Consider the following 72089-nt stretch of genomic DNA (forward strand, 5'->3'; position numbering starts at 1 on the left):
GTCTTCCTTTTTTTTGTACAAATCTTTCTGCTTCCTCCGTTCGATGTCTACTTTTTATCTGAGGCACTAAAATTGTCAGAGGATATATTTTTGCTAATTTTCCTTCCTCTAGACACCGTCTATTCTTTTAACCAATTGCCCCATGTAAATGTCTATTCCCTCCAAATTGAATGAGTAGAATGTTTTCCCCTACAATCTTTTTCAAAGATCTAGTTTCATATTAATGACACATTGGAAATTACCCCTGCATTAAAACTCCATTATGTTGTTAAGCCAGCTTAACTTCAAAATGCATTTTAAAACTTTTCTTTCCCTTTTTCTTAGGTTTCAAGATATAACATTGAAAGGAACTGCAGAAGCCTTGTCTCCTAGTCTTACGATAGACTCCATGTCCCTCCCTTTCTCACTGTATATGCTCCCTTCACATTTATTGAACTGTATTCCAATATCTAACTATGCGCTTTCTTGGCAGTTCCAGGAGCTAATCTTGACACAGACAGACTAAGCCTGGAGACCCAGTTGCAAAATTCAAGAGATTATGTCAAGGCAGATAGTCAACAACATGGCAGTTGTTGAAATGAGGCCAGCCTGAGATTCAGGTGGACTGGGACCCAAGATAGCCACCAGAACAAGATACACAGACACTGTATTCAACACAATTCTTGCAGGCATTCCATATCAAATTTTCTCTTTTTAAACCCCTGTCTCCCCGACCCCTGGATGCAAATCAAAGTGGTTACTTTGCCTGGAAATCCAGTCATTTCCCCTTTAGTAGTTTTAGTTAACAGCATCACTTCCTAGCAGACCTTGCTCTTTTTAATTGGACTCTGCAAGCAGTGAGCAATTGTACCTGTGTTAGGTTATGACGTTTTCTATATCCTCAGTTTTCTCGTGAAAAGCTGTTTTAACCGTTGTGATACATGGGCCTGAGAATCAGTAATGTTGTTGGCCCAATATATCTAGTAAAAGGAAAGATTGAATTGTCAATCAGAATCAAATGTGTTTGGGATCTTTCAAAGGACCTAACGTTACTAATATCCAAAAAGATGCAATGGAAAAACAGTCGCAGGTTAAACATTCTTTCCTTATAGAATTCAGATTTCCAGATGCAACTGCACCAAAATGATTTTTATCTCCTGCATTTGGACCCACTTTTGTTTTGAAATCTAACAGAAGATGTTGCTTCTGAGCAGTATAAATGGAGACACTGCTACACAAAAGAAAGTCATTTTAATTTTAAAATATTTCCAGGCCGGGCGCGGTGGCTCAAGCCTGTAATCCCAGCACTTTGGGAGGCCGAGACGGGCGGATCACGAGGTCAGGAGATCGAGACCATCCTGGCTGACACGGTGAAACCCCGTCTCTACTAAAAAATACAAAAAACTAGCCGGGCGAGGTGGTGGGCGCCTGTAGTCCCAGCTACTTGGGAGGCTGAGGCAGGAGAATGGCGTGAACTCCGGAGGCGGAGCTTGCAGTGAGCTGAGATCCGGCCACTGCACTCCAGCCTGGGTGGCAGAGCGAGACTCCGTCTCAAAAAATAAAAAAAAATAAAAAAATAAAATAAAATAAAATAAAATAAAATAAAATAAAATATTTCCACTTTATAGTCATTGATTAGTGGTTTTTTGGACTACTCTTGATTCTCTAGACAGCCAGGGATCCTATAAATCTATAAAGGCCAAATTTACTTAGAATCAGCAATCTTGATAAATCAAGTGTGACCTGCTAAAATTATTTTATAAATTAGGGCTGTCCATTAACTTTTTGTTAGTAAATCATATTGAATGTGTGTTATAAATTCTGATATATAGAATTTCTCCCCACAAGCAAATTTGACTTCCATTTTTTCTTCTTCTGAGACATCTATGGTAGAGAAGTGAATGATAATAGTCCTCTTGCTAACCATTTTCTTCCCATATGTAAAGCCCATTTTTTAATTTATGATTTCTGATAACCAGATCAAGTAATTTATAATAAAAATATTAAATAATTTTTAAGTACATATACAACATATGTAAAACCATTATATATGACATTTTTGTTTTATTTTTACCATATTATTATCACTCATTAAAACATTATTACCTTATCAAAAAACAAATTTTTATTTTAATTATTTATCTTCCAAAAAATATTTAGGGATTTAACATTTACTGATATTGAAAAATATTTTAAGAAATAATTATTTCACTTCAGATTTATGTATTTAAATGTTTGCATTTGTATTATAAAATGATACATTATGTTCTAAGGTTTTATTCCAATTAACATCTTCATGTAGAAAATTAAAATGTAGATTTTCCTGATGTAGCCTAAAATATTTTATCTTTGTTAAATATTATTTTTAAAATCTAAAATATAATTTTCCTTTGAATATAAATGAAGTGGATTAGATGTCCACCCACTCCATAATTAAATTGTAAGACCATTGCATCCCTTAAGAGCAGATAAGATCAGTAAAAAAAGTAAGAATATAAAATATCTTAGCAACATAGTTAAAATAACCTAATTCAGGTATAGACTGCACCAAACAATAAGAAAATCCCTGTTGTTTTCAATGGCATTGGATACATTTGCCAAAACTCACCATATGCTGTGTCATTAATTATTAAAATCATTAAAATGTGTTCTTTTTCTATAGTTGAATTAACCTAGAAATAAATATCAAAAAATAAAATTTCAAAAAATATCAAAAAATAAAATATATATTTTCTCTCAAGCAGGGCATGTTCCTGTGTTAACTGTAATACCTATGCCCATCAAAATCAGGAAAAAAAACACTTAAGTATCCTATGGTTAATAAATATTAAATGAAAACTCCATGAAAGATAACTAGAAACACATGTAGCTAGTGGGATGCAGTTTAACTTTGTTCAGAAAACAAGCTATAGATTTAACTGCATACATATATTTGTAAAGTAATGAGATAGAAATTCAGTGGTTGAATCTTTCATCTCAAGAAACCAAGAAAGTAAAATAAAATCTGTATAAAAATACAGAATGGATAAAATCATAAAAATAAGAACACAAATTAATAAAATATATTTTAAAAATATAATGAAGTTGAAACAGAGCTATTAGTTTTTTTGAAAAGATCATTAAATTTAACAATTCTTCCATAAAAATGAAGGAAAAAATTAATGGAAAAAATGCAAAGTATCAATGTCAGCAATGCAAATAGGAACACACTCATGAATATAAGAAGAAACTAAGAGGTAACTTAAACAACTTTAAATCAATAAAGAAAAAGTTTTGAGTAATGGGGAATTCTTTTAAAAATAAATTTATAACTCACGCAGAGAGATGGACAATTTAAAAGTTTCTAAACGTTTTTAGAGAATCAATTAACTTAAGAGAACAGGACATCATTGATTGCACTAAATTTTAAATATACAGTTATTGGGAACAAGAAAAGTAGTAAACATTTCTTGTAAAAATTGATAGAGCCAGGTGTGAAACAAACTTTATTAGACATTTTGTGAGAATATTTTCTCAATCTGGTCAAAGTTCTGAATGAACTATCTTTTGAAATGGACCTGAGCAAGATTTTAAAGATATGATGACATTTTCTGGAAGGAAAAAAATACTATCCTTTCTGAGGTCTGACTGTAATATCTGTTCTTATATTAAAAAATCCAAAAGTTCATAGCTCACACATATTCATTTTTAATACATTTATATGAACATCTCCAAGCTGTTCTGCCTCCAATTACTTTTTGTATTGCTTTATGGGGAAAGTGCTATATTCTAAAAAGACGTACACCTAGTGTTAAACCGAGTTGTGTGTTTTACAAGGAAAATTTATTTCCAAGGTAATAATGCTAAATGGCTACTATGACTTAAATAAATGGCACCAGCATTGAGAAACATAGTTTTGTCATTGTGCAAGAAAGGTCATTTTTTTTCTTCTCACCAGGATCAGTTAAGACAGAAATAAAGAAGAAAATTAAATATCTTAATGTGAGAGAAGAGATTTATTTTTCTAAATATTTTCTTTTACTTCAGTCTCTTATTTTAAAAACTCTAAATTCAACTATACAGCGTTGAATAAGCCCAATACTTTTTATTCAAAATTATTCTAGCTATACTCACTTTTATGTATATATGGTACCTTTTATTATGTTTATATATGTTCACACAATCTTCAGCAATGAAATTAATCAAAATATATAATTTGTAGGATGTAGAAACTATTATTTCACATGTGTCTTATTATTATATATGTGAGAATCATATGGTAATGAGCTGGTTACATTAGATACTGCAGAAAAATTAAAATATATTACAAAACTCTCATTCTGAAGCTTGTATTAAAAAAAGAAAAATAATATGGTCTAGAGACAATTTTTTGCCAAAATAATGTAATTAAGTACAGTCCATCTCTTTCTGACAAGAGAGGTGTTTTAATATATTGCTGGTGTGTTTAAAACATTTAAACCACACTTACATCTCAAATAATCACAAACCTGTAGAAGAGTTGAAAGTATAGTGAAAAAAACTTTTCATTTTTGAAAACAAAATAAAACAAATTGCCAGTCTGATTCTCAGAAACTTTAGTATATATTTTCTCTCAAGCAGGACATGTTCCTGTGTAACCATAATACCTATATCCATCAAAATCAGGAAGAGACCATATAAATCCACAGACCATATAAAAATTTTGCCAATTTCTCTAATAATGCCCTTTCTAGCATTATCCTAAAAGAATTCAGTTCAGAATCACTCTTGAATTTGTCATTTTCCTTTAGTCTCTCCTTCGATCAGGAATGCTTGTTTGTCTTTGATTTCTATGTCTTTGGCACTTTAGAAGATTGTAGGCTAGTTATTTTTAAAGATATTTAAAATTTAGGTTGGTTTAACGACTCCTTGTGTTTAGACTCAGGTTATAAAAAGAGATGCTATGTTGTTATTGCATCCTATCAGGGGCTCACAATTCTCACATGCCTCCTTACTGACGACATTTATTTTTTAATGTATTTTTAAATATACATATAACATTATATGATTTGTAAGGTACAACATAATGTTTTGAAGTATATACACATATTCATTTAACTCTAGTTGAGATTTTTACTAAGTTATCTTCTTCAAGGTTTTGGAAGCTACTTGCTTCTTATACTTTATCAGAAAGTATTTTCTTCCTCGCCTGAGTTCGTATCAAACTTCCAATGATGAGAGGAAATACATGTGAATCTGCATGGAAAGGAGAGAGAGCACAGTCTGTGAAACTAGCCAGAACAGGCATTTATCCTTCTAGCCCAGATACTTTGTTTATTAGAGGAAATAATTTGTTAATGATTATATTTCTTTCTCTTTTATCAAGCATTGTTTGTGATGCATTTTAAACATTAACAAAATATTTGTTTATATTTGTTAATATTAAGCTTATTCTTTAAACCCAGAAAAAAATGGTTTTATTATTGTTGTGGATATGGGTGACATGTGGGAGGTAAAATTGAAATAGACCCCAGGGTCAAGTTGTGGAAAGTATTTTGTCAAGTTAATTAGCTTGGGTTGTTCCTCATAGTTGGTAATAGGTTATAAATAGAAAAATGATCGTAGGAATTAGCATTTTTGATGAATTTCTTGACTCACACTAGTAAGAGTAAAGAATGCATTAATTTGGCCGGGCGCGGTGGCTCAAGCCTGTAATCCCAGCACTTTGGGAGGCCGAGATGGGCGGATCACGAGGTCAGGAGATCGAGACCATCCTGGCTAACACGGTGAAACCCCGTCTCTACTAAAAAAAATACAAAAAACAAAACAAAACAAAACAAAACAAAACAAAAACTAGCCGGGCGAGGTAGCAGGCGCCTGTAGTCCCAGCTACTCCGGAGACTGAGGCAGGAGAATGGTGTAAACCCGGGAGGTGGAGCTTGCAGTGAGCTGAGATCCGGCCACTGCACTCCAGCCTGGGTGACAGAGCAAGACTCCGTCTCAAAAAAAAAAAAAAAAAAAAAAAAAAAGCATTACTTTAATTGATCAATTTCACAGCAGTTTTAAAAATTAGTAATATAATGCACAAATGCAAAAGTGAATCTATCGTTCTTGTTTCCCTTGTTATTGCTAACATACTGGTATCAGAGCTTTGTTGTCTTTAAAAAGAAGTATTTCTTCCCTCCATGAGTTTATTTTTAAAAATTTAATAAAGTAAAAACAACTACATAAAAGCAAGCTTAGATAATAGTAAATGGGGATCAATACATTTACGTCTTATGGATGATGCTGATAGTGTTTCTTGTGTGAACTGGAAAATTACTACTACTTTTTAATTAGGCATATGATGTGGCAAATTAACTACATGCCTATGAACATCGGGCACCATGCAACATATTATCAAAAACATTATCTATTTTAATTCCCATAAATGACTACCACCTCTTTTCCATATGAATATATAATAACTGAGAAATGAAAAAATCATTATTAAGAATTCTACTGATAATCTAAACCCTCTAAACTGGAGAAAACACTAGCTTCAATTACATTGTTGGCAGGTAAAAAATATCATTTGCTGATACAACAAGGAGATTTTGCTCTTGTAGAATTATTTTAGGAGGACCATTGGCAACATGCGCAGGAACTGGCATTTAACTGTGTGCTGCAATGACGTTTGTCTGCAAATTCTTGAGGAACTTATTCAGGAACAAATCCATAATTATATAATCAATTTTTAAACCAGACTACCTATTTTATTTTATTTATTTTTTATTTTTTTTATTTTTTTTATTTTTTTTGAGACGGAGTCTCGCTCTGTCGCCGGGGCTGGAGCGCAGTGGCCGGATCTCAGCTCACTGCAAGCTCCGCCTCCCGGGTTCACGCCATTCTCCTGCCTCAGCCTCCTGTGTAGCTGGGACTACAGGCGCCCGCCACCTCGCCCGGCTAGTTTTTTGTATTTTTTTAGTAGAGACGGGGTTTCACCGTGTTCGCCAGGATGGTCTCGATCTCCTGACCTCGTGATCCGCCCGTCTCGGCCTCCCAAAGTGCTGGGATTACAGGCTTGAGCCACCAGGCCCGGCCGACTACCTATTTTAAAAACAGTTAAATTACTGTAAAAATTGGGTTAGAGCCTCAATATCTGTTTTTCCAACAAATGCTAAGAAGAGTAAATCTTCATGTTATGAATGTTACTTTTCCTTTGCTTTCTTTAAAATGGAGAAATTATGGTTATAAAGACATTTATATTTTTTCTAACAATATTCAAGGCATTTTATTATTATATTAGCCTATTTTACAGATTTTGTCTGAATTCTAAATGAAAAGTAATGAGTTTTTTTTATCTTTTAAAAAATCCTCTAACTATATAGACCTATATATTCAAGATATTGTAATAATATATTACTTAAGGATTTATTTAATTAATTAAATAAATTTATTTAATTAATAATTTATTACTCTGTTAAGGATCAAAACTCTATATAACCCATAATTATTAAAGCTAGAGAATAAGAACAATTAAAATACAAAAATTTAATATTAGTAATTTAGTTTTTAAAATCTACTTGCCATAGCATGTAAATTCAAGAAACGTTAATTTCAAGGTAATAGAGCTATGATAAATTTGTTTAGTGTCAGTTTGGGATAAGCCAAGTATAAAATAAGATTGAAGATGGTATTTTCTCTGAACTTCAAAGAGAACATGGATTAATTTTTAACATAAAGTTAGTAGTTAAATCAGGTGTACACAGAGTAAAGCTCTGTGATATTAATTACAAAGTTGTGTTTTCATTAAGTCTGAGAATTGAAGCAGGTCTTTTACTTCCATAGTAAAAATAAAATAAATAACATATTAATAATAAAAATGTTACATGGTAATTTCTAGAGCTATATAATTATAACAAATTACTTGAAAATGCAATTTGATCCTTAAGATGCATATTTGAAAGAAATTACCATAAAGACTTGTGTGTGCTTACCTGTGTTATGATATGCATATAGAAAAAGTAGCATTCACTGAATAAATTATCATTAATATGAATACATGGAGATTTGCCTGTATTTTCATGCAACAAAATATTATATGAAACTTAAATTCATTACATAACTGCTCACCATTTACATGCATGAGTAGGTGTGAATAATGAAGGTCTGAGTCTGTTACATTAAAATCTTTATATATCTAAATATATAATATCTTATCATTTATTTATTTAATTTTTGAGTTAGATCCTAAAATTGATTGTATTTTAGTAAAACATATAAAAAGTGAAAGTAAAGAAATAAATCTCGCAATATTTAAGAACATGGTTTGGGATTTAAGAACATGGTTTGGGATTTAAGAGAGAAGAGAATTGTTATCTTTACCCATTTCTGTCAGGTAAAATAAACTGGGGGCAGGGGTGGGGAAGGACTAAAGAAAGATAGAAACGAAAGCCACACTTGCTATGAAACAAGAAAACACATAATTCAAACAAGAGATTATATAAAGAAGGAATACTAGGTGGTATAAAACAAAATCTCAGGAACAGGATGATCATGCAGAGAAGAAATGTGTGTGTGTGAGTATGTATGTGTATGTGTGAGTGTAAATGGTGTGTATATCTTGCACACACATGCACAAAAGTAATATATAAAAATCAGAATATGAAAAAATATACTATAAAACAGATTTTTTTTTTAAAAAAAGCATGATTTTATGGAAGATGATAGAGTAGGAGGCTTTAGAAACCAGTCCTCCCATGAGAATAATTATTGAGCTGGCAAGAACTATCAGAATAAATTATTTTCAAACACTGGACTGTGGTCAAATACTTGCAGTGTCCACTGGAATGCTTATTGAAAAGCATAGTTTGATATATTTTGAGTTTTTGTGTTTAATATATATGATGTATATATAATGGCTATGTATATATAGTGGTTATATATAACATTGTATATACATAGTGTTTATGTATATTTATATGGAGAGAGAAAGGTAGGTTTTAAAAACGGCTTACAGGATTGTTGAGGTTGGCACGTCTGAGATTTGTAGTACAGGTCAGCAGTGTAGAAATTTAGGTAAGAGTTGATGTTACAGTCCTTAGTCCATAATTCAGAGAGCATCAAGATAGAAGCTTAGGCAGTATCTCTTCTCTCTGTTGCCATTTTAAGGATGATTTCTTCCTCTCTGGGAAATGTCAATCTTCATTATCAATAAAAAAATGTAAATTGATTAAACTCATCAATTAAAAGGCAGAGATTGACAGAATGTAATTCTTTTTAAAAAGAACAAGTTTCCATTGTTATAAGAGACTCATTTTAGAATCAGAGACACAAATAGTTTGAAAACAAAAATGCAAAAAAAAGTATCCCATACAGATAATATTCAATAATAACCAAATAATAGCTAGAGTGGCTATACCATTATAAGACAAAGTAGATTTCAAGTGAAAGTTGTTGCAAGAATCAAAGGACAAGTATTTTGATAAGAAGTTCAAATCATCAAGAAGACATGACAATTATGAAATAAACACAAAACAACAGAGTCCTAAAATATGTAAAGCAAAAACTGACAGAATTGGAAAGAAATATATAGTTGTACAAAAATATTTGGGGATTTCAAAACTTACAACAAAACTATACAATTATAAAAATGTATGCAACTGACCTAAGGATAGGCCAAATGTAATCTAATTAAGAATAAACAAATAAACATTTATGGCCAATAGGTATTTTACAAGGGTGCTAAGACCATTCAATGGGAAAAGACCAGACTTCAGTAAATACTGCTAGCACTTGATAAACACAAGCAAAATAATAAAATTGGATCCCTACTTCATTTGATATTCAATAATCAACTTAAAATGAATCAAAAACCTAAATATAACAAGAAAAATTACATAACTCTTAAAAGAAAATTTAAATGTAAATCTTCATGACCTCAAATTTATCAGTGGAATCTTAGATATGACAACAAAACATGAGAGACAAAAGAAAACCAATAAGTTAGACTTTATTAAAATTGAAAACCATTGTGTATCCATGAAAACTATTGAGAAAGTGAAAAGACAATCCACAGAATAGGAGAAAATATTTGCAAATTATGTATTTGATAAAGGTTCAGTATGAAGAATATAGATGGTTTACAAAACTTTATCAACAAAAAGTGAACAACTCAATTTAAAAATGAGTAATGGACTTGAATAGACATTTCTCTAAATAAGACATACAAATGACTGACAAGCAAATTAAAAGATATTCAATACCATTGGTATTAAGGAAATACAAATCAAAACCACAATGTGACACAATTTCACATTCACAAGGATGATTATAAGAAAATGAAAGAAAAATAAGTGTTATGTTTGCCACCTTCACCGCCCCCCACCTCCAATCAGTGAGTTAGACCAATCATGATCAGTTCTCACTCTTTTCCATTCAGCTCCCACTCTACCAACATATTTTCAGCATTCAGTAGTCTGTAAATTCCATGGTGACATGATTGCCAAGTGAATCACCTAATCTGGGGCTTCATAACTCTTAGATCTGTGGACTTCATATCTGCTCAGGGTAACTTATAATCTGTGAATAATCTAGCCACCTAATCATGGGAACCTTTAGATCTCACTAACATGTCCTCTCATGAGCATTGGTTACTCATGAGCAATGCACCCACACCTCAGTTAGTTCTTCAGGATGAATTTTCCATCTTCACGGTGGTCCAGTCAACCCTTTCAGTCATGCAATAGCATAGCAAACCATTCCATATTAGGAGACACTCTGTGATGTTTCTGAATGTCATCAATAAGAATCATCTGGAAGAATCATGCTGTTGTTCATCAGCAGAAGAATCAGTGGGTACACAGACACCCTTCCGTCAACATTTGTAGAGAGATACACTTGGGTTGAGACACAATTCTGTGCAATGTTTTGTCTGGCATCCAGTAAACCATTCCTTTTGTGACTCTTTCATTTCAAAATGAGGGATAGCGGTTGGGACTTCTCTTGGGTGAAGGCACAGAATAGTCTGACTTTATGAGGTGCATATTTAGCAATTTCCTGGAAACATTCAAAAAATGAAAAAAACTTAATTTTAGTAGCATGGAAAGAGAGTTTAGGCAGGATTTACAAGTTATTAATCAATTGGAACTATAGTTCACAAACAATAATGTATTTCTCCATAATTTTTCTCTATAGTATATAAGTTTGGTTTATCATTATTGTATAAAAATAACTACATATTTTAAAAATCAAACTAAACTTTCTATCATTTTTTAAACTTCAGAATTATATCAGAGATTGAGTTGTCTTTACACTCTATCAATATCCGTGGTCTTTTGATAATTCAAAAAGGATATAGACTCTGGGAGGCTGCATTTAAAATAAAGGAGAATTAATTAAATCACTGCACCTTTTGAATACAGAATATAATTAATAGCAGTTCCATACTATCAATTTATTATCTACTTATTACAGAGGCCTGGTCATTCAAAAAGGCTCAACCCTTCACTTTACTTCAGTTCAATGAATGAGAAAACAGCCCTCTAATGCAATAATAGTAAATTCATTTACATTTTGAAACATTTAAATGAATAAATAAATATCTACTTTGGCTATTTCCGTTACTGTATAAAAGCAGTGCTTTAATAAGGTATTATAATTAATGCATGTTAATTATAAGAATTATACCACTGAACCATTTAATGAAGAGTCCAAGAGGCCAAGACCTATGTTTTTTGAAAATGTAGGACAATCTGAATAACTAACCTCCAGAGACAATGCTGAAAACAGACCTAAGTTTAAACGGTGACTGTGACAATTATTCTTCATTGGAATGCTTTTCTACGCCTCTAAATTTTGTCTTTCAGATTGGCAATACGGCTCTTATTTTATGTAGTAATAAAATTATTTTATTCAATAGTTGAACTATTAAATACTGGACGTTTTTCTCTAGAACTTTAATGTTCAGAGCTTAATAGAGATTCATAAATATACAGGTTAACCAACCGGTGTTGATAGGACCTTTGATTGTTTATGTTAAAAGTAATTCAGAGAACATCACGAGACACAAATGGCAAACATTTCTCTTGTAAAGGGGGGAAAAAAAAGAAAAAAATAAAGAGAAGTTACTAGAGACAAAATTGCTTAACATATATGTAAAAAGTGTGCCCACATTATGAATCAAATTGAGTCAACAACTTTTAGCCTTACTAGACAAAGTATGACCTGTCAGTATTTATATATCTAATTTTTATACCTCTGTGTTATTTACATTTTCATAGCATAGAGGTAACTTTTAAGTATTTTTTTTTCTTGAATATGTGGAGGATAGATAGAGATCCTCTTAGAGAAATAAAATTTTAAATAGTGGTTAAGTACTTCTGTACTCAATATCCACATCAGCTTTAAACAGATGCTACCATCTGTCTTTAAAGCCCTTAGGAAAATTTAAACTAGGTTTTAAATATAAACAGAGGACAACTTATTTCTCATTAAAAAGAGGGAGAAATTGATGATGTAGGTAAAAGCGTTTAGAAAAATTTGCCAACTTTTCTCCCATGAAATTACCATCAATCAACAATGATTATAGAGACTTCATATTTGGAAAGCATTTCGTTCATTTTATGCTCACTTAGTTGCAACATTTTTGTCTTTTATTAAAACAATAGGTATAATAAAATGTGAGTACAATAGAAAAAGTACAACTTTCAAAGAAATGTATGTGAGTAGATTACCTTTCTCATTAATAATAAAAACAACCTTAACATCCTAATAAATAAAAAAGTCACATTTGAGTTAATGTAGTAAGAGTACATATGATTACAAGATTATTTTGTAGGCTAACCAAAGACAAACAATGTTTAAAATTTTATTTATCTTCCTTGTGATGCTACCTCACACTCTCTATATATGCCCTGAAATTAAAAACCTGCCTTTTAAATTTGACTGTTCTGGAAATTACATCTCTTGGAGATAGTTGATCCATCGTCTCCTTTTTTATTATACTCCTGTCTATTTAATAAACACCATGTCCCATGGAAAAGTATGCAATCACAGTTTTCTCCATTGCATGCACATGAACTAACTCATATGCCAGAACTTTGTTCCCCCTCATTTTCAAGAGTCTTCAAAGCATTGTCAAAGCCTTCAAACTTTATCCTATGAACCACACAATACAATAGCCGTACTTTTTACATAGTAGGTTATTCAAAAATATTTAAATTATTTAATTTAGAAATCATATAAATAAAATTCTCAGAGTTAATTAAAACAGGGAAGGAATCCCCAAACTTATGCTCTGGACTACATGTTTTTGTTGAATATGTGACTATTTTAAGACTATTCATGTTTCATCAATAACTGCTCAATAATTGGTTTTTAAACATGTATTTTTTGCTGTAATAAACTTAATAGATTGCAGACTACAATTATGACAGCTTCCTATATTTAAAGCTTTTAAATTGGCCCTAACAATAAAGTAGCTACTAGATGGCAATTTTATATATATATATATATATATATATATATATATATATATATATATGTTTGTGTGTGTGTGTGTATATATCTGTCCATGTCTATATATAGGCATGATATATATACACACACACATATATGTGTGTGTATATATATATATAGATATGAACAGATATTTTTCAAAAGAAGATATACAAGTAGCCAATAAACAAATGAGAAAAATGCTCAATATCACTAATCACCAGAGAAATGCAAATTAAAGCCACAATCAGATAACATCTTACACCAGTCATAATGGCTATTAAAACATCTGAAACAGACATTGGCAAGGATGTAGAGAAAAGGGAATGCATATGCACCACTGATGGGAACGTGAATTAGTACAATCTTTATGGAAAACGGTATGGTGATTTCTCAAATAACTAAAAAGAGAACTACTATTCTATTCAGCAATCCCATTGCTGGGAATATACTCAAAGGGAAAGAAATTATTATATCAAAAAGATAACTATTCTTGTATGTTTATCACAACACTACTAACAATAGCAAACAAAGACATGGAATCAATGTAAGTGTTCATTAATGCGGGTTGGGTAGAGAAAATGTGAGATATATATATATCACAATTATATTTATATATATCCCACACATATAGAGAGAGGAAATTTACAACTCTGATACTAGAGCTTTAGAAAGTAAAGGTGCACTCTAACATGACTGCCTCCCTTCCATCTTATTTTTTAACCTCCCTTTAACAATATTATAAAATTGTTTCTAGTTTTACTTTTATTTTATACATTATGTATATATTAGACATATATACACACACACACATATACACATATATACACACCATAAAATACAACTCAGTCATAAAACAAATTAAATTGTGTCTTTTGCAGCAACATGGATAAAAGTGAAGGCCATAATGCTCAGTGAAATAATGCAGAAAAAGAAAGTCAAATACCATAAGTTCTCACTTATAAGTGAGAGCTAAATAATTTGCACACATATACATACAAAGTAGAATAATACACATTGGAGACTTTAAAAGGTGGGAAGGTGTGGGGGAGGTGAGAGCTGAAAAATTATCTATTGGGTATAAGTTCTCTATTCAGGTGATGAGTACACTAAAAGCCCAAACTTTACCACAACACAGTGTGTAGGAAGGTAGGAAATCTGCCCTTGTATCCTCCAAATATATATTTTAAAAACTGAAAAGGATAAATAACAGTGAGACTGATCAATGATCACATTTGAATCTAAAACAAAATAGTCTAAAAATTATGGAATACAATTATTTCTAACCTAAAATTTGATATCCAGCCAAACTCTCAATCAGGCATTAAATTAAATATGAAGAGTTTTAGATTTGAATATTCTAAAATGTTCACTTTCTGTGTTCCAACATGTTATGCAAAATAATTGATAAAAATAAGAAAAATATATAGTACCGAATACAGAGGAAATCTAATATGAAAAAGAAATAATAAGAATAACCAAGAAAATGTAAAAGCTACCTAGAGAAGTACATAGAGAGCAACCCATGCAGACAGCAATAGATTTAGAAATTCAGAAGAGAAGAGCAAAACACCAGAAGAGAATATCTGATAGAGACTATTTTTTAGATGTTTCAGAATTGCATCAGAGTTAGGGGTCAGTTAGTGAAACACATAGGAAAATGAATTGAATCACCATAAGGAAAATCATTCACCCGAAAACAATAGTAATACAATAAAACAAATGTGATATTACTTTCCTTGGCAGCAAACAATGTTTAAAATTACAATTAAACAATAAATACCAATATAACCAAAAGTTGTTACTAAATTATATTGAAAAGACAAAAAAGATAAATGCTCATGGTTTTATTAAAAGATGTAAAAGGGAGTAACATCTAAATTGACTATTGAAGAGATTCAGTAGATAATGTCTAAAATAAAAGTAAAACTAAGAAACAATTTTATAATATTGTTAAAGGGAGGTTAAAAAATAAGATGGAAGGGAGGCCCTCATGTTAGAGTGCACTTTTACTTTCTAAAGCTCTAGTATTAGAGTTGTAAATTTCCTCCAATCAGTTCTATATATCCAATTTTAGTGGCATGAAAGTACCGTAGAGGTTGCAGTTTGGAATAATAAATGAGCAATGTCCTTCACTGAAATATTCTATCACCCTTTCAATCTTTCCTACTTGACTTCATTTTGATGTTTGTCTCGCAATCTTAACGGTCAAGATTCTATAGGTTCTTCAGAATCTTGTCTGCATGTTACAGATAGACTGGTGAGTTACAGGTGAATGACAATTGAAACTTTCCAATAATTTGTCTTTTAATTAGCCCTTTCGTAATTAGAGGAGCAGTCTATTATCTCCAGAGGTGTTGCAAATTATTCTGTCTTTACAGCAGATGTCTGGAAAAGAGCAAAGGCAGAACTTTAGATTGGGGAATTAAGTGTAGACTTCTCTTTTCTACTCTATCTGGTAACTTTATCTGGCATCTGTTATGGAAAGTTAATGATCTCTTTTTATCAGATTTCAAACTCTAAATTGTTTTTCTAAATATTTCTAGTTTTGAGATATTATGATTATAGTTCATATTTTTACAGCTGCCTTATGGCATTTCTTTAAATATTTTTATGGTTAGCAACAAATTCTTCCACAGAGTTTACATAGAACTTTTTCTCCAACAAAAGGAAAGGCACTGTCTTAGTTAGGGCAACTTTAAAAGCTCTAGACAACAGTCACTTATTTGATGCACACTCTTTGACCATCACAAATTTGATCCTTTGTTCTCTTTAGGGTTAATTTTATGTTTATAAAATTTTAGTTAAGAATCATAGGCTATTTTCAGCTTAACCAATATCACATTTTATTAATAGGCTTTTACATTATTTGATACCAAATTTTGTGATCTGATAAAATGATTGTTTCCTAGACGGAGTTACAATTTTGTTTTACTCATCCACTCTGTGTGAAGGACTCTTGGTTGATCCCATTTGGAATGCAAACTTTCCTTTTCCTTTTCAGATTTCAGTGTACCCTCACAAAGCATAGCATATTTTTAAATTGCATACACATCAGCGAGAATGAAAAGGTAAAACAGGAATGGGAAGAATGACAAATATTTTACCCGCCTTATTTCAATGCAATAATTATCTTCTGACAGAAGAATAAGCCTCATATTTTTACTTAATAATTTATTAGAATATTGAATTTACTCACAATCTTATGCTGACTATGCCAGAATGTTTTATGGAAATTCTTGGCAAATAGCAGGAGAGAATTTTTTTCCATGCCAGATACTAAATTGAATGAGTCATTTTATATGGCAATGATTGAAAGATTCAAAACATAAGGCAGACAAAACCGATATGATTTGTATTAAAAATAAATTTTCCTTTCATTTCACTCAAGATAATGTTCCCTCAGACTTCTACTAATTATTTCTTTTTCCTTTGTTTCTCATATCTGATCTATGATGGTCACTTCTGTTAAGAGTGGCAGACACATGAAGACTTACTCACTGTGGTTTCTGTGGGTGAGTCATTTCAACTTTGATGGGTAAAAGCCAAGCAAACCACCACGCAGACTATTTTCTTAAGAAAAAATTAGGATTATTGATAGAAAAGTCAGAGTTTCAATAAGAACCATTGTATGTGTAGCAAATATTAAGCAGCATATTCTCCATATAGATATTTTCCCCCCCTCAATTCCTGGTGGACTTTTATTTGTTGGGTATGCTTCTGCTTTCCAACATATCTGTCTCTGAAAACAGGCTTAGTCCAAGGAAAACTTGTTAATCTGAACAAACCCTAACATAGCTTTTGTGTAACTCACTCTTGAAATAAATGTGAATGGTAGGATAGTTCAAATTTTTAAATGTAAAATGATTATTATCTTTCGAGGATGTATGCCAGTATTTTCCTGTCCCATTGCCTAGCAAGAAAGCCAAGTTATGAGCTGCCAAAGTATTTTTGCAACGCATAGAGATTTTTTTTTTTTTTTAAATCAGAGTAGGCCTGCACAGACTATTCCTTAAATGAACAGTTTGGGGCTTCATAACAGGCATCAAGTTCTAACCTAATATAGTATGTAGGGAGCAAGAGAACTATCTCAATGCCATAAGCATATATGTTGAGAGGAGTGAAAGAAATATAGCTCTGTTTTTGGTAAACATGTAGATTAAACCATGCTCTGTGTATTTGCCAAGGACTTGCATTTATCTGCTTGATATGTACATAGCTCAGTTTGATTGAATATTTGAGAATGTATCATAAAAAACTGTCAGTAGAAATAGTTCAACTCTTAAGATAACCCAATAAGGACTACTAGGTTTGAAAATATAGCTGACCACTTGCAGTTTTATTACTGCATATATATCTGCCCAAAGTATATGTGGGTTAATATTTTGGAGCTTCATGCTTTCTATTCATGGATATATTCTTTAGGAATATCTTCCCTCCATAAAATTGGAAGCTCAGGTACTCTTGAATTAACTCCATAAATATGTAACAGAGAATTGGGAGTTCTTATGAAAAAGGAGATTATTGGTCTTTCAAAAAATTTGTTTTGGAGAATTTCTAGATTTGAAAAATTTAGGCAGTGTTGTACACACAGAACATGCATAATTCAGTGAAAGTAACACAGCTGAGCCATGGGATTTTTCTTTTTATTTAAAAAGTAAAAGTGCCAGTAGAAAAGAATCACATAAACCTAAGAAATGTTGAAGTGGAGATTGCCAAATAGGAATTATAAACTATATTTATTATAAATGACAGAAACATTATTCTGAAAATTGAGAAATTCCTATAAAAGCAAATTGGAATCTGAGAATAGATTATGGTTTGCTTGATACATGAGTATTTCACATACCTAATTATTCAATATTACAGCATCAGTAAATAACTGATTAAATATTCTAAAACTCTTACATTGCTTCTATTTCTTTGAAGTCATATGCTTTAAATAATATTTCAATGTCATACTGAATGTAAGCATTTTGAAATATAATTAAACACTGTCTTCGTAATTGTCATGTGAGACAAGTCAATGCTCGGGTACTACTTACGTGAAGCAGAGCTTGTGAGGAATTGCATAGTCATATGTCATGACTTAGGAAACTGGCTTGCATGAGCAAAGGAAAAAAAACCAACAAAGCCAGTTCAACAATTATAATATGTACAGATTCCCAATTTTTCCATTACCTGCATAAAGAGAACCATCAGGGTTCAAGTCATTTGTCGGACAATAAATGTATTCATAATTTAGTAGGTGGACACTATCTTCCATATTGTTGTCTTGGTACATTCTAATAGTGCAAATGTGAGAGTTGCTTGTCCAGCACCAGTCATTCTAAATTTGGCTTCCAGCAATTCATAAGAGTTGTCTGGCATCACATGTTGTCCAAACCTGGAAGTCTTGGTCAGTGTGGAACATTGTAGGCCCTCTAGCAAGCTGCAGAAGCCACAGGACAAATGGGAAATGGAAGTTGTGTGCCTGTGAGAATAGGAAGGCATTTTCTACTTAACTAACATTATCCAGACAACTCAGACTGAGAGCACAGAGGCAATTTGGAATAACCCAGTTTTTGCATACAGTCACATCACTGTTATCGGTGATGTATCTAAAATATAACATGTTTTGTATACTTATTTGACCTTTCAGTTACTATTATATGTAACTAACCACAGTAAATCTGGTAGTATATATTAAAATTTTATTATTGCCATGAGTTTTTTTTAATCAGGAGTTTGGACAGATGGCATAATCTTTCTCTGCTCCGTGATGTGACTCAACAACATGGAACTCAAATAGTCTGGAGACATCTTCAATCTCATATCTGAAACTTGATGTATGCTGGCAGCTGGAACCTCAGCCAAATTGTCATCCCTAGCAACCACATCTAGCCATTTCATGTGGCCTTTCTGCATGGACTGTTTTAACTTTCCTCTCAGAATGGTTGCCGGATTCAAAGAAAAATCATCCTAAGAAAAATGAAGTGGAACTTAATGACTTTTTCATGACACAATCTCAGAATTCAAATGCATCATTTTTGCCATATTATATTGGCCAAAGCACTCAGAAAATCCACAAGGTCAAGGAAGGGTCAAAGGGATCCTCTTGATAGCGAAGTTACAAGGTTCTAGAAGAGCTGTGGAACAAATAATGGATATTGTTTCAACATCTTTGGAACACATAATATGTCCCAGATAATTAGAAGAATGTACATCATACGATTGTATTCAAATTATTGTAAAAAGGTAAATTCACCAGATTCATATTTTAATTTCTAATACAATTTAATTTATTTGTGCTTGGGAATCATTATTGCCCCATGAGTAAGGGAGACTCAAAACAGAGTTAAGAGCTCACTCTGGAAAAGCAAATGTGACTAAAAATGTTGAAAGTGCAAAGTATATTCATATATTAATCGATGAACACTGAAATAAATGTAGAATGTCTATTAACCCAGAACAAAGAGGATAATAAACTATTTCTCCTTCCCTTGTTTGTGTTTTCTTTGGTTTGAAGAGATCAAGGCAATTGGAAGTTCTATTGCAGGAGGTGACTACATAAAGTTTTTTCTAGATAATTATAAGGTAGTAAATAAATATGCATAATGACATGTGTTCTCTGTTTCCTTACAAATTGCCCAGCTCAAATCAATACTCTTGCAAGGTAGGCAGTGATTGATTGTATTTGTCCAGATCAGAGTAGTATATAATGGTAGAAAAACACAAGAAATTCTAATAATATTTAAGTGTTGTGTGTAAACATCTCTTAATATTGTAATTATTTACTGGTAGGCCACATTACGTTATGGTCACACTATAGAGGTTTTGGTTAGCATACAAAACATTGCTATTTATACTTTTAGTCAAAAGAAATTGTTGAACTTGTTGGCTTCTTTTGCATCAACAATACAATACCACTTGACAGATTCTTGGTCAAAATTAGACTTCTTGAGGTTGGGTTGCAAATGACCTAGTGGATCAAAATAGAAGAAGCAAAAATGATGATTTTATAAAGGAGCTATATTTATTGTGAAATAATTTATGCAGCTTATTCTTTGGTTCTTTCAATTCCCTTGAATAAAATATGACAGTATCTACCCTCTTTAATCCATGTATATTTTGGAATTGAAACGCTTACTAATGGAGACATGCAAACTCTCACCAGTATAAATTGTTTAGGGCTTACATCCATTACAATTTATCTGTAGTTTGATTAAGATTGATTTATGACTCTATTGCTCTAATCAAACATTTTGAATATCATAATATCTCATTATAGATTTTTATGACTGTTTTATATCTATTTATATCTATATCTATATATATAACTATAAAGCTATAGACACAGATGTATGTGTTTTAAATTAGAGACAGGGTCTCACACTGTTGCCTAGGCTGAACTGCAGTGGCATCATCATGGCTCACTGTAACCTTGAACTCCTGGGTGCAAGTGATCCTCCTGCCTCAGCATCCTGAGTAAGGTCTACAGGCATGTGTATTACTGGCAAGGTCTACAGGCATGCACCTCTGTGCCCAGTTGAATTTTTTTTTAATTGTAGATATGGTGTCTCACTCTGTTGCCCAGGCTGGTCTTGAACTCCTGACCTCAAGTTATCCTCCCCCCTCAGACTCTCAAAGTGCTGGGATGACAATCATGAGCTACCACAGCTGAGCAGATATATGTTATTTACATGTATAAAGTATCCACTACAGTGATCCAAATATAGCTCACTATTACTTCCACCATCTGTCAAAATACTTGAAGAAAGAGGTCAAGAATACACTCTAAATGTATCTGTTATTCCATATAAAAAATCTCCTCAATTTAGAAAAAAAAAAAATTCTCACTTTTTTTTCCCCACAGGAACTTTCAAAGTATATACATATATATTTCTCACAATATACAGACCTTTAGAAATGAAAAAGCTGTTTATCAGTACCATGATATTTTTAATCAAAATTAAAAAGAAATGCACAAAAGTATCTAGGAAGAAAATAAAATATTGAATATATTTTATAATTTTTGCTCAAATTTACCAAAGAAAAATAACTGCTTTCTGTAAAGTAATATTTATAATGTAGCACATAGATCATTTAGATTGTCAAAGATAAAGCCAAATGATTTGACTACAAATTTCAAATAATCATCAGAAAATATATCGTTTAGTCTAATGAGAACTTGTTGCCATCCAAATAGGCCACTGAAGCCATTCCACTGAAAGCAAGAATCCATTAAGTTTCTGATATCTACATGTGTCCCAAAGACTTTCTTAAATATATAATTCTTTGCTGAAATTAAAAAGTACACTTAAACTAACAAGCCACATTTTTCAGACATATGGATTTAAATGCCCTCGTTCACATTCTTACTTACCTGGTGGCATGTAAAAACCCATTGATAGTGGCAGCCCTGATCCATAAGAACATGTGTATTTGAACTGTATAAGCATTTACTTTTTTTCCTGTGTCTAACTCAAACCTTTTATGACAGTATATTTAGAATCCATTAATATATTGACATGTGTTTAAGTTATATGACATGTTTCACCTTAATTGCCATAAACTGTATCACTGATCTCTCATTTCTCTTCCATTTCCGGTGGTACCATCGGTGTTAAGCCATATTTTATGCCAACACCCTCCTGCCTGACTTTTCAGTATCCCCTTTTCTAACACCAACCAATCTTGATACCTCCAGTCATCATTTTTGAGGATGTAAAGTTCTTATTACATTATTTCCCCTCTCAGAAACATTTACTGGATTTTTAATACTCGGTTAAAATACTACTCTGCTAACCATTCTTATAGCAAAACTTATATGCACATAAAAGATACGGCCTTTGTATTTTCTGTGCCTCTATACTTCCATCAGACAAAAATCTGCTTCTCACATGTTATTGAGTGAATATTGAATAAAGGGATTCCTACGAGGCTAGTGTTTTTCTACTAGTAATTTGTAATTAGGTGACACTAATTTGAGTCAGCTTCATGAAGATTCAGCCTCAAAAGACATACAGAAAACAGGAGGAGGTATTTTCCATTGTTTGTTCATAGAAACATCAAATAATTAAACATTTATTAAATAGCCAGCATGTGCCATATACTATTTTAAATGACATTAATACAATGGTGATTTCCAAATAGTCTCTCCCTTTTTAATCTAGTGCAGACATCCAATCTTCAAGCAGTGAGAACAATGAAGCAATCAGAGAGGGATGGAAACATAACAGTGTTGTTAAGAAAGCAGAAAATTGTAGCTGGTTGTTTAGTTGCTGTTTCAACTCCTGGTTGGTCTGGCTTTAACTCGTTTTTTTTCATTTTTGGTGAAAAGTTGAAATCTCTTTTCACAGATGAGTCCATTGTCCACTTTAACCAATGTGAAAGATATGCAAAATGTTTCCAATTCCTTATACAGTTTTAATTCCCTGCTGATGTTCACTGACACTGTTAAAGACAGTGATAGAATATGAGTTGCATAGTTTTTTTTTTTTTTTTTTCCAACTTTGGGGCATTGGGATGTCCACATTATTAGTATGTTATATATTGAAGCCAACTTATAATGTCTCACAATGTAAACCCTAATCAGCCAGGCTCTTGCCACAAGTTCCAAAGCTTAGGAGCTATGTTCTCCTCTTAAAATATTGTGTGTTTTTTTGTTTATTTTTATTTTTATTTTGGCAATGTAACCTCTCTTTTCAGATACAAAAGACTTACATAATTAATTAGCCATATGAGTATATTAGAGAGTTACAGTGACAAGAAAAAGAGGCATTTCTAATTTGGGGGTGACACACAAGGGATGTTGGAGTTTATGTGACTAACTATAATTGCATGAAAAGTAAAAGCATTGAGCATCAGAGCTCTCCAACTGTGCAGATATCCTTATATTTAATTTTTTAAATGTATTTATTGTGCTAAATAACACATAACATGAAATATACACTCAACAACTTTTTAAGCATACAGTACAGTATTGTTAATTATATGTACATTGTTATACAGTAGATATGGTTTGGCTCTATGTCCCCACCTAAATCTCATCCTATAACTCCCATAATTTCCATGTGTTGTGAGAGGGTACTGGTGGGAGATAATTGAATCATGGGGTGGGTCTTTCCCATGCTGTTCTTGTGACAGTGAATACGTCTCATGAGATCTGATGGTTTTAAAAACGGGAGTTTCCCTGCACAAGCTGTCTCTTCTCTTGTCTGTCGCCATGTGAGACTGTCTTTCACCTTCCACCGTGATTGTGAGGCCTCCCCAAACATGTGGAACTGTGAGTCCAATAAACCTCATTCTTTGATAAATTGCCCAGTATGGGTAGGTCTTTATCAGCAGTGTGAAAATGAACTAATACAGTAAATTGGTACCAGTACAGTGGGGCACTGCTGAAAAGATACCTGAAATTGTGGAAGCAATTTTGGAACTGGGTAACAGGCAGGGGTTGCAACAGATTTGAGGGCTGGGAAGAAGACAGAATAATGTGGGAAAATGTGAAACTCCCAAGAGACTTGTTGAATGGCTTTGACCAAAATGTTGTTAGTGATAGGGACAATGAAACCCAGACTGAGGTGGTCTCAAATGGAGATGAGGAACTTGCTGGGAACTAGAGCTTGTTGGGAACTAGGTGACTCTTGTTATGTTTTAGCAATTAGACTGGTGGCATTTTGCCTCTGGCCTAAAGATTTGTAGAACTTTGAACTTCAGAGAGATTATTTAGGGTACCTGGCAGAAGAAATTTCTAAGCAGCAAAGCATTCAAGAGGTAACTTGGGTGCTGTTAAAGGCATTCAGTTTTAAAAGTAAGACAGAGCATAGCAGTTTGAACAATTTGCAGCCTGACAATGCAACAGAAAAGAAAATCCCATTTTCTGGGAGAAATTCAAGCCAGATGAGGAAATTTGCATAAGTAATGAGGACCCAAAAGTTAATCACCAAGACAATGGGGAAAATGTCTCCAGGGAATGCAAGAGACCTTTGCAGTAGCCCCTCCCATCACAGGCCAGAGACTTAGAAGGAAAAAGTGGTTTCCAATGTGACTCCTAGGGTTGTGGTACCCTGTGTCTCAGCTGCTCAGGGACCAATGTAGAACACAAGCTATGGCTTCAGAGGGTGCAAACCTCAAGCTTTGGCAGCTTCCATGTGGTGTGGAGTCTGCAAGTGCACAGGAGTCAGGAATGGAGGTTTGGTAACCTGCACCTAGATATCAGAAGATGTATGGAAACTCCTGGATGCCCAGGTAGAAGTTTGCTTCAGGGATGGGGTCCTCATGAAGAGCCTCTGCTAGGTCAGTGTGGAACGGAAATGTGGGGTAGGAGCCCCCACACAAATTCCCTACTGGAGCACCACCTAGCGGAGCTGTGAGAAGAGGGCCACAGTCCTCTAGATGCCAAAATGATAGATCCACTGACAGCTTGCACCATGAGCCTGAAAAAGTCACAGATTCTTAACACCAGCCAGTCAAAGCAGTCGGGAGGGAGGCTGTACCCTGCAAAGCCACAGGGGTGGAGCTTTCCAAGACATGGAAACCTATCTCTTGCATCAGCATGACCTGGATATGCAACATGGGGTCAAGGGAGATCATTTTGAAACTTCAAGATTTGACTCCCCTCCTGGATTTCAGACTTACATGGGGCCTATAATCCCTTTGATTTGGTCAATTTCTCCCATTCAGAATGGCTGTATTTACCTAATTCTTGTACTCCATTGTATCTAGGAAATAACTAACTTACTTTTTATTTTACAGGTGCAGAGGCAAAAGCTATTTGCCTTGTCTCAGATGAGACCTGGGACTGCGGACATTTGAGTTAGTGCTGAAATGAGTTAAGACTTTAGGGGACTGTTGGAAAGGCATGATTGTGGTTTGAAATGTGAAGGCATGAGATTTGGGAGGATCCAGGGGTGGAATGATATTATTTGACTCTGTGTCCCCACGCAAATCTCATCTTGTAACTCCCATAATATCCAAGTTTTATGGGAGGGACCTGGTGGGAGATAATTGAATCATTGGAGTGAGTCTTTCGTGTGCTGTTCTCCTGATAGTGAATAAGTCTCATGAGATCTAATAGTTTTAGAAATGGGAGTTTCCCTGCACAAGCTCTCTCTTCTTTTGTCTGCTGCCATGTGAGATGTGGCTTTCACCTATCTCCATGATTGTGAATCCTCCCAGCCACATGGAACTGTGAGTCCAATGAATCTCTTTTGTAAATTGCCTGGTTTGGGGTATGGTTTTCATCTTGCATGGTAAAACTGTATACCTGCTGAGTTGTAAATTCCCCCTCCACCTCCCCTAGTCTCTGGTAACCAGCATTATATGTTCTGTTTCCATGAGCTTGATGATATTTTAGATACCTCATATAAATAGAACATTCAATTTTTTGCCTTTTTTGACTGGATTATTTTCCTCAGAATAATGTCCTCAAGTTGCATCCATGTTTTAGCATATGACAAAATTTCCTTCTTTATTAAGGCTGAATGTTCCAGTGTATATACCTACCAAATTATAATTCATCTGCCAAGGCACATTTAGGTTGTTTCTAAATCTCCACTATTGTGAGTAGTGCTGCAACAAACATAAGAATGCATACATCTCTTCAATATAGTGATTTCAATTATTTTGTGTAAATACTCAAAAGTGGTTTGAACTACAGTATGATGCATTTGGACACATTTGGATCATACAGTAGTTCTGTTTAACTTTTTGAGGATCATTTCCACTGTCTTCCATAGTGGCTGCATCACCTTACATTTCCATCAATAGTGCCCAAAGTTTCCAATTTCCCCCTCACAACCCTTGCTGTTATTTTTATTTTTTTATAACGACCATTCTAAACAGGTGTTCAATAATTTCTCATCGTGTTTTTCATTTGCATTTCTCTGATGATTGAGCACTTTTTCATAGACCTATGGGTCATTTGTATATATCTTTGGAGAAACAACTATTCAAGTCCTTTGCCCATTTTTAATTGACCTATTTGTGGGTGGTGAGGTTTTTTATTTTTATTTTTGGTTTTGTTTGGTTTTCCTTTCTAGTTCTTTGAGTTCCTTACATATTTTGGATATTAACCTTTTATTGAGTGTATGATTTCCAAAGATTTTCTCCTATTCTATAGGTTGTCTCTTTATTTAGTTGATTCTTTCTTTTTATACATAGAAGGTTTTTAATTCGATATGTATAGTCCCGCTTGTTTATTTTTATTTTTGTTGTCTTTGCTTTTGTTGTCATATCTAATAAATCATTGAGAAGACCAATGTAAAGCTTTCCCTCATGTTTTCTTCTAGTAGATTTATAGTATAAGGTCGTGCATTTCAGTTTTTAATCTATTTTGAGTTAATTTTTGTGTATAATGTAAGATAAAGTCTCAATTTCATTCTTTTAAAATCTGTTTTCTTATAACTAAATATTCATTACTAAAATGATATTCTTTAATGTTACTTAATTACTGTTAGAATGATATAAGTACTTTATAACACAAGAATACCTCATTACTAACCTCTTCAGTATAATGTCCTCACAGAGACCCTCACTCAAACTGTCCCTCTTCACTGATACAAATTTGACCTACACAGAAATCAGTTCATTTATCTGGTTATTAATTTCCTCTAGAATACATGGCTTTTCAGTTTAACCAGTTTTTTAGTTGCCTAACTTCTACACATCCTTCATCTAAAATACTAGTTTCACATTCTGCAGTCTGACTTCTTTGTCTACACACTCTACCCCTATACATTTCCATAAATGTTGCTTACATTTCCCTGTAATGTACACCTATAGCTCCCCCTGCATACCCAGAGCATAGCATCAATAAAAAGTTTTCTAGATTTCTTAATGTTTTTGCCTGTTGGCATCACTAGGCTGTGATTGTGTGGGAAATGAATTCTATGAATTATTGCATTACCTGTATAAAATATGTTTTGCCAATATTAGGCATTAGTAATTATTTATTGAGTCAGTAAACATGCTACTACACTCTTTTTGGTCTAGGTGACATCACTGCATCCTTTTACACTAAGTCCAGTGTCATTACTTTTGGATTAACATTGCCATCAATTTGAATTTCAGCATAGCAACTGCCTGTGGAGAACTGAGTAAGCCCTTTTACATCAATTAATCTTAGTTTTATAATCTTTGAAAATAAATAGTCACTTTAGATGCTTTGGATTTAATGTGATCAAGTTATTGAAGATGGATGGAAGAGTGGAGAGAGAGAGGACAATGAATATGAAGTTGAGAGTATAAAACTAATGTAATGTAGTTACAACCCTAATGTCTAAGCGATGTGGCAAGCCTTTATTTACAAAGTGTGTAGTTATGTATAGTGATGTACGGAGTAAAAAAGATTGATGAATGAAAGGTGACAAAATAAGGAAACAAACAACAGAATAATGCTACCTTTACATTTTCTCCCCATTCTGGTTTATCCTTCCTGTTTTGCTTCCTTTCAAAATAAGGAAATAAACAATACAACAATGCTATCTTTACTTTTTTTCCCCCTTTCTCTCTTATAATCCCCCCTTTTTTTGGCTGCCTTTTAAAAAATTCCTCTTCTTGCTTATTGCATTTTTGCACTTTGCTAAATTTCTCCATGTGTGGTTAGTCACCACTAGGACTTTTTATAAACTAGGTATGCTTTCTTTTTCCTTTTTTCTATCTGCATATTTATCTTGATTTTTTATTTTCCTTTTTCATTTTCTTTCTATTTCTCATGTTGTTAACAATTAGCTTAAGAGATTTATCATGAGTACTAATAAAAGATGAAAAAAATGATGAGAACATCTATTTGTATACTGCAACTCCTAAGTCAAAGAATTTTCTATTTTCCCCATGTGTATTTGAAAGCTTAAGCACTGCATTTGATCAAACAAAAAATGATGTATAATTTATCAACCCTTCTTGATCTAGAATTCTTTCAAAATGCAATATTTAAAAATATTTAGCATCTTAAAATAGTATACCAGTGTGCAATTTGGATGCACAAATGCTGTTATTAAATTTTTCTTATTTCTAAGAGTAAGAAGACCAATAGTTTACAATAACATAATATAACTGGGTGTTCAAGAGTTAACATAACTTTTAAATAATAATTCAACATATGAAAGGATGTTCAGGTTTATTAATAATCAGGAAATAAATTAAATCACCTTGATGGCCGCAGTAGTGATGCTGCCTGAAAATCCATTATTGCTAACTATATGGTAGATTCTATTATTTCAACATGTATGCTGTCATGCAGAGTCCATATTGCTTCTAGTTCTTCACCTCCAAATAAACCATATCATTAATTTCTACTTTTCTGAGGCCTCTCAGATTAGCTTTGTACCTTTAGTTATAATTTATCATTTTAAATTTTTATGATTATGTCATATTGCTCTCTCTAGTTTATAAAATCTTTATATACTTAGTAGAATCTGACTTACTGTTTTCTTATTTTTTCTTTTTTCTTTTTTTTAAGGTCTCATTTTTCCACTCAGACAGGAGTGCAGTGGTGTGATCTCAGCTCACCGCAACCTCTGCCTACCAGGTTCAAGTGATTCTTGTGCCTCAGTCTCACGAGTTGTTGGGATTACAGGAGTGCACCATCCCCCCAACTGATTTTTGTATTTTCAGTAGGGATGGGGTTTCACCATGTTGGCCAGGCTGTTCTCGAACTCCTAACCTCAGGTGATCTGCCTGCCTCTGCCTCCCAAAGTGCTGGGATTACAGTCATAAGCCACTGCGCCCGGCCATGGCATTTACTTATTTATTTATTGATTGATAGAGTCTCACTTTGTTACCCAGACTGAAGTGCAGTGGTGCGATCTCAGCTCACTGCAACCTCCGCCTCCCAGGCTCAAGCTATTCTCTTGCCTCAGCCTGGCAAGTAGCTGGGATTACAGGCCTGTGCTACTACCGCCTGGCTAATTTTTGTATTTTTAGTAGAGGTGGGGTTTCACCATGTTGGTCAGGCTTGTCTCAAACTCCTGACCTCAAATGATCCAACCACCTCAGCCTCCCAAAGTGCTGGGATTAGAGGCGTGAGCCACCATGTCTGGCCGGCTTATTTCTTTAGAGTAAAAGTGTTGACCAAATGACTACTTTATCCATCTATTTTAATTAACAAAATAAAATATTTTGAGTTAATGATTTCTGTTATCATTTCGTTAAATCTCTTTTTTCCTATGCTGTCTCCAGCTCTCCGTCCACCACTTAATTTTCACCAAAGTTGCACAGATATACCTTCCTTAAGTCTCTTGGATTTGACTTATTGCTCCCCCAGCAACATGCACTTTCTTAAACACAATGTACCTGGACAGTAGGGGAGATATTTCAATGAATATTTATCTTTACCTCACGGTTTACCAGCTTACTTCTCATAATGAATTTGCTTAATCTTCACAGAAATAAAAGTCTTATTCTACAAAAAAAAGGACAATCTTACAATCTTATTCATTTAAAACTGTGCATTTCAAAACACATACTCATTTTGAGGCTTTCCTTTACTCCTATAATATGTATATATCTATTCAATATATTAATTCGCATGCATTCCTTTGAATCTAAGATCATTTAGCTAAATATTTATGTAAAGATAGTCTGAATGAATGTGTCTCTGTTTCTTTTAACTGAATAACAATTTTTCACACTCCTTGCAAATCTGCAAGTTTAACCAGGTTAAATTCCAATCCAAGTAACTAAGAGACATCATTTTGAATTAATTAAAAGATAACCCATGCTAATCCTGAAACCAAACTACCTAAGTCTATAATTTGATAAAAATATCTAGTTTTATAGTCAGAAATGGTGCTAATTATTTGAAGATTTAACAACACTAGATCGTGTCAAATTCCTCAATGGTTACAAAATCTTATAAATAACAAGGTAATAAAATTCTTTACCTTTCGTATAAGTATGTGTTCTAAAAAAAAATGGCAAGACCCAAATTGGAACTTAAAAACCAATGAGTTAGTGTAATGCCAAATGCACATAAAAATGGGTTCTGTAAATTTCCCATGAGAGATGATTCATTACTTTGAAGACGTCGATCAGGCAGATGTTATATTGAGTTATTTCCTCTGGTTCCTCTCATTTATCCTTCACTTGCCAGTATATGTGAGAAATACACTTTATGTGGGCTGATGTTCCTGCCTAATGCTCATCTTTTGCTCTCAGCTCCTGGGGCTTTGAACATGCATGTGTCTATTTTTGCAAGGAAATGATGGCATAATTAATTTTTGAATAGTAATGTTCTCTGAGTAATTATTCGGTAAACAACCATCTAGCATTATTCAAAACTGCATACATTTACAAATGAAACAGTTACACTTTGAATTCTTGTCTGAGGCACATCGACACATTAAGAGTGAATTGTATTATGTAGGTCTAAATGTGTTTACAATTTTGGTTTTTATTTAATTGTATTAAGGATATTTATTGTGTTCATTAGATTAACCAGGCCTATCCCAGAACCAAGATAGAAGGTACTGCCCATAGACATCTGTGTATTTTCTGAATATAGTTTTAACAAAGGGTTAGTAGTCTCGGATACAACTAAACATAAGTGTACGTCACAAATTCAACACTTGCTAAGCTACAAGCTCATTGAAATACTAATTCTGATATATTTTAGAAAGGAACAGCAGGATGGAAATCAGATCAATCCTAAACTAGTTAAAATCACAGAATAAAAATCACACTGTGTGTCATGGCATCTCTTCCCTAAGGGTAGCTGAAGTTAATTTCTGCAACTTCAGTGTTCCTTATAATCACTCAAGGATCTTGATATAACTTAACCTCCAAGAATCTTTCCCATGTCATAATTTGAGTTCTTTAGAAAATGGTTTGTTCATATAACTCACCTTGGTAAGTTTTAGTAGTTTTGTTTTTGTGTTTCTTTGCTTGTTTTATCGATGCCACAAGTCATGAGGAAAACTATATTGAATTGTTTGCTGAACAGCACATTAATCATATGAACAGATCTGTTAGAATGCAATGCATTTAGGAACTTGGTATTTTTCCTCAATTAGTCTAATACTGAAACACTGGATTTAGGGTTTAAAAAAGTGTATTTAAACCATATTTCTTCTGTGTATCTTTCACTAAGTCACACTGAACAAGTTACATTTCTGAGACTTAATGTTTCATCTCCAAAATAATGAAATAAATGTAAAGGCATTGGGAAAACTAGCAGTGATATACATGGATAGATATTATAATACCTATCTATCACAATATAATTTGTAATGTTATAATTAATTACCAAAATTAGTCATTTAGGGTGAATGTATAGGGGAGCCTTGAAGGTTCAACTCTTATAAAAAACTAAACTATTTGGTTTGGATAAGGAAACTTTCTCTTAATAACTTTAATAAGTAATAGTTATTGACCATCTTATGCCAGACAGTTTTACCTATGTTACCTTATTCAATAATCACAATCATCTTATGAATAGCTCTTGAGATAAAATCAACAAAAGCTGCAAATCACCATATACAGCTCATCTCCTTGGAGCACCTACTTCCCACTAGGATCTGTATATTTACTATACCGTGTCTTCAGGGAGCTACATTTTATATTATGTTCACAATTTATAGTTATAATCTATAAGAAGGTCTGTCTGATAAGGCTTTACTGAGAGCCTCACAAAGGGCAGGAAGTTTCACTGATCTATTCTTAAAATGTTAATGTGATAATTCTTAAAAGCCACTGAAGACTTCACATTGTTCTTAGGATAAAGCTCAAAGTATTATTTTTGTCCTCTTCTTAATATCTCTAATACAGTAGAGGTCTCTGAACTTCTTAACATGATTCATTCATGATGGTTTTCTCTCTTCCTTTAATCTCCTTCTTTTTCTCACTCTTCTAGGGCTTTCAGTTATGTAGTTCAATTGACAGGAGTGTCTTCTCTTTTGTTCTCCACCTAACTGCTCTGCTGAAAAGTGCTTTTCCCATAGGAGTCAACACTGTTTTACCATTCAAGATTAGAATACACTCATAAATTTTCTTATAGCACTTCATAGTTTTTCCTTATATATTTATTAATACTTAAGTCATCCGTTATATTTCCAGGTTTAGGTATCTGTTTAACTATAGCAAGAAACATATCTCTTGTTTACAGTGGTTCTCAAACAGAATAAGCTCAGTAAATATTTGTGGAATGAATAAATGAATCCTAAATGAGGCCACCTTATTTTACCTCATGTGTGTATTTGTTTGTTCCTTTGGTTTGTGTATTTGTCTCTTCTCACACTGCTATAAAGAGCTACCTGAGACTGAGTAATTTATGAAGAAAAGAGGTTTAACTGACTCACAGTACTGCAGACTGTCCAGAAGGCATGTTTATGAGGGCTCACAAAAACTTACAATCATGGGAGAAGGGTGAAGCGGAAGCAGGCACAATCTTCACATGGCAGAAAAGAGAGTGAAGGCGGAAGTGTTACACATTTTGAAACAACTATATCTCATGAGAACTCACTCACTACCACAAGAACAGCAAAGAGGAACTCCACCTCTGTGATCCAATCATCTCCACCAGATTCCTCCCCCAATACAGGAAATTACAATTCATTATGAGAGTTGGGTAGAGAAACAGAGACAAACCATATTACTCTGTCCTGAGCAAGTGAGTTTAGGCTTTTAGAAGATACCAGGCAATATCTTGAATGCTTTGCTGCTTAGAAATTTCTTCGACCATATACCCTAAATCATCTCTCTCAAGTTCGCAGTTCAACAGATCTCTAAAGCAGGGGCACAATGCCACAAGCCTCTTTGCTAAAGAGTGGCAAGAGTGACCTCTACTCCAGTTCCCAGTAAATTCCTCATATCCATCTGAGACCACCTCAGCCAGGACTTCACTGTGCATATCAGTATCCGCACTTTGGTCACAAACATTCAAGAAGTCTCTAAGAATTTCCAAACATTCCTTCATCTTCGTGTTTTCTTCTGAACCCTTCAAACTGTTCCAGCCTCTGCCCATTACCCAGTTCCAACGTTGCTTCCAAATTTTGAGGTATTTTTAGAACAATGCCCCACTTCTCTGGTATAAATTTTCTGTATTTGTCTGTTCTCACTCTGCTATAAAGAACTACTAGACACTGAATAATTTATTAGGAAAAAAGGCTTAATTGACTCACAGTTCCTCAGGCTATACAGGAAGCATGGTTGGGGAGGCCTCAGGAAACTTGGCAATCATAGTAGAAGGGTGAAGGGGAAGCAAGCAAGTTCTTCACATGGTGGAGCAGGAGGAAGAGAGAAAAGCTGGGAAGTTCCACACACTTTTAAACAAGCAGATCTTGTGAGAACTCACTCACTATCATGAGAACAGCAGGGGAAAATTTGTCCCCATGATCTAATCACGTCCTACCACGTCCCTCCCCAGACACTGGGAATTACCATTTGACATGAGATTTGGGTGGTGACACAGAGCCAAAGTATACCAGTTTGGTTTGGCTTTCTATTTAAAATTTGTTTTTACCACATTAAATCAAGTATTTAATTTTAAAGAAAATTACTTATCAAAGCCCTTATTTTAGCCTCCTTTTATCCAAGAAACAAATAAAATAAAGATGCTTTGGTATATTCTATATTTTTACATTTAATTTTAGTGTTCTAGTTTTGTGGCTACTTCAGGGCAAATAAAATAATTATTATTAGTCATAATTTATAAAATAATATTCATTAGATTAACATTGTCAGGATATCTTCAGGGAATAAACATTTTTATTTCAATATTATATTTTAAAGGTCATCAAATTTTCAAGAATTTTATAGGAAAAAAATGACTGCAAATTAATTAACTCCACTTGAGACTAGACAAGATTAACCAAGAGAAAATGAAAATATGCTATGTACATAGCACATTGTATTGTGATAAACTTATGAAATGACCTAAAGAAATTTTTTGTTTTTAGATTTTATTATTAATTGATGTGTATATGTATGCTCTAAAAAAGTGCATAGGCAGAACTTAGTAATACTTCCTCTGGGTATTAACACATAATATATATACAATATGTAAATTGAATTCCCTGTTATGTTTTTGATAAAGCCATTCTCCCAAATCTTTCCATTATGTGGAATTAGTTTTGTGTAAGGTTTCTCTGTTCTCATAACACTGTTCTTCCATTTTTTGTTAAAATCATTCATGTCATTTTAATAATTTCATATCTTGACTCCTTCCCTCATAGACTAGGATCTACTTGAGAACAAGAAACACATGATTTTCATGTCATTATCTTAAAATTGGACAGATTCATTGTTACAATAACTAAAGTCAGAGTTTTGTAGACAAATGACATAAGGTAGACAGCAAAGTGATAGATTTTTAGGGGTTAGAATTTTTTCCAGATATCTAAGAAAGCATTAGATTAGAGGCTTTGATCAATGTGTACTGGAAGAAAACAAAAATATCTGAAAAAAGTTTGGCAGGTACCCAGGGAAAGGCTGAGGACAACACAAATTGCTTTAATGCTGTGAGGTGATATGGAATCTAATAATAGATGGATCTGTTTCTCAACACTCCATCCTACATTCATTAACTTCTTTAATGATACTCTGAGAAACTCTAACCCACCAATTCAAAACATTAGTCATGAATCAGGCCCTACTTTGAAAATAGGTGGTCACTACAGACTACAAAATAAAGGCAATTAATCTTGTGTTTCAAGTCAAATGATACAGTCCATTATTATAATAGAAATTATTTAAAAAGACATGAGAGTCAACAAGATAAGTTTTCCCAATTGTTTTAGATTGATCTTTAGAGTAAAAAAATTTCTAAGACAAAGGTAAGGCTAGAAATTAAAAGAGATAAGAGGAGATTTAGTGAAAGATAACAACAGCAAGCAGAAATATATTTTCTCCAAACATTTTGAGTACTCACATAAAACAAAACAAAACAAAAGCTCTTGGGAAAAAACCTAGCCTAGGTGAAAAATTATCTTCACTCTCCCAAAATACAAACAGATGGTGACTGACTGTTAACACACACAAGATGTGAATAATATCCACATCTGTGTAGTAAAAGGAATGAAAAAGAAGTATCTGGTGGGCTTCAGAAAACAAAAAACCCAAAAATGGCCCACTGGCCAATGGGCATTCACTAAAAAGTGGTGAAAATGGGCTGGGGGTTGCTTTTCCTGAAGCTAAGTGAAAGCAAAAGGCTCACAGTAAGAAGGACTGAGGAGTGGAAAAAGTATGGTCTCTCAGAATTCTTCGAACTGGCATTTGAGAGCTTTTGTCTACACAGAAGGAAAGAAAAGGTTCATACCAAAGTGGGATTAGGCAGCAACACCACAAAATCTAACAAGACATGTCAATAGAATTCTCGAAATACGACACAAAATAGATAGAAGGTGGAAGTCCTGTGATACTAGAAATATTTCCTGAAACTTGACTCATTCTGAGTTAGAAAAGACTAATTTCAGATAGAAATAAGGAATCAGTATCAGAATAAAATCCCATAGAAAAATACTATATGAAATCAAAAAGGGAAGGGTGGTAAGAAAGATAATTACTCTCCTGTAAACAATACAATTATGCCAGAAAGATGTGCACACAAAAATTACTTAACAGGTAACATACTCATTCAAAATGAGTTAAAATAAAAGTAGAAAATAACCAAAGACATAAAAGCATGACATAAAACAGAATTTCAGAAGCTCAAAATGAGGTAACAGTATCTCAAAAAGAATTAGATATAAATGCAAATTATTTTAAGCAATTGAGATTAGCTAGTTATAAAACAAAAGCAAATAAGCATAAAGGGTAAAAGAAATAGGAGAAAAAACTAGAGAAATTAAACATTCAAAATAAATACCGAGGTGTTTAGGAAGTGAGTAACATCGACTGGATAGTCCTGCCTGCCTGAAACAAACCAAAACAGAAGAGTGTTTATATGAAACAATGCTTTTCAAGGCACTGGGCAACAGACAAAGGGCATTATTAGGTTAGAAATAAATGAGATAAGCCCCACACGTGCTCCTGCCTAGTGCCTGAGAAATTCCAGGTGTGATACACCTTGAACACAGACAGATAATAGCTGACTCCCACAGTCAAAGAGACAGAATTATGAATCTGGGAAGAAAATTAAAACCACAATGACATACCTCCTTAGAACAGTCAGATAACTAAAAACTCAAAATAAATAAATAAATAAATAACCCAGATGTTAGCAAAGGTGGGGAGAAAAAAGAATGCTTAAACAATGTTGGTGGGAAAGTAAAACAGTATAATCTCTATGAAAAACAGTGTGGAGAGTTCGTAAAGAACTAAAAATAGAACTGCCATTTGACTAGCAATCCCACTACTGGGTATATATCCAAAGGGAAATAAATTGTTATAGCAAAAAGACATCTGCATTTGTATGTTTCTCACAACACTTATTCACAATAGCAATGTCATGGAATCAACCTAAGTATCCATACTAGATAAAGAATATGTGATATATATACACCATGGAATATTACACATCCATAAAGAAAGATTGAAATTTCATCTTTTGCAGTAACATTGATAGAGCTGGAGGCCATTATCATCAGTGATGTAACTATGAAACAGAACATCAAAATCTACATGTTTTACCTTACAAGTGGTGATGCAGTATTTTTTGCTCCTTTGTTCACCTAAATCCAGGTTCTTGTCTCATGACCAGGAAAAATTTGGCATGCAGACAAATGGAAAGGTGAGGAGAGTGGAATTTATTAAGTGAAAGGAAAGCGTTCAGCATGCAGGTTTTCACCTCACAAATTGAATACCAGGCCACCACACATGAGCTGAAGAGACCAGGCTCCTCCCCAGCATGAGGCTCAAATTCCTGGTGACTCCACCGCATTCCCCTAGTGCGTGTGGGCTTCCAGTCTATCGCAGGCATGCCCAGGCAAGACCCTGAGCAGGTTTACTTACCTGCACAAAAACATCTGGTGTACATGCTTGTGGAGTGGGTCAGAGATTCTCTGGGGGCCTTTCCCTGTTTGCCTAGGCATTTGCCTGTCTCCTGCTTCTATCCGTGGGAACTAACCAATGGGTACACATGGATATACAGAGGCAAATAATAGACTCTGGAGATTCCAAAAGGGTGGAGGGTAGGATGGAGGTGAGTGTCAGAAATTTACCTGTTGGGTACAACATTCGTTATTTAATTAATGAGCAAACTAGAAGCCCAAAACTCATTATTATGCAGTATGTCCATGTAACAAACATGTCCATATAACCCCTGAATTTATGAAAAAATAGAATAAACAATAAATAAAATTAAATAAACATATAAATATTTTTAATTGGCAAGGCCTAGGAATCTTAATTCACCAGCTTCAGTGAGGTGGGAGGTACACAAAGGGAAGCCCCGTCTCTGCAGAGGACGTTCATCAGAGTTCTGATGAGCACAGGACAAAATGACCTGAGGCTGGGTAAATAACCATCTGGAAGGACTGGAAAGAACTGATCAAGAGGACTCCAGCAGGGCTAGAATTAGAGCCTATTCCCACCAACCTCACTGGCAAACTTCAAAATTCATGGGGCGCTGAGTATTCAGAATGATCTTGCTTCAGTTGTAAAAGATAATTCGCCAGACTACATGGTAAATATTAGTTTCCATCTAGCATATCTAAAATTCTTATATACCTAGTAATAGAGTTTCAAAATGTATGAAGCAAAAAGTGATAAAAATGAAAAGAAAAAGAGGCAAATCAACAAACTCAGGGAGTTCAACACATATCTCTCTCAGTTATTTCAAGAGCAATAAATATTCCCCCAAATGTGCAAGATTATAGTACAGTTGAATGGCAACATCAGCCATTGTGACCTAAGAATTGAGATGGATAAAACAATTTACTTGGCCCGGCGTGGTGGCTCACGCCTGTAATCCCAGCACTTTGGGAGGCCAAGGCGGGCAGATCATGAGGTCAGGAGATCTAAACCATCTTGGCTAACAAGGTGAAACCCCACCTCTACTAAAAATACAAAAAATTAGCCAGGCGTGGTGGTGGGCGCCTGCAGTCCCAGCTACTCGCGAGGCTGAAGCAGGAGAATGGCTTGAACGCGGGAGGCGCAGCTTGCAGTGAGCCGAGATGGCGCCACTGCACTCCAGCCTGGGCGACAGAGCAAGACTCCGCCCCCTCAAAAAACAAAAACAAAAAAACACTTTACTCAACAACAGCAGAACACACATTTTTCAAAGGGCTTACTGAATATTTATCAAGATAGTCCATATTCTGAGTCATAAAGTATGTTTCAATTCATTTAATAAGTTTCACGTAACACAAGATATTATTCCTGAGACTAGTGGAGTTAATTTATAAATCAATAACCAAAACATATCTCAAAATACTTCATCAAGTCAATAGTGAATAACACAGACTTTTAAACAACCAAGTGGGAGGAAGAAGTCAAAAGAATGTTTTTGACCTGAATGAAAATGGAAACGCAATATATCAAAATTTATGGGAAGCAACTGAACAGTACTTGAGAGTGACTTAGAACAAGAAACACCTGTAATAAAGAGAAAGTTCTCAAACCATTTTCAGGAATTCAGTAAAAATAAATATAGAGGATGCAAACAGCCCTGTCAGCCAAATTGACATAACAGACATTTGTAAATATGCCATCCCAAAAGAGTAGAATACACAGTCTTTAAAGTACGTGAGTGCTATTTACCAAGATGGACGATCCTGTGATCCATAAAATAGATTGAAATAAATTTAAAACTATTCAAGTCAGATAAAGTATGTTTCCTGATTACAATATAATTAAATTAAACATCAGTAACAGAAAGCTGAAAAATCTCTAAATACTTGGAAACAAGTAGCACACTTTTATTAATAAGCCAAAGAAGAATTCAAATGAAAAATTAACTGTACTTTAAAATGAATGGAAATGAAAACATAATTTGTTAAAACAGTATCTAGCGAAAATGAAAAGCTCTGGTGCCTATATTCATTATATGAAGTCAAGTAAGTCAGGCACAAAAAGATAAATGTGCATGTCCTCACTTACATGTGAGAGCTAAATAAGTTTATCTCATGAAAGTAGAAAGTAGAACGGTGGGTAGAGAGTAGAACTTTTCCATAAGTTGGGAAGGGTATGGGGGAAAGGGAAATGAAGAAAGGTTGGTTAATGGGTACAAAAGTACAGTAAGATAAAAGGAATAATTTTTAGTGTTCAATAGCACAATAGGGTGAATATGGTTAACAATAGTTTATTATATATATTATAGTAACTAGAAGATATGGAATGTTCCCAACAGAAAGAAATAATACATTTTTTATCTGATTATTACATGTTGTATGGATATATCAAGTTATCACATGTACCTCATGAATATGTTCAATTATATATCAGGAAAAATTTAAAAACAAGAAATATATCAAAACAAAAGTAGCATATTATACACATAAACATACACAAAAAGAAATAAAGATCTCAAATTAATAATGCCAGCTTCAAACTTAGGAAACTAGAAAAAGGCAGGCAGGCAGGCAGGGAAATTGAGTCCAAGGAAAGCAGAAAACAGTGTAACAACAAAGAGAAGAGCAGAAATCCATGAAATAGAGAACAGAAAATGATTTTTTAAATCAATGAAATAAAAGCAAACTCTTTTAGAAGATCAGTAATATTGATTGGCCTGCAGCCACACTCATCAATCAAAAAGGAAGGACTACACAGATTACCTTTTTCAGGAATAAGGGTTACATCATTAGAGATTCTGTAAGTATTAAATACATAAGGAATATTGTGAGTAATATTTTTGCCAATAAATGCAAAAGCAGATAAAAAGACAAATGTTTTGAAGGATGCAAACAAACTGCATTTAAGATCAAACAGATAATATGTCCTATATCTACTTTAAAAATGAAATTTGTGTTTAAAAACCTTGTCACAGGCTGGGCTCAGTGGCTCATGCCTGTAATCCCAGCATGAGCTGGGAGGCAGGGGTGGGAAGATCACTTGAGGTCAGGAGTTTGAGACCAGCCTCTTCAACATGGTGAAAACCTGTCTCTAACAAAAATACAAAAGTTAGCTGTGTGTCATGTTTCATGCCTGAGTCCCAGCTACTCAAATCGCTTGAACCTGGGAGGTAGTAGTTTTAGATCGCAGCACTGCACTCCAGCCTGGGGTGACAGAGGGAGACTCTGTCTTAAAAAAAAAAAAAAGAAAAAGAAAAAGGAAAACAAAAAGAAAACTTCTCACAAAAAAAACACTCATGGCTCAAAGTCTTTACAGTGCTTTTTATGAAATATTTAAGGAGGAAATAATACTTCTACAAAAATCTTCCAGAAACTTGAAGAAGTTATGCTTCCCATCACATTTATACCAAAACTAGGCAAAGACATTAGAAAAAAAAAATATTCTTCATGGATTAATATTTCTCAAGAATACATAGATAAAAATTTGAAACAAAAATTTAGCTAGTCAACCCCACCCAGCAACGTATGAAAATCATAATAAATACATAATGACCAAGTGGAGTTTATCTAATAAATACAATGTTTGCTTAAAAACAATCTATTTCACAATATTACAACATTTTTAAAAGAGAAAATGATTATTTTGATAAATATAGAGAAACATTTGACAAAATTCAACATTCATTTCTGATGAATATACTCTAAGCAAGAGAGGGATAGAAGGATCTTTTTTGTAATGTAATACATACTATCTACAAAATATCTGTAGCTCGACTGATATTTAGCAATGAAAGACTTAATTCTCTCTCCCTAAAATCAGAAACAAGACAAGAATGTCTGTTTCTAGTGCCCATATTGACAATGTGGGCACAATTGTAAAAACAATGTAAAAGTAGGTTTAAAAAAAAAATGGAAGAAATGATGAGCCAATTAGGAAAAAAAAAAAGTTTCTGTTTACAGAGGGATCTATGCAGAAAATCAAAATAGAATTGACCAAAAATTACCAGAACTAATGCATGAACTTTGCAATATTGTAGAAAACAAGATTAATACACACAGATTAATTATATTTCTACATATTAGAAAAAAATATTTGAAAACTGAAGCTTAAAATTAATACCATGTATAATAGTATTAAAATAAGAGAAATACAATTTTTAGGAATACAGCTGACAAAATGTGAAAGATATTCTCTTTCACTGAGAACTACAAAATATTGCTAAGAGAACCTAAATAAACGGAGATGTGTACTGGAGATGTGTTTCAAAAACAGACAATACATATATGAAGAACTCATTTTTGACAAATACTTAAGTCAGTGGAAAATTGATAATATTTTTATCAAACAGAGTTAGAATTTTCAAATATCATATACAATAAAATTCACTGTGATCTCTGCTTAGCCTAACACCATATACAAAATTGAACTCAAATCTAATAGACCTGAATGTGAAACCAAAACCCCAAAGCTTCTATAAGGCAACTCTGGAGAAAATGTTTGCACTTTTGGTTAGGTCTTGATTTCTTAGACATGACACCAAATCATGATTCAAAAAGATACAGCTTCAAAATTTAAATCATCAAAATTTAAATCAGCTGATGTTACTGAAAACAAAAGCACAGACTTGCGGAAAATATTTTCAAATCTATAAAGAACTCTCAAAACTCAACAATGAGAAAATGAATAACCAAACATAAATGAACAAAATATTTGAAAGATAATTACCAAATATATATAGATGGCAAATAAGCATATAAAAACATGTGTCAACATGAAAACTAATGAAATACCACTTCACACTAGTTAGAATGATTAAAATTAAAAATACTGAACCTAACAATATTAATAAATTTGTGTAGGAATTTAAACTGTCATAGACTTTTGGTGGAAACTGAAAATAAAATGATACAACCACTTTGGGAAATGGTTTGATGTATTCTTAAGTTAAACACACACATACCATACCTCACAGCTATTCCACTCTTAGGTAGTTACCCAAGGAAAATGAAAGCATAGCTTGCAGAGAATTACCCAAATGTTCATAGCAGCATTATTTGTCATAGCACGCAACTGAGAAAAACCCAAATGTCTGTCAACAGATAAATAATCAAACTATGGTATATAATGCAATACTGTTTAGCAATAAGTATTCTATATGATTCCGTTTACATAAAATTAGAGGAAATACATGCTAATGTATGATGACATAAAGCAGATTGGCGGTTACCTAGTATGAGGGACGATTGCGGCAGAGAAGAGCGGAAGAAACCTTTGAAATTGATATTTTATTATTTTAATTGTGGTGAAGGTTTCATAAGTATATATATATGCCATAACATTTCATCTCATAATGTGAAGAGAAATGCCATGTGTTATATTATTCATGAAGATATGTTTTATGTATGAGAGATGAAGATAATAACATGTTTAGTCACAAAGTATTTTGAATATAAAATATCATTACTAATAAATCAATTTTTTACTTATGCTGAGTTCTCAAAAAATTATATATTGAAGACACAAAGGCTTAAATAGATATTAAAGTACACATAAAAAGTCAACAAACTACACAATAAATTCATCACAAAACAGTGGCAGAACACCAAGTGAAATACAATTTCTGAATCTGAAAAGTTATATTTGTGCATTGGCCTCTAGAAACAGAAAAGCCTATGTTGAATGAAGTATGTTTGATATTCAGACAAATACTATTTTTAAGATACTGGAGGTTTTTTGTTCTATGAAGAATGACATAAACATAAACAATATTTAATTTAGAAGAACAGCACTGTAATCTGAAATATTCACTATAACATTGAAAATGGATCAAAACAATAAAGAATCGTGTGTAATTAAAAATAAAATTACAGCAAGTGGCATTTTATTTAATGTTACATACTAATTCTTAAGGAAATTTCATTGTGGGTTTTGGTACATGAAGCATTACTAAAAGTCTGAGAAAAGTCTTCCTGTATTAAGGAATATGATGTTACAGGGTTATAGGCTTTCAGCATGCCTTTCAGCATGCCTCAGTCACTTGGAAACAACAAGATAGTACATCAAGATCAACTCTGAATTGTAGTTAAAGAAGAAAAATGGGAATCCACCAGAATCACAAAGGACACCCCAGAAATCAGAGAGAAAAATGCCAGCAAACAGTCCCCATGATGGTATCTGGCTGATAAAAGAGACTGAAGCCCCCACTACATGAGAGAGAGAGAGAGACTTACCTTTCCACTGAGGATCCATACAGCACAGACCAAGGCAGAGTACTTTGTTTCTTCCCACCCCTGGAACTAACTTTGGGAAAGAATGAAGATGCTATGAGAGAAAGAGACCGGGAAAAGCTGAAGACATTTTCCTACACCCAGAACTGAGAGCATGACACCGTTTTAAATCTGGGTACATATAAAGTCAGCCATTCCTTGGTGGACTGACAGTGTGGCTGAACAGGCATTTTAGTTTCAGGACAGGGATTGGAACACCTGCTCTGGAGCCCAGTAGTGATCTCCACAGTCAGAACTGCTGAAAGTGCCCCAGCAGTAGGGCTGGAATTGTGCTGTCCCTCATGGCAAGCCTGGGGCAGGACGAGACCTTCTCCAGCTGCATTTTCTCCCAGGTAGTATGACTTGCAGCCAGGGACAGCTTAGTAACATGAAATTGATCTGTGTGTACCATTGTTTGGGGTCCCACCCTGCTCTCCTGAGATCATGGTGTAGCAGGGGCCTCTCTGCTCCAACCCCAGGCAGAAATACAGGCATTAAGAACATCCACTTGCCTAGACCAGCAACCTGTACTGCCCCACCATTCCTGGACTTAGATCATGGTGTAATGGTGCTCTTTATGTTTAAGTGCTCTTTATGTTTAAGTTTAAGTTGATAATAAACACAAAGAAAATTCTAATGCTATCCAGGAAATGGAGGAAGAAATAAACATCTTGAAAAGAAATCTATTAGAGCTTCTGGAATTGAAAAACTAACTTAAGAACTTTCAAAATATAATTGAAAGCTTTATCAAGAGACTGGACCAAGCAACAGAAGAAATTTCAGAGTTTGAAGACCAATCTTTTGAACCAACCTAGTCAGACAAAAATTTCCAAAAAATAATTTTTTTAAATGAATAAACTTATTAAGAAATATAGGATTATGTAAAGTGTTCAAACCTGTGAACTGTAGATATTTTGGAGATAAAAAGTAATCAACTTGGAAAATATATTTGAGGAAATAATTCAAGAAGATTTCCTAAGTTTGCTAGATAGGTAAACATCCAGATGTAGGAAATCTAGAGACTATCAGTGAGATATTAGACAAAATGAACATCACCAAGGCATATAGTCTCCAGACAGTCCAATATCAATACTAAAGAAAAACTCTTAAAGGCAGCTAGTGATAAAGGGCAAATTACATACCAAAGGAACCTCATAGGGCTGGGTGCAGTGGCTCACATCTGTAATCCCAGCACTTTGAGAGGCCAAGGCAGGCAGATCACCTGAGGTCAGGAGTTTGAAACTAGCCTGGCCAACATGGTGAAAAGCCATCTCTACTAAAAATACAAAAAATTATCCAGGAATGTGCCAGTAGTCCCAGATGCTTATGAGGCTAAGGCATGAGAATCGCTTGAACCAAGGAGGCAGAGGTTGAAGTGAGCCGAGATCACAACACTGCACTCCAGCCTGGGTGAGAGAGTGAGACTATACCTCAAACAAAACAAAACAAAACAAAAACTCGAGTTGGGCGGGGGTGGGGGGAACTCAAAAGGCTTACAGTGGACTTAGTGGACTTCTCAGGAGAAACCATCCAATCCAGGAGAGATTGGTGGCCTATTTTCAATATTCTGAATAAAATAAATTCCAACTAAGAATTTTATATCCCTCAAACTAAGCTTTGTAAGTGAAGGAGAAATAAAATATTTTCCAGAGAAGCAAGCACTAAGGGAATTCATTACCAATACAAAAGATCCTTAAGGGAGTTCTCAATGTTGAAACAAAAGGATGATACTTGCTGCCACACAAACACACTTGAGTACATAGCCTGCAGATCCTATAAAGCAACCACGCAATAGAAACTAGAAGTCAACAAGCTCACAACTTCACAACAGCTTTTAAACCTCACTTATCAATATTAATTTTGAAAGTAAATGGTGTAAACTCCCCAGCAAAAAGGCACACACAGGTAAGTTGAACAAAAAAAAAAAAAAAAAAAGAAAGAAAGAAAAAAAAGGAAGACCCATCTAGCTGCTGTTTTTAAAAGACCCATCGCACACATAATGACACTTACATGTTCAGAGAAAAGAGAAAAGGGTCGGAGTAAGAGCTACAACACAAATAGAAAACAAATATGAGCAAAAGTCACTATTCCCATATGAGATAAAACAGTCTTTCAACCAGCAACAGTATAAAATGACAAATAAAGGCATTACATAATCATAAAGTGTGCAATTCAACAAAATGAGTTAACTATCCCAAATATATAAGCACCCAACAATGAAGCACACAGATTCATAAACAAGTACTTCTAGAACTATGAAAAGATTTAGGCAGCCATATAATGATAGTGAGGACATCACAGCACTCTGACAGCAGTAGACAGACTATTGAAGCAGAACACTAACAAAGACATTCTGGGCCCAAACTTGACACTTGACCAATTGGATCTAATAAAAATCTACAGGATACTCTACCCATCAACCACTAAATATACATTTTTCTTATCTTTACATGGGACAAAGTCCAAGATCAACCACGTAATTGGCCGTAAAGTCTTAATAAATTTTTAAAAATTGGAATCATACAAATCATACTCTTAGACCACAGTGTAATAAAAATGTAAATCAATTCCAAGAACATATCACAAAACACATAATGACGTGAAAATTTAAAAACTTGCTTCTGAATGACATTTGGGTAAATAATGAAATCAAGACATAAATTTATTTTTTTTTCAAATAAATGAAAACAAAGACATAACATACCAACATCTTTGGGATGTAGCCATAGCAATGTTAAGAGGAAAGTATAGCACTAAACACCTACCTCAAAAGGAAAGGTCTCAAATCAACGATCTAACAGCACACCTACAGTAACCCAGAAAAACGATAATAAACTAAACCCAAAACTACCAAAAGAAGAGGCATAGCTAAAATTAGAGTACAACTGAATGAAATTAAGACCTAATAATCCATATGAAGAATCATCAAAAGCAAAAGTTAGGTTATTTGAAAAGATAAAAAGATTAATAGACTGGTAGCTAGATTATCAAAGAAAAAAGGAAAAAGGATTCAAATTAGCACAATTAGAATCTACAAAGGTGATATTTAAATGAATTTCTCAGAAATACAAAAGAACCTCAGACTAATATGAATGGATACCTCTATGCACACAATCTAGAAAATCTAGAGGAAATGGATACATTCCTAGAAACACACAACCTCCAAAGATAGAAACAGGAAGAAATTGAAATACTGGACAGACAAATATTGAGTTCCAAATTTGAATCACTGATAAAAAAAAAACTTACCAACCAAAGAGATCGCAGACCAGATGGTTTCTAATTCTATCAGATACAAAAAGAGGTCGTACCAATTCTACTGGAAATATTCCAAAAAATGGAGGATGAAATTCTCCCTAACTCGTTTGAAGAAGCCAGCATCACCCTGAAACCAAAGACTGGCAAAGACACAATAAAAAATAAAACTACCAGCCAATATCCCTGATGAACATGGGCACAAAATCCTCAACAATATACTGGTAAACCAAATCCAGCAGCATATCAAAAAGTTAATTCACCATGATCAAGTAGGCTTAATTCCTGAGATTCAAGTTTGATTCAACAAACCCAAATCAATAAATGTGATTCACTACATAAACAATATTTTTTTAAAAACATATGAACCTCTCAATAGATGAAGGAAACACTTCCAATAAAATTTGCCATCACTTTATGATAAAAACCCTCAATAAAGTAGGCATCAAAGCAACACACCTCAAAAAAATAAGAGCCATGTATGAAAAATCCACATTTAACATCACATCAAATGGATTAAAACTGAAAGCATTCCCCTTGAGAACTACAACAAGACAAGGATACCCACTCTCACCATTCCAATGCAAAATAGTACTGTAAATGCTAGCTACAGCAATTAGGCAAGATAAGGGAAAAAGGACGTCTAAGTAGATAAATGAAATAGGAAAAGAATTCAAACTATTCACCAAAAAGCCATTAGAAACGGTAAAAAATCAATGTACAAAAATCAGTAACATTTCCATACACCAATAACATTCAACTGAAAGGCAAATCAAGAATGCAACCCCAATGACAATAGCCACACAAAAAAATCAAATACCTAGGAATACATCTAAAAACAGAGTAAAAGATCTCTACAAGGAGAACTAGAGAACACTACTAAAAATAATAAATGACACGTAGCATGCTATTGAATTGAAATAATCAATATCATTAAAATGGCCATACTCCCCAAAACAACTGACAAATTCAGCACCGTTCCTACCAAATGACCAATTTCATTTTGCACAGACATGGAAAAAGAAAATTATTCTGAAATACATATCGAACAAAAAATAGCCTAAATAGGCAAAATAATAGTAAGTAAAAAGCACATGTTGAAGGTATCACATTAGCTGACTTCAGAATATGCTATGAGGCTACAGTAACCAAAACAGCATGGTAGTGGTACAAAAACAGATAAATGGATCAAGGGAACAGAATAGAGAAACCAGAATTAAGTTGCACACTTAGTTCCATCTAATCTTAAACAAGGCTGAAAAAATGAGTAATGGTGAAAGGCCTCCCTATTCAACAAATGGCACTGGGGTACCTGGAAAGCCATATGCAGAATAATGAAACTGGACCCCTACCTTTTACCATATACAAAAATTAACTCAAGATGGGTTAAAATCTTCAATGTAGGACCTTAAAGTATTAGAGTCCTGGAAGAAAACCTAGGAAATAACTGGACACTGGTCTTGAAAAAGAATTATGATGAAGACCTCAAAGGCAATTGCAACAGAAGCAAAAATTGATAAGAGATCTAATTAAACCAAAACTTGTCTGCAAGGCAAAATAAACTGCACAAAAAGTAAACACCTTACAGAATGGGAGAAAGTATTCACAAGCTATGCATCTGACAACGGTGTAAGATTCAGAATCGGTAAGGAACTTAAACAAATTTACAAGTATAAAATGAGCAACTGTATTAAAAAGTGAGCAAGGGCACAAACAGACACTTTTTAAAAGACATACACATTATTGACATACACATTGTCAGCATACATAGGAAAATATGCTCAACAACACTAATCATTAGAGAAATGCAAATCAAAGCTGCAGTGAAATACCATCTCACGCCTGTAAGAATGTCTATTATTAAAAAGTCAAAAAATAATGGGTGTTGGTGAAGCTGTAGAGAATAGGAACATTTATACACTGTTTGTGGGAACGTAAGTTAGTTCAACCACTGTGGGAAGCATTTTGGAGATTTCCCAAAGAACTTAAGACAGAATTACCTTTTGATCCAGTGATCCGAATACTGGGTGTATATCAAACGAAAACAAATCATTCTATAAAAAGACATGTACTTGCAGGTTCATCACGGTGCTACTCACAATAACATAGGCATAGAATCAACCCAGGTGCCCATCAATGGTGGACTGTATAAAGAAAACATGGTATGTATACACCATGGAATACTATGCAGTCATTAAGCAGAACTAAATTATGTTCTATGCAGAAACATGATGCAGCTAGAAGCTAGTAGCTGCTGATTAAGACAGTAACAGAAAACCAAGTACCACATGTGCTCATGTATAAGTGGGAGCTATATTTCAGGTACTCATGGACATAAACATGGCAACAATAGACTCTGAGGACAACTAGTGGGGAAGTGGTGGAGCGAAGGAGGGGGACAAGCTTCTAAAAACTATTGGGAACTATGCTCAGTACCTGAGTGATGGGATCACATATCCCAAACCTCAGCATCATGCAATATACTCAGGAAACAAATCTGCATATATACTCCCTAAATCTAAAATAAAAGTCAAAAAATTGTGGAAGCATATAAAAAAAGAAAATGATACAGATTTTCACCTAGTTTTACTTGAAATATATGCCATTCTTTTTCCTTGATAAATATATACTGAATTAAAAATATATTTGCATAATAAAACCAAAACATTATAATGCTGACTGCATTTTCTTATTTTGGGATTAATAGGGTAGGAAAGGAGAACTCCATTATAGTAAGTGGCATGCAAATTAATTTGTGCTCAAGATGAAGTTGATATTATTACTCTTGCACGCACATAAACATAAATATGCACTCCAGCTATGTATGAATAGTTAGGAAGCTCTTGGTTCTGCACCACATTGCATTATTTTTAAAGGAAAGAAAGACATTTTCAGGGTTAGCCCCAAAAGCAAGTCAGTGAAATGTCAAACACATTTTGGCAAGTGGTCAAAAGAAGAATATTGAAAGGTGAAACCAGAGCTCATTCTTATTAATAATCTGTTACATAATAATGAGATTTTGAAATAATGGACAAGAGCACAATCCTGAAAGTCAATGGGATTATAATGATGGAAGTATTGTAAAGGAATTAATATTATAAAGGAAGGGTATGATTCACATTTACGGTGTTAAAAATACTGTAGTAATCACCAAATCTATTTACACCTCAAATAAGTGAAAGCATGCTTTCTCCATTTAGCTTTTTAAATAAATTACTGGGAATACCTCTTTTATGAATATTCACCTATGTACAAATGATACTTGGTAAAATTTTAACCACAATAAAGCCAAATCTCCAGGCACATTCTGAAACCACTTAGTTAGTAGTCCAAGAAATGATATTTGTTTCACTATGGGAAAGCAAAAACAAAGGCAAATTTCAATTTTTACTCAGAATAGTCTTAGCACCAACTTTTTCATTTATCTTCCAAAAATACCAAGGTATTAAACCAGTCGAGTGTTTTGGTTACTTATTCAAAAGTTCTTTTAAAATGTTATCTTAGGATGTGCAGGTATAGACAAATAAAGACACATAAAATAAAATAAAATCGATATTTAAAGCACCTGAGGTTATTTTGGTTGGTTTTATTCACTGTATATTTTGTTTTTAAAATTTCAGAGTATAATTTCAATCTGTTGTGAATACAGCATTTTGCATCAGAGTGATTTCATGTTCTATTAAGAAGCAATTATTTTTCAGACCAAAAAATTATGATTTTGGAGTTTTACCCTTGTATTTGTCTAAACTTTAAGTCATATTTAACGTACTCCTCCTTGTCTCTGGCAGTAGAGCAGGCCATACTTTAAAGAAAGGAAGGGTTTTGGTTTAAACAGATGGCTTCCTGTCCTCCCTGATTCAAGGGTCACCATAGCAACGAGGAAAGAGGAGGTGTTGCCTAGCAACTGGAAATATTAATGAAGAGATTTCCAAAATGTATTTAGGGAAAAAAAGTTATTGGAAGAACTTCAGAACTTGGCATAAATGTACACCAAAATTTATTTATGAAACATGCTGAGTACATAATCATAAATCTGGAAGACATAATGTTTTAAAAGGGAAAATATCAAACAATGGCCTTATTAGATTTTTTCAAAAACTGGTATTTTTGCATTAATGACATCATTTATTGACAAATACGACAAAGTAAAATCACTCATTTTTTTCTTCAGATGTAATATTAAATTCGGCTAAATTAATTACAGAATTTATTACTATTGTATGCTGTAATACAACTTGACATTCAAGGTAGGATCAGGAATTTAGCTAGTTGAACTTTATGCTATGTTTGCTAACACACATGATATGGTCATCCAAAGCATTTCAGGGGCTTCTCTCTCAACCCCTTGAAATAGGCACTGCAGTTACAAACCGTCAATGTCTATGTTGACTAAAAGTATCTTTTCCCTTCGAAAAAGTTTTTCTTAGTAGCATTTCACCCTGCATTATGTTTTGAAGTTAATCTTAAAAACGTGATTCATGCAAGATTTTCTTTTAGATCAGTTAAAATAGAACGAACCTGAGTCTCTAAGGTAGATGTGTATCTGTCTTAATATCTTTCTGTGTTCCTATATTGAAATATAAATTTTAATAAATAGTCAATATCAGATATGAAATAATTATGTTTATATGGGTTACTTACTTAATATATCTGTTTATGTCAAGTGCCTATCAATGTTTTTGCACTGGTTTTATAATAACTATATCATCATCATAGAACAAAAATTATTCTTCTATGATTTATAGGAACTTATAGAGTACCAATACTTTGCTAGGCACTATAGTAATCATAAACATATATTGCTAATCTTTAAAAAAAGTCTGTAACTAGTTAGTGTCTCCAATTTAGCATGAAATTATAGAGATTAGGAAAGTTTAACCAACACAGATGATAGTGCAGCAAACTATTTATCAACATTTTCTCTGAACCTGAAAGATAGAGGCTCAAAACCTACCTCCATGCAGTCCCGTGCAAGATATTAAGTCATTCTGCCCCTCAGTCTTTTCACTTTACCATATGTGTTATCATTCAGTATTTGATCTTTAAGATTTTGTTAAGACCTAATACACGCAAAGCAAAAATAAATAGATTATAAGAGTTGAAAGAATTAATATACATGAAGCTCTCAATAATGCTAGCACATGCAATGAGGTGTGCTGCTTTTGTTGCCTTTTTATGTTGCTAAAAGTTTTCTGAATTATTACTGAGTAAGCTATCCATATAACAAGGGCTCTTCTGGTACCTAAATGCAGTTTCCTGTTAGCAGTATAGATACTGATTTATAAAGGTAGTTAAATATATGTTATATTAGTTTATGGAAAGGATATAAGCTATTTAATTTTAAAATAAATTTCAAGATTTATTAAAATTGTTTTCTTATGTATAAGAAAGTAAGACCCAGAGATATTAAAGGATGCATCTAAAGTAAAGAAAAAAGATCAGTGTCTTTCTTCTTAGCTCATTTTTTTTACTAAATAGCTAATATATTAGCTATATACACACATATATACTGTATTAAAACATCATGTTGTATACTATACATACACATATATATATATACACGGTTTAATTTGTCAATTTTAAATATTAAAAATAAAATTGTTTAAAAAGGATTAGAGTGATACCCATTTAGTATCTCATAATAAGGTCAGGATCAGCTTCACTGGTTGAGTTCTTTTAAAGTCTCAAAGGCTGAAACCAAAGTGTTACCAGGGCAGGCATTTGCCTGGATCTGAAGAAGAATCTGCCTCCAAGCTCACTTGGGTTATTAGCAGAACCAGTTCTTTGTGGCTATAGGTTGAAGTACCCATTTATTTCCTTCTTTCCTTCTTCTTTTTAAAATTTTTCACCAAATATCAGTTGGAGGTCACTTTCTGCTCCAAGTGGCTGCCTGTATTATTTCTCAGCTCCTGGTTGTCTCCATCGTCAAAGTCAGCAACGAGGCACTGAATTCTCATACCTACAACCTCTGACTATCTGCCACCAACCAGAAAACTCTCTCATTTAAAGGGTTCATGCATTTAAATTAGGGCCACCCAAAAATATCTTTCTATTTTAAGGTTAACTAATAACCTTTATTATCTCCACAAAATCACGTTTGCCATTTAATGTAACACTCATGGAGTGACAACATTTCATATTGATAAATTCTACTGACACTTAAAGGGGAGAAGATTCTACAATGGGAGATCATTGGGGTTTATTCTTAGAATTCTACTTGCACAACAGTATCCAAATCTATTATACCAAAGAACATTATCTGAAACATTATGTGATAATGTGAGACAGTATTAAAGGTGGTCTTAATATGTGTCTGAATAAATGCTAGTTGAACAGGCATTAGAATAATATGTTTAGCTGACTCTAAAATTAGATGAAAAAGAATGCCTATGTGTTCGCAGGTTCATCTTGTTCCAAATATCATTCTCTCTTTTATGCTTTCAAGTTGCTATCAAGATATCAAAATTAGCTGGTTTTGAGCTCTAAATTTAAAATACACATAAACCATTGAAAACAGTAGAGTTTATCTTACAGAGCTCGATTTTTTTCTGAACTGCCAAAAAAATTATTCTATAATAAAAATCAATATAAAATTATGTACTAGGCTGGACATTAAAAAGCTTTATTATTCCTCTTAATTATATCTTCTCATAAAGATGTTTCCATAATTAAGGAAAATTATTTTTTCATAATTGTTCTATTCTTAAAAATAATTATTCTATCTTTAATTATTATATATTTCAAATAATCAGAATAAATGTTTATAAAAAGTCCACAAATATAAACTTTAAAATAAGCAATACCAATTATATTTGGGAAGATGACATTATTATTCTAATAGAGTATAAATAAGTGTTCCCAGCCCATTTTTTAACATCTCTTGTCAGAAAAAGTTTCAAATACAATTAAATAAATAAATAAATTCAAATAATCATCTACATAAATTCAAATAATCTTCTAAATGCTGGGGTGCATGCATATGTAAATTTACAAACTAAGTTATTACTTCGCTAATTTAAACATTATAATCAGGACATTTTGCCATTAAAATCTACAAATTAACATAGCAATGTTGTTTATGTCTTCCTCTCAGTTTGACAACCATTTGTTGTATAATAATTTTTTAAAATCTAGCATAATTAAGCTGTATTTTCTACAAAATATCACGTATATTATTCTCATACATCTCTGGAATAATCAGAGATAAATATAAGGCATGTATTAAAAACTAATAAATAGCTTGTTTTGTATTTAAGTTATAATTCTATATTTTTATTATTGTTTAAAAATTATGCTCTCTACTATTAACTAGGGTGAATGAGAAACCTTAAAACAAATCAGATATATGGTTTCAAAGTAGTTTTTTTTTTTTTTTCATTTTGTATGGTGTCTCTTCACTTGATTGATTCCTTTCCCATGCAGAAGATTTTTAGTTTTTATATAATCCTATATGTATATTTCTGTTTTTGCTGCTTGTGATTTTGATATCATATCCAAAAAAACAATTTCCTACACCAATGTGTGAAGAGATTAATATTCAAAATATATAAGAAATTGAAACAACACAATAGAAAGAAAACAAATAGCTTGATTACAGTAATAATAATAATAGTAACAGGCAATGGACCTGAATGAACATTTTGGAAAAGAAGACATATAAATACTCAACAAGTATATGAAAAAAACTCAATATCACTAATTATTAGAGAAATCCAAATCAAAACCACAATAAGACATCACCTTACATCTGCTAGAATGACTATTATCAAAAAACAAAATATTCAACATACTCAAATCTATAAATGTGATTCACCAAACCCTCAACAAGCTAAGCATTGAAGGGCCATATTTCAAGATAATGAAATCTATGTATGACAAAACCACAGCCAACATTACACTTAACACGAAAAGCTGAAAGCATTTCTTTTAAGATCTGGAAAAAGAGAAGGATGCTTACTTTTACCAGTCCTATTCAACATAGTACTAGAAGTCCTAGCCAGCATAATCAGGCAAGAGAAATAAATGTCATCCAAATTAGAAAAGAAAAGTCAAATTATCTCTGTTTGCTGATACTATGATCTTATACCTAGATAATCCTAAAAATTCCTTCAAAAGACTGCAAGGTTTGGTAAACAAATTCAGTAAAGTCCAAGAATACATAATACATGAACCAAAATAAGGAGCATTTCTACACATCAATAATAATTAAGCTCAAAATCAAATCCAAAAGTCAATCCCATTTACAGTCATTACAAAGAAATAATAAAATACCCTAGGAATACATTTAGCCAAAGAAGTGAAAATGTCTACATAAAAAAACTACAAAATTCTCATGAAAGAAACTGTAGATGACACTAACAATGGAAAAACATCCTTTGCTCATGGATCATAACAATTAATATCCTTAATATGATCATACTGCCCAAAATAATCTATAGATGCAATGTAATCCCTATCAAAATATCCAAGTGACTTTTACAGAATTAGAATAAAAAAGTCATTCATACGGAGCCAAAAAAAAAAAAAAAAAAAAAAAAACCCAGCAATCCTAAGCAAACAGAACAAAGCTGGAAGCATCATACTACCTGACTTCAAATTATACTACAAAGGTATGGTAATCTACACAGCATGGTATTGGTGTTAAAACAGACACATAACCCAATGGAACAGAATACAGAATCCATAAATAAAACCATATACCTACAGCCAACTGATATTTGACGAAGTTGACAAAAACATTCCCTGAGGAAAAGACACCTTTTTCAATAAGTGGTGCTGGGAAATTTGAATGGTCATATGCAGAATAAAATTTAATCTCTGTCTCTCACTGTATATAAACAATTGACACAAGATTTAAATGTAAGACTTTATAAAAATGGTAGAAGAAACAAATAGGAAAAACTCTTCAAAACATTGGAACATTCAGAGAATTCATGACTAAGACCTCAAAAGCAAATGCCATAAAAACAAAAATAGACAAATAGGACTTTCTTAAACTAAAAAGAGCCTACAGAGCAAAAGAAAAAAATCAGCAGAGTGAACAGACAACCTGGCAAATAGGAGAAAATGTTTTCAAACTATGCATCCAACAAATAACTGATATTCAGAATCTACAAAAAATCTCAAATGACTCAATCACCACCACCACCACCACCACAACAACAAACCATTAAAAAATGGGCAAAGGTCGTGAACAGACATCTTTCAAAAGAAGACATATAAATGGCAACCAGCATATGAAAAAATGCTCAACATCACTAATAATTAGAGAAACAAAATTAAAACAATATATTATCATTTTATACCAGTTAAAATGGCTGTTACTAAAAATTTAAAAACAAAAAAAAGATGTTGATGAGAATATGGAGAAAAGGGAATGTTTATACATTATCAGCGAGAATGTAAATTGATACAACCTTTATGAAAAACAGTATGGAGATGTCTCAAGAACCAAGGATACAATTTTCAATCTAGCAATTCCACTACTGGGTATCTATGCAAAAGAAAATAAATGCATTTATCAAGAAGATATCTGCATTCATGTGTTTATTCTAGCACTCTTCACAACAACAAAGATATGGAGTCAACCTGCTTATGAATGGATGTTTGAATAATAAAAATGTGGTGCAAAAAATATATACGTGTACATATGTGTATATATATGTATGTGTATATGTATACATGGATGACATTCATTATATTCTGTGTGTATGTGTATATATATATATATATAATGGAGTACTATTCAGCCACAACAAAGAATGAAATAATGTCTTTGGCAGCAACATGGATGGAACTGGAGGCTTTTTTGTTAACTAAAATAACCCCCCCAAAAAATGTCAAAATCTGTAGGTTCTCACTTAAAAGCAGGAGGTAAATAATATGTATATATCAACATAGAGATTGGAATAATAGACATCAGAGACAGAAAGGTGGGAGGGTGGGAGGGAAAATGGGATGAAAAACTACGTTATGGTTACAATATATAACATTTGTGTGATGGGTACCTAAAAGCCCAGATTTTGCCAGTGCACAATGTATCTGTGTAACAAAACTGCACTTGTTCCCTCTAAATCTATGAAAACATTTTCAAAAAGATAGTAAGCATAGGGGAGAATGTGGAAAAAAAGAGAACTCTTGTACACTATTGATGAAAATGTAAGTTGATACAGCTAAATGACAAAGAGTATGAAGATTTTCAAAAAATTAGAAAGATTTCTATTTTTTAAATAAGAAATATTTCTTATTTAAAATTACCATATTATCCAGCAACCCCACCTTAGGATAGATATACAAAGAAAATAAAATCAGTATCTCAAAGAGATACCCATTCCATACACCTGTATTTATTACAGCATTCTTCACAATAGCCAAGATATGCTCATCAACAAATGAATGGATAAAGAAAATCTCTCTCTCACACTCTCTGAAACCTTGATCTCTCTCTCTCTCTCTCCCTCTCATATAAATATATATCTCCACAAATACAAATTCAATCAGTAGCAAACCACTGGCATGAGAGTTGCTGTCATTGTGGTAGTTACTGAGAATCAAAAGAAGCAAATAAGACTCCAAATACTCTCAACAATGTCAGTTGGCTAATTACACTTATTAACTACATATCAATTACTTAATATATATAAAACCTCGTGTACTGTCTCATTTAACATTATTTTTACAATGTGGTAATTGCACTTATTTCTGTAACAAAGATGGAGAGACTAAGCTCAGTAAGGCTAACTTTCTTAAAGTAACCGAGGTAATACTGAATGCAACCAATGTCCATACTTGCTGTGGTTTAATGGGTCTTTTTCAAAACTCAAGTGAAGTCAATGTAATGGTATTCAGAGGTGCTTCCTTTAAGAGGTCATTAAGCTATGAAGGCTGCTTTGTTTATTAATGCAAGCAAGGTCATTTAAAAAAAGAGGATTCAGAAAGCATTTGGCTAGAATGCTAGCTTGCAATTTTGATCTTCTGCTATGTGAAGACACAGCAAGCAGGTCCTCACCAGATACTGATGCATTGATTTTGAACTTCCCAGCCCCTAGAAATGTAAGAAATAAATTTCCGTTGTTTATGAATTTTCCAGTCTCAGGCATTCTTGTCCAGCAGCATAAAACAGACTAAGGCAGAAAGTGGAACTGAGAATTAGATGTTGCTATAACAATTACCTAAAAATGTGGAAGCAGTTTTGGAACTGGGTAATGGGTAGAGGCTAGAATCCTTTTTAAGTGAATGTCAGAAAAAAGTCTGTGTTTCTTCCATGAATCTAAGAGTAAAGGCTATTCTGATGAGGTCTCAAATAAAAAGGAGAAACAAGGTATTGGAAACTGGAGGAAAAATAAACTTTGCTATATAGTGGTAAAGAACTTTGATGAAGTTTGTCCATGTCCCAGGACTTTATGGAAGGCAGAATTAGTGGTAATGAAAAAGGATGTTTGGCATAAGGAATCTCTGAGTAGCAAGGCATTCAAGATGCTGTATGGCTTCTCTTAACTGCTGAGTTATAAAAACTTAACTGCTAGTAAGTTCAAGAATAGATGAATGATTTAAAGGTGGGATTCTAAATTAAAAGGAAATGGAACATAAAGATCTGGAAAGTTCTTACCATGGCCATATAAAGAATTTTTAAGCATGTCTAGGAGAGAAAGCCAGGGGTATGACCAAGGAACCATTTGATAAGGAAAATAGTATGTCTAGAAGGAAGCCAGGTACTTTTTTATCAGGACAATGAGAGAACGACCTCAACAGCATTTCAGAGATCTTCAGGGATGCTCTTCTTATCACAGGCCTGGAGTGCTAGGACCTTGGGTGGGAGGTGCGGGGGGCAGAATAGTTTTAGGGAAAGTGCCCACGGTGTCTGTGGAACCTCAGCGCTAGCTGCCCATGGCTTCCTTGGGGCTCAGTTACCCACATTTGGGGGCAGCAGTTCTCAATCACTCCAGCTATGGCTCAAGCAGGTCCAGGTATGGTTCAGGTCACCACTCTGGAGAGCACAAACTTTGCATCTCAAAGCATCCAAGTGCTACTAACTCTGCAATTCTGCAGGCATGCAGACGACAAGAGCTATGAGACATGGCTACCTCCACTTAGATTTCAAAAGATGTTTTGAATAGCCTCAGGGCCCAGAAGGAGACCTGCTGCAGACTCCAAGCTGTCACAAAGGACCCCCACTAGGGTAATGTCCATCAGAACAATGGGGTTGGGAACACCACAGAGAGTTAAAACTAGAGCAACACTTAATGGAGCCCTGAGGGCTGGGCCACTCTCAGGACTCCAGAACTGGAGAGCGACAAGCATGCAACATCAGCTTGGAAGAACTGCAGGCATGTGACCTCAATACATGAGAGTTGATGTTTGGGCCAGTCTCAGCAAAGTCATCATGTCACGGCTGTCAAAATCCTTGGGGCCAATCTTGTGCCCTACTGTGACTAAAAGAGAATAAATGAAGTCAAGGAGATTGTGGTCAAGCCCTAAGATTTAATGCTCCTTGTGCTCTTGGATTTTAGACTTACTTGGGACCTATCACTCCTTTCTTCTCGCTTATTTTTCCCTTTCATGATGGAAATGTCTATGCTTTGCCTGTCCCAACATTGCATTTTGGAAGCACGTAACTTGTTTAATTTTACAGTTTACAGATGGAGAGAAATTTGCCTCAGGATGAGTCATGAGGCTCATCCTTATCTAATTTAGATGATACCTAGATGAGACTTTGAACTTTAGATGTTAAAGTTGGCACTGAATAAATTAAGACTTTCGGGTTATTTGTATGAAATAGATGTATTTTCTATGTGAGAAGCACCTGAATATTCGTGGTCCAGTGGTGGAATTCTAGGCTTTAAATATGTCGTCTTCAAAATTCAGGTGTTTCTAATGTGATAGTATTGTGCTGAGTCCTTTAACAGGTGATTAAGCCATGAGGGCTGCTCTCTAGTTAATGGGTTAAGGTTTCTTGTAAAGGGGGTTTCATGCAGTGTTCAATTAGCTTACTCTCTTCCTTTTGCCATGTGAGAATACAGCAAGAAGACACTTAGTAGGCCAAATGTGGGTGCCTGCATCTTGGACCTTCCAGCCTCCAGAATTGTAAGAAATATATTTTTGTTCTTTATTAATTACTTAGTCTTGGGTATTCTAACAGCACAAAACAGACTAGACAAACATAGTTTGTATCTATATGTTTTGATAAGAATGACCTTGATTCAACTTTCTTAAAGGTATATAAATAGTTTTCTTACCTCACATTTTTTTGTAAATGAACAGATTGTATATAGCATATAATTGCTGTTAGAGTGAGAATGAAGTTTGACACCTATTTATCCCACAGAATTTTAAAGTATAATATTCATGCATATCTTCCAGTAGTAGTTTTATTACAGTTATAAAATTACTAGCCAGAAACTGAAGTGCAGAAATGATGACATCAAGAATAAGATATCCCAGGGAGAGAATTAATGTCAAAATAATTACATGGTTCACAGTCAAGACTGTGTGATTATTAGCAACTCTAGATAAGCTAATTAAGTAAGTAAAAAAGTGTGTTTAAGCCAGTTAAGTTGGAGTGTTTCTATGGCTTCTGAACAAATAGGTAACACCTAATAGCTGAGAATGTACTCATTAATCAAAGGAACTGAGAATTATATCACACTGATTAAAGCCACATGTAGTAAAAATGTCTATTTAGTCGTCTTTTAGATCTTAGCAAATGCTGGATGGCTACTAACTTTAATGTACTCCTACAGTCAGATAAATTTTTCATTTTGTTATTCTTTGACAATGATTTTTATAATTACTTAAATTCTAGCAATGTCTTGTCCTTTCTTAAATCAATACTTATTGTTAGTTTTTAAATAGTACCAAATTATACCTTTAAAAATATAGAACAAACTTCTTGTATGAAGCCTGAACTCAGAAGATATATAATATGCAGTAGTTTAGTAAATTTAAGATAAGGCTAACATTTGACATTTACTCGCCTCTGAAATAAACATTACTCTATTTATGTCTAAATTAATTTCTCTTTAAGTATTCCAAAGATTTTATTTAGAAAAGAAAAATAAAACAACAGAAATCTCTTTATATACGAATATGGAAGAATCATACATACTGGGAGGAAAAAATGTAGAATTTGTAAGGTGAAAAGAATCATAAAAGTTATAAATGCAGTGGCAGTGCAAGGTTAAAAATCTTGCTACTCGTTGCAGGCCATTGATCTTAATTCTTACTTAGGCTGCCTTCATGATTTGTGGTTTATTTTGAAATATATCACTGCAAAATTTTCAGGAAAGTACTCCTCAAGCTCTCATGAAATAAATACGACAAGATGAATTAACTTAGCAAATATTTTCATGCTTCACATCCTATGATTTTAGTATAATTTATAACTAAAAGAGTATGCTAATAATTATTCAGAAAATACTTGTCTTCAAGAGTATTTCAATTATTCCTTAAAAAGTGAAGAACTTTACTTTAAAATTTTTAACTTTTGTCTTTAAATAAAAATTAAAGAAAATTTAGTGTTCTGTTAAGCACTGTAAATATTAAAGTAAAAAGCGTGGAGTGCATAGCTCTTAATGTAATATAGATTCCATGAGAATACAGCATGAGTCAGTTAGAAATACATAACCGAATGGGAGAAATGTATATGTATAATGTCTTGCTGTAGTGTTTAATTTTATATCTCACTTTATCTTTGCTTTAAATATTTGCAAACTAGCTAACATCCTCTAAAATGTAGTCTAAATCTTTAGCGCTATTTCGTATTTAAAATCCTGCATTTTGAGTAGAATTTGGTGGCAAGAATGTATTGCCCAAAATTAGAAATATTAACACAAAAATGTTTGAGGACAATAGAAAATAGATTAACATGTATTTTAACGGCTCCTAAGTTTTGAAGAATGTGCTAGCCTCTGGATAATAGAAAACTGAAGAGGATGCATTTTGTAATCTGACAGACCTTGCTTTTAATCCTGGATTGTGAAATTATTCGATGTGTGAATTTGAACAGGTTACTTGTACTTTTTTGATATCTATGTTTCATCTGTAAAGTGGGGATAATCAAATCTACCTTACTGAACTATTTTGAGTATTAGAGATGGCTTATTTCAACAACTGACAACATTCTTGTCACAGAGAGAAGTAAGAAAATTTCCTAGGCCTTGAGCTATTCGGTGCTTCCTACAATGCTTTTACACCTGGAAATCACTCTGGAACCACGTGGAGAGTTTTTAAGATGTTCCGATGGCCATGTTATTTCACACACTAATTAAATTAGAATCTCCATAGGAGGGACCTGAAAATTCATATTTGTTTAAAACTGGAGTCATTACCAGTTGTAGCCAGATTTACGAATCACTGATTTAAAACAAGGCAATTTGATATTGTTAATAGTCTTAAAAATACTTGGTCATAGCTATTGAACAAATTTAATATTAAACAACTTTGGGTTAACAACAAATGGAAGGAGAGAAATCAAAGGATCCTTGAGACAATGGCAGGATTAAAACTAGGAAATGAGAGAAAATAAGATAATGCCATTGCTCTTAATTGAAAAGAAAATAATAATGAAGAAGCAGTGTTTTGCAAAGGAAAGTCAAGGTATGATGGTATTAATACAATCCTTTTATATATTTGTATAATTTTGGTCAAAGTAGAAAGGCAAGTTCTGAGGTTAAATTTAAAAAGTTATATCTAGTGATGCATAAAAACATGTAATTACATATGCAAAATGGGTAATTTTGCATGTGATTTGTAATTTGCTTTTGTTTAATTTGAAGTTAAGCTAAATTGCTTCCTTTGCCTGTAGAGTTTTAGGTTGCTATATTTTTCTCCATTTCAGATCTTCTAAAGTATCACCTGCATTTGCCTTGGAGACTTAAAACCTTTTTATAATTCAATATATATCTGTCCCAGGTGGATCTCATATAACCATGACAGTATTAATAGGTTCATGAAATAAAAATAGGCTTGGTTACAAATTGTTATGTATTTTTATCATCAAAATTATAAATTATTAAGGATGTTGGGAAAGTTTTATGAACTTTTCCCATATAGAGACAGAAGTAAATTTTTTATAAAAGACGATATTATGCATCTGCTATTTGAATTTTTTTAAGAAGAGAAACTATATAGAGGAGATGTCTTTGTTTACTTATCAATTTAAAGATGTTTTGGTCATCTATATCTCCTGGTTATCTATATCTCCTTTAAAAATTACAGTAAAATATATCTGGCAAATGAGACATTTGTTTATGTATAACATTTTCTTTCGAGCCCCAGTTTATACTGCCATATATCTTGCATGTATTTAATTACAATATTTATGCCTGAAGCACATTTTTCTTATAATTTATCTTCTAACATTGTAATGATATGAAATAAATTAATGCTTATTTAAGGGTGGACCTTCCAGTTCACTGGAGCGGTCTTTTATTAAATGTCACCCCGTGGACATAAAAATCAAATACACTTTCTCCAATGTTTCACTTTTAGGCAAGAATTAGATACCCCATGCCAAGAACATAGTTCATTAAATGCCTCCAGTTTGCAGATTTATATTTTTAAAATACATTATCTATGTATACACACACAGAATAAACACTTTCATAAAATGTTCACTTCCTAATAACTGAAATCTTATAAATGTGATTACAATAAGGATTTGGGGATGGGGAGACCATTTTGGATTGTCAAGGTTGACTCAATATAATCACGAGAGATCTTAAATGTGAAAGTAGGGCCGGGCGCGGTGGCTCACGCCTGTAATCCCAGCACTTTGGGAGGAGGCCGAGACAGGCGGATCAAGAGGTCAAGAGATCAAGACCATCCTGGCCAACATGGTGAAACCCAGTCTCTATTAAAAATACAAAAATTCGCTGGGCGTGGCGGCGGGCGTCTGTAGTCCCAGCTACTCAGGAGGCTGAAGCAGGAGAATCACTTGAAACAGCGGGGCGGAGGTTGCAGTGAGTCGAGATCCTACCACTGGTGACAGAGTGAGACTCAGTCTCAAAAAAAAAAAAAAAAAAAAAAAGTGAAAGGAGCAGGTAAAAGAAGCGTCAATGTCAGAGTGATGAGATGTAAGAAAGACACTTGCCCATTGCTGACTTTAAAACTAAAAGAAAGCCATAGTCAGGGAACCTTGGCAGCCTCTAGAAACTAAAAACGTTAAATAAACAGAGTCTTGCCTGGAACCTCCAGAGAGAGCATGACCATGCGGAAATCTTGATTTTGTTCCAGTAAAACTCATTTGGGAAAGCTGATTTTCAGAACTGCAACAAAATAAATTTGTGTTAGTTTAAACCACGATGTTTGTGATAATTTGTTACTGCAATAATACAAATGATTGTGTATAGTTGCATGTGTTTTGTGTATACGTAAATTGAAGTCAAAGTAGATTTAGAAGCACAAATTCTAGGAAGTCACAAGAAATTCACAACATAATTGCATTTATCTTTTTTTAATGAAGCATCCGCTCATGTGAAGTTAGATTTTAGAGACAAAACCATATTGTCCTCTAAGATCTGAGGCTGTGGAAGAAAACTGGCAAGTTAACTATCTAATGAGAGTTGGAGGGAGGATAATGGTGATATTCTTAACTGGATTTATTAATTTATTAATTTACTATTTCTTTTTAAATAAAATGAAAAGGGGAGGGATGAATGCCAGGGTGTTTTTAAGAAATAGTGTGATTGAAAGGATAGATTCTCAGTCAACAATTGCTATCTGGTCTTTTTAGAATAGTGAATCAGCAGGAATACTTGACCTTGAATGAGTTAGTCAGTTTCTGTTTTGTCTACTGTAAAATAATAATGGTACCATCAATTCCAAAGTTAATTGTGAAAATAACGATATAAAATAAGACAAATATTTCGAAATATAATATGTGTCCCAAAATATTAAGTCCCTTTGCTTCTGTATGCTTAACGTGTCTTGTACTACACAGAGTAGACACATTAAAAATTATTCATAAAGTTAAGAAAAATAAGCCTCAGTGCTCATACCTGTAATCCCAGCACTTTGGGAGGCCAAGGCGGGTGGATCACCTGAGTTTGGGAGTTTGAGACCAGCCTTGCCAACATTGTGGAAATCTATCTCTACTAAAAACACAAATATATATATTAGCCAGGCATTGTGGAGCTCACCTGTAATCCCAGCTAATAGGGAGACTGAGGCAGGAGAATTTCTTGAACCCAGAAGACGAAGGTTGCAGTGATCTGAGATTGCGCCGTTGTACCCCAGCCTGGGCAAAAGAGCGAGACTCCATCTCAAAAAAAAAAAAGAAAAGCCTCAGTGACTGCTTTTTTAGGTGTGTATCTGCGTCAATAAAATAAGAAATTAGAACATAAATTTCAAATTTAATTCTGGTAAGGTCTACTTCTCATTTGAAGAGAGAAGCTTTCCATTCTGCCTTCTCTGAAATGCATACTAGTCCAGGTATATCTATTTTCCAGAACTGAGAAACAGGAAAAGTATATGAACCAAATTCAAAGAACTTCCTATGACTTTAAGTTCTATTATACCCTATTTTTTATAATAAGACAAATCCTTAAAAACAGATACAACTGGCAATAAAGAAACACAGTTTTATACTTCAAGTTAAAGGTTGTGTGAGACAGTATGTGAAATGCTAATGATACCACATTTATTTCCTACTTAAGAAACGAATTTATCTAAATAAATATTGTCATATACTCTCCAAAAATTATCTTCACAGACCACTGCTAGAAAAGTCTAGTTTCAAATATCTTTTTATTTTTAATATTTTATTTCAGAATTAGAAACATTTTCAAGTAAAAAATTCTAAGTACATTCTATGTCACAATGAAAGCCATTTCATTTAGTAATTCTACCATCCATAATTTTTCGTTTGTCAATTTAAATCTTAGATTGTACTTTCAATGTACATATCTGAGTACTTTACAAGCAATTATTGCATTTATATAAGAATATGAAAAAACATTGAATTATAATTACAAAAGGCACAAAAATTTAAAAACTGTGTATTTCCATACCTTATTTATACACCCAAGAACATGTTATATATGTACACTGACAAAAATAAAAAGAAATGTATAGTTATAACATAGATATGGGTACCCATTTATCACTTACAAGCCCTATTGTAATGGACTGAATGTTTGTGTCCCTCTCAAAATACATGTCTTGAAATCTAATCCACAGTGAAATACTATATGATAGCAGGGATTTTGGAGGTAGTTAGGTTATGACAGTGGATCCTCATGAATGGGATTAGTGGCCTTATGAAAAAGAGCTAAATAACTCTCTTGCCCTCTTCCCACCATGTGAGGCTACAACACGATGTCGGTGGTCTGCACCCCAGAAGAGGAGCCTCACAAGAACCCCATCATGGTGACACACTGAACTCAGACTTTCAGCCTCCAGAACTTTGAAAAAAAAAAAATTTCTGTTGTTTATAAGCCATCCAATCTATGATATTGTGTTATAGCATTCCAAACTAAGACACCTACTGACAAAATAGATGAACTATAACAATTGATTATTTAATTCAAACTACTTAATCAGTGTTTGAGGATGAGAAAGAGGAGTTTTATCCTAACTCTTGTGCCTATTTTTTAAAAAAAGACATTTATTCATTCATTCGTTTTTATTACGGGCCTATGACTTACCCTATATCAATCTCCTGGCAAACATAATCGAACAAAATAGAAAAAGATTTTTGTCCTCTAGGCCTTGAAATTGTCAGTGAAAAATATACGTAATCAATAAGTAAATCATATCATAGTTTTAAAATTTTTAAATATTGAAAAAAATAAGTAGAGCAACTGAAGATCACCAGATTTTCTTTTTTAGCCTGATACAGTAAAAACTTAAAAAGACAAAGTGTTTATCAACTTATCCCCAGAAATATTTTCACAAATAATATTATTCTTTAATTTTCAAAACTCCTCTGATAGATAGATCCTTGTCAATAATGATCTTAGAATTGAAAGATTGAAAATTGAATTGAAATTGAAAATAATGTGCTGAAGAACACTCAACTAGCAATGTCACCTTATGTAAAAATGTGACTTTGTTCATATGAGATGAAGTTTTGTTAAACATTTTATTGTACATTTCTGCTGGCTATTGAAAGTTTAGTATAAAATGAAGGATGGCAAAGAATGCATTTCGAATACCCATTCTATGTATAAGAAAATACAAGTTCTATCATTCTTGCAAGGAATCAAAACATATTTCTAGCTCCATTTGGAGTTAGAACTGAGTCTTTTGTTACTTAAATAGGCCCATTTGAGATGTCTCTACAGAATGGAATAGTGTAAGGAAAAAAATTCAGTATAGAACTTCTGCTTTTTGCAGATGTGAGCAGTGAATTGATGTTATCTTTCATAATTAACAGCAGCACAGGTTTCTAATGGCTGCCAGGTCACAGAATGGCACCTTTCTGGTGGCAGTAGTAGCTATTTTCCTCTAGTCAAAATACTTGTTTTGTGCCCACAGTTGCATAAGTTGCAGAGTTGGAGGTTTCTCCCCAGGTAAGATGTGGTTGTATGTTTCTGAGGAGGCACCTGGCGGGAGAAGCAGATACACAGCTACTCTGTTCCTCCAATCATTATTTAATGATTCATTGAACAACTTATTCAATAATGAATCCCTTTTTCATTTAAAGTATATAGCGTCCTTTTGGTTATTTAGTAATCAACAGCCTTGACTGACATAATGAACATATGGCTTCCTGAGACTCTTTCCCCTGTATCTGAAACTGATTATTTTTCTTTTCTTGAGTGTCCCTGCTTGAGGTCAAAGTAGAGAGACTCTGAATTTGTTGTGCTTGTTTCTGCTTTGGAGGTTTTCCTTATCAAATGTATGTGTTCCTTCCTAATTTAAGATCCTGTCCCATCTCCAAGGCATGTCACATGCAACTCTGAAGGACTCTTCTAATAATACAAACCAGTGTTACCCACTTTGTTAACTTCCCATGTTTCATTGGTTGTTTTCTAGTAGTCTTTCTTCTGTTTTCCAAGAAGAGAAGTAAAAACATACTTTTTACCTGTTGATATGCTTCTCACCATATTTAAGAATATTTTCAGGACTTTATAGTGTGACTTCTGTATGTGGTGTTTTTAGGATCCTTAGCTACCAATTTCTAATGGCCTGCCCAGAGGACTTAATATTCTGACACAAAATCTCCACTGTCCATATTAAGAAGTTCTCTTCCTGGTCGTTCTTTTAAAGTTATATTTTCAGTAGTGGAGACTGGTTTCCCATTGGCTTGCTAGCACCTCATTTGCTATATTATAAGAATAGCATACTCAACTTTTAGAATAGAACTAGTATGTGTGTATACATATGATGATATACACAATTAAAATATATAATTATGACATATAACTCTAAGTTATATAATTTGATTTTACTTTAAAATAAAATAGCTGCCGGATATGGGTTGGCTGTGTCCCACCAAAATCTCATCTTGTAACGCTCATAATTCCCACATGTTGTGGGAAGGACCCAATGGTAGGTAATTGAATCATGGGAGCAGGTCTTTCTCATACTGTTCTTGTGATAGTGAATAAGTTTCATGAGATCTGATGGTATTATAAGGGAGTTCCCCTGCACAAGCTCTCTCTCTTTGCCTGCTGCCCTTCGTGTAAAACGTGACTTGCTCCTCCTTGCCTCCCACCGTGATTGTGAGGCCTCCCCAGCCATGTGGAACTGTGAGTCCATTAAACTTCTTTCTTTTGTAAATTGCTCAGTCTCAGGTATATCTTTCTCAGCAGCATGAAAAGACACTAATATAGTGACCTCACTAAAATAAATTATGTGGGTAACTTTGAATTATATGGATTACTTTGTGTTTGCTAGCTGGTGTTTAGGGAAGTTAGGCTCCCGCCCTCCCACAGAGGTTAAGGGATGAGGGCTCTCTCTCTCCTGATGATTACATTTCAAAGGGATGTCTCCTTGAGAAAGAAAGACAGTCCTAAATTGTAAACCTAGCCAGAGGTTGGGAGAAGATTTGCATCTCAAAGGGTCAAAGGAAGAATTCACACTGGAGAATTTTCTAAAGTAAATGTTCTAAGAAAAGGGAGGACAAGGTCCCCTGATTAGGAAGAAACTGTCACAAGTTTGGTCAAGCTGAAGGGAACATTAAGGCTATCTGGCTCTGGGTTTGTGAAAAGCTAACTTCTATTTGCTTGGGAAATCTAGGACCCTCAAGGTAAGGAATTAATTTATCAGGGAGAGCAAACATAGACACTAAGCTTCATGTAAAAAGAGTACTGTTTATTTTTTAATTTTTTATTAATTTTTTAGGATAGTGTAGTTCATATTGCTCTAGTAATCCTCTGTCCTGGCTTCAGTTTCACTTCTCATCCTCAGACTCCTGTGATGAAGCTGGAGAAGTCAGTAACAAGAAATAAATAAGTAGATCATTAAAATAACTGTGAGTTAATGAGTGCTTAAGACAGTGTCCAAATTGTTGTCATGTACTGGAGTGAAATCAAGCCCAGCAAGAGAAGTGTTTGCTCGAGTTTAATGAAGCTATTATGGGAACACAGAGTAAGATGCAGCAGAGTGCGGGGCACAGAGGCCTGGAGAGAGAGAAGCATCCAGAACCACATGAAACAGGAAGCCACATGCACATAATGGAGGTCTCAGCAGCAAGCAAGGCTGATTATTAAGGGAGTAGAGAAGATAAAATAAAGTGAACATAGAATTTGCTGGGACATCAATGGTTTGAAGCTGTAGAGAGCTTGATATATATATGAAGTAATTGACTGTGATCTTTAGACAATTTAGAAAGAAAAATAGCCTGTTCAAGATTTACACAATTCTTCATAGTGCCTGAATTACCAAACCATGTACGACACCCAGACTAGTTCAATCCAGAGAAATCTGTTAAATATATGTCCTGTTCATCACAGGGCAGAGATGTTCAGAATCAGTCATCCTCTGTTATACACGTACTTTTTGTACGTGCTTTCATAAAGAAACTGAATTATAAGAAGAAAATATGTAACTTGAAATAGCCAAATATACTAATCTGATTATGACATAGTCTTTGGATATTTTCGGAGAAGTAACATTAAATTGCATGTATTTTAAGCCATAATGAGAAGAACAGGATATGCGTAATGCTAAGCTGCATGATATTCCTGATAAATCTCTGCATTTGGGAGAAGTAATTACTGCTGCTCTTCTGAACTTATGGTACCTGCTATTAACCCAGTAGGAAATTTTAAATTGTAACTTACCCTGAAGTCAAACACTCATAGAAATGACTGTGCCCCTCCTTCTCACAGGAATAATAAACATTCTTTTCTATCTTCCTTTGAACTAAGGGGGCTGAACATTGCATAAAAATAGTATGTATGTTGTTTTCATTTAAGTATTCTTTTGCTGTATTATTTCATTTAAAATGGTGTAAAGTAAAAAAAAAAGTAGTAAGTATAATGCTTTCATTTTAATCACTGTTATTTTGTACTTGTACTAAGTGCGGGCTAACTATGACACAGATCACTAAAACAGATATTTGTAATTGTTTTATATGGAACATTCAAAATAGAAATATAAAACCATTTTTGTCTGCTTTCAAATTAATACCCTCTGGCTGGTGATTGTCTGTTCTCACTAGCATAACTTTTCAAAGTTTAATGACTGGATATTTTAGAGAAGGACAGTATTCTATATCAGTCATCATTTTGGGCAATTTCAAATGTACATTTATATCTCTTTCTGGCTGAATACTTTGGAAGAAACCAGGGAGTTATAATTTGGAGAAAACTGCACTTAGAATATCAAAAAAATAACCAGTGATTTCTGATTTAAGAAAAAAATATTCCTGATATCTCACCGAGTCTTGTGTGTGCATGTGGTCCATGTGGCTGAGTGCACCTTGCTTCTCAAACTGCATGATATTTAATACTATCAGGTGATAGTCCCAAGAACATTGTTACAAGGCATGGCTTGCTACATTAATTTTTAAAGTAGCTAACATTGAACATGTGCTCTGACATACTCTGAAATTAATGTGTACTATGGACACGTAGGTGGTGACTGACGGGGAAATAGGGAATTGATTATCCTTATGGGACATTAAGACACTGGCAAATAAATAGACAATAAAAGTGGAATGAGCACTGTTTATTCAACAGGAATTGGTATGCGATATACATTCTATTAAGTGGGAAGGAAAAAGACAAATCTACAATTTAATAAATAATATTAGAAGGAGTCAATTACAGATTGGAAAAAAATTACAGTCACCAACCTCACATTATCCAAAATAATAAATTAAGTGATATAAATCCATACATAAATTCAATAATAAACAATAAGCATTGAAAATAAATCCTGAAAAGCGTTAAAGAAAATAAAGGAAAAGATAAATATAGAAATAAATAAGGAACGAAAAAGATTAATACATTTAAGTATGTCAAAATAGAAAATTATTTGTTTTAAAAAAATTGTCAACATGCAATTAACTAGTAAGTAGACGCTTTAAAGATTTCTTACAAATGAATTAGAATAAAGGAGAAAACCAGGTGCAGTGTAGGTGGCTTGTGAAGGGGCCTTGGAGTGAGGAATCAGGACACTGAGCCGCTTGGTTCCACAGGGTGAGGAGCTGCTGCATTCGTTTATTTGCCTCTTTAGTGCTGAGTGGCAACAATCTCGCACTATAGGAAGTTGCTTGGCCACAGGAAGGAAGGAGACGGGGCCACGGCCACACGATAAACCTCGGAACCTCACGCTCCGGGCAGGAAGCCACCAGGAAAGGCCACATATCGATTTCATTTTTATCGATGTCCAGAATAAGCAAATTCTGGAGATGGAGAGTAGATGACGGGCTGCTGAGGACTCGGGAGAATTTGGCGGTGATAACTCAAGGGCGTGGGGTTTCCTTTTGATTGTGGTGATGGTCGCACGGCTCTGTGAACCACTAAAAATCAAGGAATTGTGCACTGTAAATGGGTGAATCGTAAGGTAGGTGAATTGCATCTCAATGAAGCTGCTACCAAAATTAAAAGGAAAAAGGAAAAACGGGAATAAAGTGAGATCAGCGTAGCCAATTACTACATTCTGTTCTTCAACTGTTATTTTGCCAAAAGTCATCAAACAATACGGCTAAAAATGGAAGCATCTTACCATTTGCAAATAACAACATAACGCAACTGGCTTGTGACACATGCAGGAAAACCTGGAGAGTCCAGTTTGGCCAGTGGACTGCCGAACCCAAAAAGATTGGGAGAGTCCAGTTTCGCCAGCGGACAGCCAGATCCAGAAAGGCTGGGAGAGTCCAGTTTCGCCAGC

At 33.7% G+C, this 72089-nt stretch overlaps 1 protein-coding gene and 2 long non-coding RNA genes across 4 annotated transcripts in view; all 3 read right to left on the reverse strand.

Annotated features, from left to right (window-relative positions):
• Positions 1 to 4953: 4953 nt before the first annotated feature.
• Positions 4954 to 11020, reverse strand: LOC105472990 (uncharacterized). The gene is made up of 3 exons (XR_981980.2): positions 10597 to 11020; positions 8937 to 9106; positions 4954 to 5193 (listed from the first exon to the last, which is right to left on the reverse strand). It is a non-coding gene; the product is annotated as an uncharacterized lncRNA (long non-coding RNA).
• An 8061-nt stretch (positions 11021 to 19081) lies between these two features.
• On the reverse strand, positions 19082 to 50651 carry LOC105472989 (uncharacterized). Of its 2 annotated transcripts, XR_003016109.2 has the most exons (4): positions 31242 to 31316; positions 25903 to 25968; positions 20265 to 20377; positions 19082 to 19544 (listed from the first exon to the last, which is right to left on the reverse strand). It is a non-coding gene; the product is annotated as an uncharacterized lncRNA (long non-coding RNA). The 2 variants fall into 2 exon arrangements; XR_003016110.2 differs by lacking the exons at positions 25903 to 25968; positions 31242 to 31316 and adding an exon at positions 50575 to 50651 and having other exon boundaries at positions 19083 to 19544.
• Positions 50652 to 71139: 20488 nt separating this feature from the next.
• Positions 71140 to 72089, reverse strand: part of LOC112425093 (uncharacterized) — a 13736-nt gene continuing 12786 nt past the window's right edge. The window contains exon 3 of the mRNA XM_071099210.1: positions 71140 to 71718. Coding sequence (XP_070955311.1) covers positions 71280 to 71718 — 439 coding nt within the window. The 3' untranslated portion in view covers positions 71140 to 71279. The remainder of the gene's footprint in view (positions 71719 to 72089) is intronic.

Source organism: Macaca nemestrina, chromosome 6 (genome assembly GCF_043159975.1).
Source record: "Macaca nemestrina isolate mMacNem1 chromosome 6, mMacNem.hap1, whole genome shotgun sequence".
In the NCBI taxonomy this organism is placed as follows: Eukaryota; Metazoa; Chordata; class Mammalia; order Primates; family Cercopithecidae; genus Macaca; species Macaca nemestrina.